Source organism: Zea mays, chromosome 1 (assembly GCF_902167145.1).
Source record: "Zea mays cultivar B73 chromosome 1, Zm-B73-REFERENCE-NAM-5.0, whole genome shotgun sequence".
Lineage (NCBI taxonomy): Eukaryota > Viridiplantae > Streptophyta > Magnoliopsida > Poales > Poaceae > Zea > Zea mays.
In genome coordinates, this window is record NC_050096.1 from 52,624,503 (window position 1) to 52,694,355 (window position 69,853).

A 69,853-nucleotide genomic window follows, 5' to 3' on the forward strand; every position below is an offset into this window, starting at 1 on the left:
TTTGGCGATTCATGCCAAAGGGGGAGAAAGTATGAGCCCAAAGCAAAAGGACCGCACCACCACCAATTTCAAAAAACTTCGTGTTTCCAAGAATATTATCAATTGATATCCTATTGTTCAAAAGGGGGAGAAATAGTATTTCAAAAATGATATATCAAAATCCTCTTGAACACTAAGAGGAGGATCTTATTTAGGGGGAGTTTTGTTTAGTCAAAGGAAAAGCATTTGAAACAGGGGGAGAAAATTTCAAATCTTGAAAATGCTTCTCAAAATCTTATTCATTTGCCTTTGACTATTTGCAAAAGAACTTTGAAAAGGATTTATAAAAGAGTTTGCAAAAACAAAACATATGGTGCAAGCGTGGTCCAAAATGTTAAATAAGAAAGAAACGATCCATGCATATCTTGTAAGTGTTGGCTCAATTCCAAGAAACCTTTGCACTTACATTATGCAAACTAGTTCAATTATGCACTTCTATATTTGCTTTGGTTTGTGTTGGCATCAATCACCAAAAAGGGGGAGATTGAAAGGGAATTAGGCTTACACCTAGTTCCTAAATAGTTTTGGTGGTTGAAATTGCGCAACACAAATAACTGGACTAACTAGTTTGCTCTAGATTATATGTTCTACAGGTGCCAAAGGTTCATCTACAACTATACTAAGTCGACTGTCCGGAATACCGTAGATTATTCCGGACAGGAGAAGCTTTTTGGAAAAACAGGCCAAGCGCGGACCGTCCGGAACCCTACGGCGGACCATCCGCAACACGAGGATGACACTCGGACAGAACCAATGCAAAAATCCAAGTCTGCCTATGGACCGTCCGGAGGAAAAGAGCGGACCGTCTGAGCCCTCGCACGGACCGTCCGGCCTCTAGCGCGGACCGTCCGGTTGGCAAGAAACCGAAAAACCCGAAGGTGACGGGTTCAGGGAAATGAATTATAGCGGCCTCGCGGACCGTCCGGGCGGACCGTCCGCGACTGGCTTCATCTGACATCTGACAACGCATTAAATGCGATATAGCCGTTGATATAGCCGTTACTGCTGACTGTTGCATTTTCAGCCGTTGATCTACAGGGGCGGACCGTCCGGACCTGGCTCGCGGACCGTCCGCGCTCAGCAGAATGGAGCAACGACTAGGAAGTGGTTGGTGGCTATAAATACAACCCCAACCACCTCCATTCACATCATCCAAGCATTCCAACCTTCAACATTTAATACATTTAATACATTTGAGCAACGGCTAGGAAGTGGTTGGTGGCTATAAATACAACCCCAACCACCTCCATTCACATCATCCAAGCATTCCAACCTTCAACATTTAATACATTTGAGCTAGCAATCCATTCCAAGACACATTCAAAGCCTCCATCTCTCCAAGTTTCACAATTGAGAAAAGAGATCATTAGTGATTAGTGACTTGAGAGAGAAAGTGATCCGTGTGTTATTTGTCGCTCTTGTCGCTTGGCTTTTGCAATCGTGCTTTCTTTCAATCTTTCTTGCGAACAACTCAATTGTAACCAAGGCAAGAGACACCAATTGTGTGGTGGTCCTTGTGGGGAAGTTTGTTCCCATTTGATTGAGAAGAGAAAGCTCACTCGGTCCGAGGGACCGTTTGAGAGAGGGAAAAGGTTGAAAAAGACCCGGCCTTTGTGGCCTCCTCAACGGGGAGTAGGTTTGCGAGAACCGAACCTCGGTAAAACAAATCCGCGTGTCACACTTCTTATTTGCTTGTGATTTGTTTTCCACCCTCTCTCGCGGACTCAATTATATTTCTAACGCTAACCCGGCTTGTAGTTGTGTTTATATTTGTAAATTTCAGTTTCGCCCTATTCACCCCCCCTCTAGGCGACTATCACATCTCCATACCCATCCTTGCACTCTACATACATGAACACAGGAGGCATCGTGGGGATATCCCACTACACTCGGACTCCATTGGCTTGATAAGGACGGACGATATTCCTTTGTACCATACATTTAGGTTCGGTATATGATACATCTGCACCATGCATATCTCCACTCCTTTTTGTTTTTGTTTGATTTTTACCTTGAAGCTAAGAAGCAGAAAATATTTGTTGGAAGGGATGAAATTCGAAGGTGATGAGGCTCCTGAAAGAAGGTATAGTTTGGATTTGCTTTCATTTAAACATTTTATTTATGCTGAGAGCAAAATTAACATTTATGTTTCCGATTACTGCTTCACTGAATGAATATTGGCGCCAAGAGTTTGTCGACCATGTCAGAATCGCTATGGACAGATTCACTGAAGGTAATGACACTTTTTTCTTTTATAAATTAGTACGTGGTATCTACAGTTGTGTAGAATGATTCATTATATTTAAAATTTTCTTTGTCTTCTAAATATTAATCTAAAATGTAATTTTTTCCTAGGTTCAATGGGATCTTCATCATTTTTTCACCCACTTAGAATCTCAACATGGAAAGTGGAGCCATTGGATGCATCCAGCTTCACCTCCTATGGTTTTAGGATTGCCTTCAGGTTTTGGTAAGGAGTCTCTTAATACTTATTATTATAAAATATGGTTTATTTAGGCATGTGAAAAGTGGCGTGACATTTTTGTTTGGCACATGCATTGACCTCTCCCTCACTCAAGATTCATCATAGTCCATTCATTTATTTCGCTGTTATGGTTAGTTGTGATACCTAGATACAATATAACATAGATTTAATTAATCACAATATGAATTAAGATTAATGTTGAGGAACCCACTTACTATTAATTTAGAATTTACAGGACTATCATAAAAAACAATTACAAACTAGCTCAAGCGCGCCAAGGGCGCGCCCCAGACACTAGTATGAATGTAGATGGAAGGAGAAGGGGGAGAGTGCTCGCATCCGGTCTTTTTTTGGAGCGATAGTGTTCCAACTATTTATAATAAATTTTCATATGGAGATACAAGAGTCACTTCGCTCTTATTTTATTTAAAAACCAAACATCCAAAAAATTGGAATAAAACTACTCTATTCTCTTCCACTACTCAACCAAACACATCCTAAACTTTTCTATAATAATATTTACAAGCGAGAAACATCTCTAAAATAGCATTTCACTCTTATATTATTAACTAGGTAGGTGCCCGTGCGTTGCAACGGCATACAAAATATTGAATAAAATGGTAATGCACAACTAAATCAGTTCAAAAAGATATGTAATGCTCAAAGGATAGTATTTGTGGATGTCAGAGAGCGGGCGGACGCTCTTGGATAGCGAAGCGTGGAGAACGAGCGAGCGGGTGGGGCGCGACGCACAAAAACCACGACTGAAACTATTAAAAGTAGTGTATTATAGTAGTAAAGATAGTAGATAAAATACCCCCACCCAGTTGTTAACATGTCGATCTAATAATTCAAAATACCACTTTTAAAGATGACATAAATATATTAGTCCATATTTCTAGATAACAAAATCACATTAAATTAGCCAAAGAGACTATATAGTTCTACACTTCTACATAAAATAAAATAAAATAAAATAAGAAAGAAAATTCTCGTTGAAAGAGAAGTGATAACAATAATGCGAAATGAGAAGAGAAAGAAATACTCTACAGTAGGGTCTATCATATGAAGTTCGTGAAATAAAGTTCTAGCACAAAAAACAAGTTTGTTCAAATCAAGGCAATATTTACAGTTATACAATACACATGCTGCTTTTGACTGGGAGGCGCTGCTAATTAGCAGTCGAACTCATCTGCATAGACTAAACAAATGGTCTCAAGCTTTATGCTGCTGAACAATGAAAAAGCACACACGCAAGCAATTCTAACATGCCTTAGTTGTTGACACAATATTCAAAGGAACTTGGATATCACACGGCAGGAAGTCTAAAACGTTGTAGTTGCGACCGTATGTAATGCTCGATTATTGTAGACCCTGCATGATAGATTACTCAAATAGTTAGCGTAACGCTATATAGAGATTAGGGGGCCAAGCTAGTAGACCCCTATTCAACTTGGTGATTATTTTGTGGGAAGATAATTCTTTCAGAAAATATTACTGTCCAAGGTTAGTGCGATTATAAAACATACCCAACAGCAGTGGCGCCCCATGAAGCAACATTATAAATGACTTTAGTTCCATCCAATGCCTTCCGGATTTTACTTTTCTTCTTTTCAGCTGAAAACGTCTTCCTAAGCGCTGGAATATGAACAGTCAAAAAGTTTAACATCAGAATATCCAATAAAAAATTTCATTTGACCGTTCCTCTTAATTAAGGGAAGAAAAAGAAACCTTTTTGAAGTTGATCAGGGGGCAGGTCCTGCATAGACATAAAATTCACACATTAAATATGTAAAGCACCTCTCATATAAAGATGCAGAGACATGAAACTCCTCGCTCAGCATGATGATCCCATCAAGTGAAGAAAACAGCTACCTTGGTCTTTTTAATTGACACCAAGCATGCAGCCATAAATGAAGTCATCTCATCAACAACATCCTCCTGCTTAACAAGTACATATCCATCATCTGAGCCACCATCTTCCCACAAATCCACTGACGTTATTATATCTCATGATGTATCAGGTTCAACTGTGCCAAAGAACAGAGAAGTTTTCGAAGTACAGTGGTTAATATTTTCAAGAAAAATAAAGTGAAAGGAACATATCTGAGTTCATATCCGGTCATTTTTGCCATCTGCAGTGTACTTTTTATAGTAGTAATGTATTCAATCCAGTAGCAGCTTACCTGCACCATTCTGACCTACTGACTTCTGAATACCATTGAGCTTTTGAAGGAACATGAGCGATCCAACCTTAGACGCGTGTATGAATGAAGCAACAAACTCTCAACCTATCGACTGCTGTAATCAGATATCAAAAGTACCTAAGAAGCTAACAATCTGTGCAAAGGCGTGCTGCTCTGGCTCTCGCACTATATCAGTGGGCACTTGTTTGTTATTATGCTTGGCAATTAGAAAGTGTGCTACAGATTTGTACCCAAGTCCGACCGCCTGCATGAAGAAAGACTTGTGACAGAAACACTTTCTAATTACTGTATGATTAGACTTGTGACAGAAACCTATCGCCTGCAATAAAATATGATTAGTTGAGTTGTGATATTGAATTAATACACATTGCGACAGAAACACTTTCTATCTACTACTACTGTATGAATAGAAAGAGGCTGCAGTATTAAAATGACCAAGAAAGAGCTATCAGTATTGTCTTAACAAGGTACGAGTAGACATTATATGATTAGAGGAACCTAGATGTACAATGACATACCTTTTGTTTTCTTCGACTTTTTCACTGAACAAAGACTATCGACAAATAGCCAAATGATCTTCAGGAACCTGGGCTGAACTTCTGTCAAACTCTTGGTTAAGGAAAGGGACATCAAAACTTTTTGCATTATGGGTAATCCACAGAACTGGCTTGTCAGGAGCTTGGTGACTTTGAACATATGCTAGTAGTATTGGAAGAACATTACTGAACCTATGTAACAAAATTAAGACATCATATATGGGTAAGTGGAATGTTGAGCTAAGCGTTAATAGAAAGAACATACACTCAATATTTTTTCGTTGCAAAAGCCTAAAACCTTATTTTGCACATGAAGCTAGCAAATACTTGGTTATAATAAAACATTTTAGTAGCATGGATATTTGCCAAAGAGAAAAAACTAAATGATCAAATTCAATTTCTTACATAAACCATTACATAATATGGTCTGGGTTTATAGAGACATGTTCTAAAAATTGGGATGTAGGAGTACATCTCACGAAGCTAAAGCGAACTATAATTTGGGAAGTGAGGGAATAAATGCACTTCTAGGCTTTCAACCCAAGTTTTTCAAGATTTTTCACATGTCATAACACAACTTACCCTAGCATGAGTTGTTAAAGCCCCAGCACCCTTCTTCCTGTCCTTTTCATACACTTCTATCTTGGGCTTTCCTTTTTGTTGAACCAATTGATTTCCCAAGTTCTCTACCTTCAAGAACTTGAAGTCATGTCTCAAACTGTTCAGTATTAACATGTCACAAGGCCATGTATATAATACAAAATACAAATTATGGAAAGCAAAATTATTTGTATAGTTCATATACCTTGATTTGACTCTTAGCGGCAATGGAGTTGTCCTCGCCATCATAATAGATAGGTACCCGTGCGTTGCAACGGCTCACAAATTATTAATAATAGCTAAGTGCTCATGCGTTACGACATTATCTATATACTAAGGTATATATGAAGTGAGAACCCCAGATGGCCACTCAGTGACCTTGACGAAAAAAGACTCTTATCTTGATGCTAGTGTAAACCTTTATGAGACCCTTGTTCATATGGAGAACACTGTACAAGTAGATTCTGGAAGGCATACGGTCAAAATCAGTATCTATCAGCGACATGAAAACTATTTTAGTTGTCCGATGTCAAGGTCTGAATTTACATGTTATCCATACATGACGCAGCAATGTATGGACCATACGAATCTTGAGACAGACAAGAGATGTCATGTTTCACCCCTCCTTCAGAAACAAAGGACCAATAAGTTTATTCAGAGATTCTTTAGATTGAGCTAGCAAAACGTAGCATTCTGTAATTATTGATTCAAGAGATGGAGCTAACCAAGTCAAGAGACTGAAGTGAGAACCCCAGATGGCCACTCAGTGACCTTGACGAAAAAAGACTCTTATCTTGATGCTAGTGTAAACCTTTATGAGACCCTTGTTCATATGGAGAACACTGTACAAGTAGATTCTGGAAGGCATACGGTCAAAATCAGTATCTATCAGCGACATGAAAACTATTTTAGTTGTCCGATGTCAAGGTCTGAATTTACATGTTATCCATACATGACGCAGCAATGTATGGACCATACGAATCTTGAGACAGACAAGAGATGTCATGTTTCACCCCTCCTTCAGAAACAAAGGACCAATAAGTTTATTCAGAGATTCTTTAGATTGAGCTAGCAAAACGTAGCATTCTGTAATTATTGATTCAAGAGATGGAGCTAACCAAGTCAAGAGACATATATGGCGCTATAGAGACTAAAACCAGGCAACCAAATGACATCTAGGTTATCAGACAAAATACAAGAAACAGGGACATGACAACGAACTTAGCCTAGTCCAAATCAGGACACCGAAAAAAAATTAAGGCACAAGTCTTACTGTGGAGAGGTTTGGATGAGAGCCCCATCGCGTCCAACACAGAGAACTTTACTGTCTTTTTTGCAAAGACCTGCAGAGATATAAGTCACACCAAAGCAAGTAATGCTACCGACATATTCTTGCGTACCTCCTGGCCAACAAAATGCTCAACAAAATTTCCATATCTCTCTGCGAATATGTGCCTTAGGTCACAAAGTTTAGGTAAATCAGGATACCAAATGGCAGCAAATATCAGGGTTGACACAGCTTCCCTAAATTCTAGGAGGCATTCCCTATTTGGAAAGGAAAGACACAAAATAAATATGTTCATTGTTTGAGCACCAAGATAACACTTTTCTGTTGGCACTCTTCCACATACTCCTAAAGGGTAGTTGGAAACTTAGAATTCAATAACTAAACTAAGGCAAATAATTTTACTAACATACAAAATTACAAGCAGAAGTGTTATGAATGCTTGAGCTACAGAACTATTCAATAATAGTAAAACATGTAGCCTTTTCTCCAACTATTGAAAACAAAATAGAAATGAATAACGAAATATTAAATTATTGTAAATATAGAAACATGTCAGAAAATTGTTCTCAACACCCTTTTGAAGGAATCGGACGGAGACACCTGTATTTTACTTGTGTTATCATCATCCATATCTCTAAACAGTGGAGAGGAAAGGAAACATAAGCAAGTTTCAGAGATCTATCAGATCTTCCTATTCAATATGAAAGAATTGTCATGGTACGCCACAATCGAACATATTAGGCGCTTTCCCTTTCGAAGTCTCACATCATTTATATCCTGAAACAAAAAACTACTCCCTCTATCCCAAATTAAAATTCGTTTTAGATAATTATTAGATTCATACAACACTTGATGTATATATTTTATATATGTGTCTAGATTCATCACCATCCATTTGAATATAGACAAAAAGCAAGAGCTAAAACAAATACTATTTTGGGACGAAGGGAGTATGTAGCAATTTAGCATGTCAATGAATATATGCGACCTTTCCAGGATTGGATTGGCATAAGAACACCATGAATCAGGATATGACCACACATCTAGAGTAGCATGTTGCGCGAGAGCCATTATACCATGAGGAACAAAACCATCCTCCAGAATTGGTAATGGACGCATGTAACAAAATATATTTTTAATAACTACGAAGAAACCAACAAGTAGTGAGACTGAGTTGAGATAGGCAAGGGTCTGGTCTTCAACTACCACCAACAAAGTAGCAGCATCAGAAACTATAGTCCTAAACACAGTTGTTCATCATTACTCAAAAAACTCATTATAGCATAGAACTGTAGTAGTAAATAAAGATCACTGATCTAGTATACATATGAACAACAAAAAGGTTGAAGAATGTGGATTGGGAGCTCAGACAGCCAAGGGTTTGGTCGTCCAAAACTACCGTGGTAGTATCAGAAACTCTAGTCTACAAAAGATTGCAATCACTGCTCCTATCAGAAAAATCAATGACTACACATAGACTTTGATCATCATAATTAACTTTAGATAACAATGTTGAATGTGCCGGTTAATTCCAAGTAACTAACATGTACCTTTTAAAAATAGGTCAAGGAATTTGTCATTAGCTACCAATATTTCAACAAGTAGTACGCCTCCTTTTGTTGAACTGTTAAGGCACTGTCGACAATAAGCATCAGGTCATCCCAGTGTTAAAATTCTCTGCAGCAAGAAAGGTCAGATTATCCCAGCATCTGTAAGAGACGACTTTAATCTACCCTGACAATGAGCAAGAACCACGAACTAAATGCAAGAACATCACAGGAAACTGGTAAGAGGTGACCAATATGCAAACTGGTTGTCGTTTAAGCAAAAGCACCTACAGTGCAGCTCATTGCAAACTGCCAGACGCCATAAAGATGCTTTTCTTAACTTTCCCATCATTTTCTCATAGATATTGAGAAGGAAGCAGACAACATCTGTGGCAGCTCGAACCATCATATCAGACAAGGGCCTAATTGTCCAAAAGTTAACGTCCTGAAATCGATCAATTAATATTATTTGTCAGCTTTTCTCAAGAAGACATGCTTTCAAAACAACAGAATAGCTAATGGTAAGACGCTATCAGAGAAACTAAACACAATGTTATCACCTCGAACTGGAGAGGAGAGAGCTCTCATGTCTGGCGGCAAAGTCGCTTCCGGAGCTTGCGGAGCTTGTGCTTGTTCATCATACACTTGTGTTGAGCATAGCTGCCTCGCGAACTACTTGCGATTGTCAAAAGAACAAATAGGGTCAACGATTCAACATCAAACAACAGAATACACGAGAAAAAGAAGAAATGGAAAATCTGTAGTTCTACACGCCTATTGTTGATGCACCATTGGTATTGCACGAATCAACTTGTGCTGATGCTAGTACGTCATCCAAAGTTGCAGTCTACTTGTTCTTCATCTGCTCTACATTGTCCTGTACCCCCTGCTGCCACATCCTAATCTGCACCTCGATCACCCTCTGCTCCTCCTATCTAAAACTCCCAACTCCAACCAAAATAGGTGAGCTTGGTATCTAGGTGCATCAATAGAAAAATGGATATCGTGTGTAGATGACAAGATGTAAAATGGGTTTAGTACACAGGAAGCTCCTTAATTTCAAACAGAAGGGTAGAAAATTTTATATATACTGACCAGGGACAAGGGGAAGATGAGACCAAATTGCAAACTGGTTGTCATTTAAGCAAAAGATAAAATGGATTTAGGCTATGGTGGGTGACCAATCATGTTTAATTTGGTCCAGTACGAAAGAAGCAACAAATTACCATCACATCATAATCTACAATCTGGTCGTCGAAATCAGTGAACCTAAAAGGTTTTCATACAAGTTGTGATGGGTGACCAATCCTCGTCGACCAGGACTGATTCCTTCCTTGCACATCATGGATTGCAGAAATCTGCTGCTCATATGTAGACCTGAGATGCCCTCTCACTCTGTTTGATTTTGAATGCAGGGATTTATTTGGATGCAATTCTGAGTTTTGGAAGAGTACTATTGTTTTGTAAAATATTTTGGTTTTTGAGCACCATGAATTCTCTGGATGAAATTAAATTTATAGTTGTGAAAACACTCCATCCACTTGGAACTATAAGCCGTTCTAACTTTTGTTAGAGTCTAAGCATCTCAAATTCTAATCAAAACTATAAATAAAAGTATGAGGATTTATGACATCAAATAGATATGTTATAAAATTATAATTATCTACAAATTTGATGATACATATTCGTTTTAATCAATGATATCATTTTATTATATAATCTCGATGTATGGTAAAAACTAATCTTTGGCGACCTGCTGTAGAGTTATCATTTTTATATGGAATTAGACAATCTATTATTGGTAGGTACCACACATTCTAACATCATTTGATTTGTACCTACATATATGCAACCATTAGGAGTAATCTCCTCGTTGTCTTCTCTGAGACCTTGCGGCATGTTCTTGAACCCCAGCATCTCCATGCTTGGCGTTGCTACCTCCACGCTGGTGTTCCCGAACAAATCATACAGTCTCGTCCTGCATATTTTCCAAGCTCAATTTTCTGAAGACCTAAATTCGCTAATGTCAGGTACTCGTGCCGCTCCTGTTTACACATGAATGGAAAAAAAACAATAAAATTTGCTTGCCTCTTTTCCACCTAAATAGAGCTTGGATGGAGATATTTGGTACGTGAGTGGCAGGGCAGGGCGGCGTGGTTGGGGCGAGGCGAAGAGAAGCACCAGATGCTGGTGGTGGGAGAGGGATACCAGGAGGACAGGCGCAAGCCGCACAGCCCTGCTCCTCCTAGACGTTGTGGAGGAGCGCCTTTACTTGGGAGGATTGCGGAGGACGGGCGGGCGTACTGCGGCGGTTGCGGCGTCGCGGAGCGTAGGGAGGCAGGGTTTGCTGCGGGCGGGCGGGCGGATTGCGGTGGTCGCGATGGTTGTTGACGGATTGCTCGGGCGGGCGGGAGGGCGGATCACGGCGGTGCGCGATAGTCGCGGCGGTCGGGCGGGCGTAGGGAGGCGGGGGCAGTCTACATTAGTCTCTTAATAGTTAGTAGAGATTTCTTTTTTTTGTTTTCTTATTTTCTATCATTTGAAGGACATGGTGCGAAGAGTAAAGCATCCTGCATCTGAATCAAACCGGCCCACACGCTAGCTGTGGGCCTGTAGCCCATGGAGGTTCGTCTCGGCGGCAGCAGTGCCAGCCGGTAGCCGGCCGAGTCAATGTTGGAGTACTGAGTACCTACTTCCTTTGCACCGAAGGTTCTTCTCACGCACCTTCTTTCCTTCCCCTCCCCAACTTCGACCCTTCCCCTGTCCATCTCTCTCCTTTTTTTTTTGGTTTCCTCGCGTTTAAAGCTTCGAGGCCGAATCGACCTCCAGTTCTCGAGACGACTCGTCTCCCTCTTTCAATAAGTTCGGCAGGGTAGGACGGCTTCTTCCTCTGCGCCTTCACCTTCGCCTGCGCTGCCGGGGCTCGTCGGTGAGTTCGATTTCTCTCTCCGCCTTTCTGAATCTGTTCGTCTCGTGGTAGGGGGTAGAGCTGAAGGGTCGAGCTTTACACGCGTCGAACAATACGGTAAGTCGAAACGTAAGAGAGCTAGGGTTTCGGACTTTGGGAGAGCAGCTTGGTTGGATTGCTGTTGCTGCATTCTTAAGGGGGGTTTGATGGACGACTGATTGGCAGCGTTGCGTTGCCCTGTGCGGATTCTCTGTGTTTTGGTCAAGCAAAGTTATAAACCTTACTGTTTAAGTTTTGTGAGACCATGGATTGTTTGGGCATGACGTTTCTGGGCTGCTTTCGGTGTTCTTATGCAACCACATGACCTTTGAGACTCCCAACAGAAATAGGTTACAAACTCAAACAAGTAGATTCTCCAAATTTTCATGACATGTATTTTCCGTAGAATCAATCCTTTGTTGGGTTGTTCTTTCAATACAACAGTGCCACCTCGCAGACTCTAATGAAGCTTATGGTTGGATGGTTGCACATGAATGCATGATGCGCTGTATGCTACTCCCTCCGTTCTATTTTATTTGTCGCGGTTTAGTGCGAAAATGAACTGGCGGCGACAAGTTTTTGAGAACGGAGGTAGTATTTTGTATTATGGTTCTGCTGCAGCAAATGGAAAGTAATAAAGTTTATCTTCTCACTTTTTTGCAGCATGGTTTTTAAATCGGGTTTGTAAGTTTTAGATCTTTATGTCAACTACCAATCTGAGGCGGCGACTCCATCATGGAGACGTTGATGGAAGGAAAAACGAGCATGTTGACATATCCAGTGCTGATTCCCTCAATGAACCTCTATTAGGGAAGTCCAATGATGACAACTTTGGATCAGAGGTTAGTCTGTTTTCTGGTTCACAATTGCCTCGATATTTTCCTACAGTTTGTTACATGAGTGCAGGATTCTATATTTGTTGGTAATGTATCAGTAAACTTTTATAGGTGTATGATCCTAGAAAACAGGATCTGTGGGATGATGATATGAAGAAAGAACAACTACACTGGTCATTTCTTTTCTCAAACTTGATTACACAATGGGCACAATGGTTAGGTAATTTCCATTTTAGCCACTACTTTATTAATACTAAATTCATCAATGCATGACATTAGTAGTCAATTGTCGTTCTTTTCAGTTCCTGATTTTATATACCTTGTGATACAATTTACTGACCAGCCCTTCAATCCTTTGTAGCTCTTAGTGTAGTGTCTAGTTTTTATAGCTATTTAGCAACCTATACACCATGCCAACTCTCATACTTGACATTATAGGTCTACGCTAATATGCCTGTCTCACGTACCCAACATGTATGCATTTCTATTCACTGCTAAACAAATACAAAATGTGCTATTTGGTAGCACCTTTCTGTTTGAACTAACTACTGGCGGCGTGGACTTGGCTGTGATTATGGCAATAGCCGATAGGAGTTCAGTTGGACCCTAAACCTTTTTCCCCAAAATGATATATCTATTTACTGTATACAAAACATTGTTCATATTTGGCACCCCCCCCCTTCCAAGACAGCCAATGTTCCATGACAAGATCGCTGCTGATTGTCCACTGGTTGAATGCAAACAGATTGGTCCTGTTTTTGTGCATCCAAATATATAATTTAGTTTGGTTGCAGATATAGAGATTGAGATGGTGGATGCAGCTGCTCTTATGCTTTTCTTCTCATTGTTTGCTATTGCCATTATCTTTTAGAAGTAATGTAAAAGTTTCTGTCTTTTTCCTTTTCTTGAGAACCTATCACAAGTAATTCCAGCAATGTAACACAGCTAACTAAGCAGAATAATGAGTAGACTTTCATAAGTAAGAAGTCGATTACATTGCTGGAAGTTGTAAAAACTGAAAACAATATATTCACAGGGCACCCTTCAGTGGGTATAACAATTTGTAGCATCAGGATGTAGCGGGTCATTTTGTTCACACTTTTGACGTTTCTAGTTAGATAGTATATGTTACTACTATTTTATGAATACTGTTCTTGTGATAAAATTAGTGTTTTTCCTTGCAAAAAATGATATTCTTTTCTTACTATTTTCCTTGCAGCAAGCATTATTGTGAGCTCAGGATCTATCTTTGGTAGATTATCCCCCTTCTCTTCAGAGAACCAAATAAATCCAGTATATCTTAGCCCTTTACAGGTAATGTAGAGAAAGGTATATAAGATTGCAGTTATTAGTTTATAATGTATTGAACCTTCAACTTTCCAGGAACAAAGGTTGGATACTTTAAGACACAGATTGCAAATCTCTTTTGATGGCTCCCGTATTGAACATCAAGTGTGTATTACTGATGTAGATTGGTTTTCTAGGTTGACATCATCTCATGAAGTAAATTAATTAATAATTTATGGGCTTTATCATTATTAGGATGCCTTGAGGCAACTCTGGCGTTTAGCTTATCCCGCTCGTGAGATTCCACCACTCAAATCTGAATTATGGAAGGAGATGGGTTGGCAAGGCAACGATCCATCTACTGATTTCAGGTCCTCTTGTAATTTGATCGTAAGGAGAATGTGCTCATGGAGAAAATTAACCCAGTTGATAAACACATCTAATACTGATCGCATTTATGCAGGGGTGGTGGACTCATATCGTTGGAGAACCTCATCTTTTTTGCTAGGAACTACCCTGTATAGAACTTAGATCTGACACCTTTTTCTGTTGTCTTCCTAATTTTTTGATTTTTGACCATTCACCTGTACACATTCTCGTGCAGAATTCATTTCAGATGCTTCTGAACAAAGTACAAGGGCAGAGATCAGATTGGGAGTACCCTTTTGCAGTTGCTGGTATCAACGTTTCATTCATGCTGGTCCAGATGTTGGATCTGAAGTCAAGTAATTTCCTGTTCCCAATTCCCCTTTACACATATCTGCGGATTTCACATTTTGTTGTTTGAACTGTCATATTTATGCAGGTGTTCCATCTTCTAAGTATGGAATTCGTTTCCTTGAATTGCTTGGACGTGATGAGAACGCCTTTGACCACCTGTACTGTGTGGCCTTTCGGTTGCTTGATGCTCAGTGGCTTGTGAAACGTGCCTCCTATATGGAATTCAATGTTAGCATATTGAGTACATTGATCCTTCTCTTTCTGTTTTAAGACACTGGCATTCTTAATTTCTTACTTCTTTGGCTTTGTTGTACCAGGAGGTCTTGAAATCAACAAGAACTCAGCTGGAGCGGGAACTGGTTCTAGATGATGTGCTGGAGGTGAAGGACCTGCCGTCCTACACTATGCTGGATGAGTAAGCTAAAGCCGAGCTGTTGAACTTGGACGCTGGAGAATTGACTAAGCTGGTCTGATGGCTAATAGTTATCTAGCGTATGCTGATGTCTGATCCTAAATGCTTAGGCGGCCCACATGCCATTTTACATTGCCGCATATTTTTTTTCTTGTTGTATACTGAGGTCTTATGAGGTGTTTATATATGATTCCTTTGTAAATATTGTGTTTGTTATATGTTATCCTTTTGGACATGCTGGTTCCAAGGAAATAAAGCAATCGATCTCGTATTCATTTTCAGCTGTTTTCTATAATTGGAACGGTGGAGCATTAGCTGACCTCGCTTATCTTCTGTTTCAAAAAAAAATCTACAGTACAAACAGAACACATTTTGTTTTGTTTATAGTTTATTTACATGTTTCCTAGACGAATCACTTTTCTCATAAGTGATCATTACAAAAGATGCGTGAAACTTTAAAATGTCGAACGAACCAACCAGATGTTATGGTCTCCGACGTGTTGTTTTTTGACACTATAGATTGCTATTTTTGTGTGTTACATAATGACTTTGTGGGATAGGACTGTACAAAATGCTCGTGTTTTGTTGGCTCCCTCCATTCGTGGTCGGTTCGAATCGAATCGGTTCGTTAATTTTCTCAGAAGCTAAGCTAATATCCTAGCTTGGTTAGTGAACGAGTAGCTCGATTTGTTAACGAGCTAGCTCGCGAGCTAAACAAGCTATTATATTTCAGCAAAACGAAACTATTTACATAACAATTGATAAACAAGTTATATATACGTGTGTTGTCTATGGTCTATGAGTTAAACTAATATTTGATGAACTGCGTTTATGTGTTAAATTGGTCTATGCAAATATAGCTGTGGGTTTAAAGTGATGAACATATGTGTGAATTATAAGTTGATGAGTTGTATTAATTTGGTGTTACATTGATGTGTTTGGCTTTAGTAAAATCATAACTACAACTATTCTATCTTAAGTTGTAGTTATACCAAACAAACCTAGGAGTGGGTTTTTTCGGCTTTCGGCTGAGTTTTGGCCGTTAACGTTTTATTTCTTAGTTCGATTTGATGAAAATCGTTTCAATGAAAATCGCCAAAATCAATGGTAAACCGTCGCGACGAGAGGAATTCACATCTTTCTAAATCCTAAACCATGCAGACCCCATCATTCTCAGCACACAAAGCCATGAGGTATCTAAATTCTCGTGGCAGCTAAATTACCTAGAAATCGAGATTCTTAGAAAAGATCTTAAGAAAAAGTTGTCCTAAACACCTAAAATCTTCTAAAAATATAAGTAAAAGCTGCTCGGCTGACTTTTGTTGGGCTGTTGCTGTAGGTTGCAGCGGTCGCTGGTCTCTGATCCGGTTGACTGTTATTTGGCTGCTGCAGTCTACGACTCTACGTGAAGAGAGCATGAGCATGAATCTGGGGCGATGTCCAATGGTAGTAGGTTTGATATATACCATCTCATCTTGAGATGTTCCAGATCTAGCTAGTAGTACAGGGGGGCGAGGAGAGGACCATGGCATGCCCTTTGGATCATGCAAGCGTCAAGTGTGTGGTTGCACCTTCCGGTAATCCGGTAGACACCGGTGGTTGCGAAATAATCCTAGCTGTGGTGCCATGCCAGTTCAAACCCAACAGCGCCAACGCCCCTCGCCATCCATCTTCGATCTACGCACCTAACAAGGGATCCAGCAGCTTCCACGTTCTGGTCTAGCTGTTCAACAACCAGATCCGCCTCGTGCCAATCTCAACGCGTTCCGGGGAGCCGGCCCTTTAGCCGGATCAGCTGATTGATTAGCTTTTCTAGGCTAGCTGTGTGACCTGTGTCCCTTTGGGCTTGGAGAGATGAGCACAATGAGAAATTTAGGTTAACAGCCAATGCGAACGGGGGACGACGCAGGTAGGTTTGCGGCGTTTGGCTGTGAAATCTGGTGGCGTTTGCTGTTTTCCATGGTGTTCACAAGCTCACTGTGTGTCTGTGGCGTTTGCTGTTTTCCATGGTGTTCACAAGCTCACTGTGTGTCTGTGGCCATATTTATTTCCTTCTAGTAGATTATATAATTTGGATTATATTGTAAGGGTAAGAAAGTAACTATCACTTTAGTATCACAAATAAAATAAGATAAAATAAGCTACCTAATTCTACCTTATTTTAGCTTATTTGTAGTCCTAAACTATATTTTACTCTTCCAATTTTCCACCATAATCTAACTTAGTGCTTGTTTGGTTCGCTCTTAATTCATATGAATTGAGTGAGTTTAAATCCTAAGCAATTTAATTTTTTGTTAATTTTTTCAATCCATGTGTAATATGAATAACCGAAGAAACACACCCTGTCCGTTGGTGTTTGTTCCATTATATGGTCACCCCAGATCCATCCACCATCCACTGCATTGAATGAGATGAAATATGCTTATATGAGGAAATTACAACAAACTTCACCGGCAGTTTGGTTTAGGGGCGTAAATAACTCGGTTTAAAAAATTAAGCCGTTGCAGCTACCAACGTACAGAGGACAGATCACTCGGCCTCCTCCTAGGTCCGGGCGTCAGGCCAGCCCCATCACGCATAGCGACAGCGGTAGAGCGAGCCCAGTCCGAAACGGAAGAAACCAAGCGCAAACCAACGCCGAACCAGCAGAGGCGCAGACGGACAGGCACTTCACTGGCTTCTGCTACCGTGCCGCTCCTCCGTCTCCCGCTACAAAATATTTCACGGGAGACCCTGCTCTCTCCGATTCCGGCGTCCACTCGTCGCTCACGGAAACCGCTCGGAGCCCGACGCCGCGAGATCACCGGCCAGCCTCGCGCTCGACACGGGAGAGGCGAGGCGGTCGAGTGGCCCACCCTACGCCGCTCTGACAGTGAGCAATGGCGGCAGCGTCGAGGAAAGAGGAGGAGAGGAACGAGCGAGTCGTGCGGGGGCTCCTCAAGCTGCCACCCAACCGCAGATGCGTCAACTGCGACGGACTCGTACGTGTTCTTTTTTTCCCCGCATTGTTCCATCCATGTGGCCCGCGGCGCGCGGCTTCGTCGCCGCTCAGTGTTTGCTCACTTCCCGGCCTCTGTGCTTGTGCGTCTGTGACTCTGATCCAGGGGCCGCAGTACGTGTGCACCAGCTTCTGGACCTTCATCTGCGTCTCCTGCAGCGGCATCCAGTGAGTGCCGCCTTGCCCTTTCCCGCGCCTACTACCGGATTCCGTACACCAGTGTTGTTATCAGCATTCTCTGTTGTTATTCTATCACGTCTGTTGGGATGGGAATGTGATTTGCAATGCGCGTTTATTCAAACAGCCTTGATGGTACTTGCTGCCTTGCTGGTTTCAGTTCAGTGTCAAAGCTAGTGGTACTTGCTGGTTTCAGTTCAGTGCCAAAGCAAGCTTGCGGAGACTGCATTCTTTTTCCACCCTAATGCGAATAGACGTTGCTGTTTCAAAACTCCCGAATTCGAGTTATTCTGAAGAAGATGACTTAGCTAGTCGGATTTGCGCATGCTGTTGTTCTGATCTCTTCTAGTACTATTATCCTCAGTTCCTCACACGCACTGATCGATGCACTTGTAGCCGAGAGTTCACGCACCGTGTGAAATCCGTCTCCATGTCAACGTTCAGCACGCAAGAGGTCGAGGCTCTCCAGAAGGGTGGGAACCAGGTGAAGACATGCATCCACTGAGTTTGTTCTTTGAGGCTAGAGGATGCCCTTTTGGTTCATCTCGTAACACTTCAGCTGATTGATACAGCGTGCCAAGGAATCATTCCTGAAGGATTTCGATACCCAGAAAATGAGGCTACCTGATAGCAGGTAAAGGATATTTCAACCACTTTTATGCGTGCATTTTTTTTACTTATCAAACACATGCTCTAACTATAAGTCTATAACCTGTTGTTGCAGCAACTCCGGCAGTCTTAGGGACTTCATAAAAGCTGTCTATGTGGAGCGAAGGTATGCTGGCGGTAGATTTTCTGAAAGGCCTCCAAGAGACAAACAGGTAAATTTTGATGGATCTTTGAAGTCTAGTTGTTATCCTCCCTGAGAATTGTCCTTTGTCGGTTCAGTGGCTTCAGCAAGCCTGCTGCTGTATCTGTAGATGTCACGAATACTTAAGGAGGTGTAAATGTGATTAGAATTCACATACAGTATGTTTTATTCATTAAGTAAAGCCTTCTTATCATGTACCTTTACTAGCATATCTTACAGCGATGCATCTTTCTGAAGTACGTAGTAAATTATATTACATCTTTGCAGAACCAAAAGGCCCATGAAGAAGAGCATAGAAGGCCAAATTCCTACCATTCATTTTCACAGAGCCCACCTTATGATTATCAGTATGAAGAGGGGCGCAATGGCAAGCGATCTGCATTTCTAAGTAGGAAGCCTGGTTCAGATAAGGGGCATCAGGGGAAGATTTCTGGATTTTGTTACAGTTCACATAGCTTGCATCAGAGAATGTCTCGGGATGGATTTACTGGTGAGAATTCTGTATCGAGGACTTCTAACTGCTCAGGGTCCAGCATTAGTGACACAGTTAGAACTGCACCACAATCACCTAATTTTCCTGATAGTGGATGTTTCAGCCCCCCTGTGGTACAAGATCAATCAAATGTACATAGTTCTTGTGGACTCACTAGTTCACAGGTAGGTAGAAATATCTTTTTTCAAAACCATCAACTCTTATTCCTATTGCATTAATTAAATATTCTACTCTTTCCTGCAGAGAGCTGTATCGGCAGGAGACCTAGATTCTATCTCTCTTAAATCAGGCAAATCAAACTTATCTGATTTGATTTTTGAGAATGATAATGTTCACCGAACTGAAAAATCCTCAAATTCCGCTGCTCCAAGTTTCATAGCCTTTTCTGATGCTATTAGTGCTCCAAATCAAGCTAGCTTTGATTCCAAAGCTTCTCAGGAACACCATGTCACTACCATAGATCAATCTGTAGATCTATTTTCAAATACGCTTACTGAAACTCCATCTGCTGATAAGGTGATACCAACAGCTCATTCAATGGACAATGCTGGGTGGGCCACATTTGATACACCTCCAGAACAAAAGCAGCCTGCACTCACTGGGCTTTCTTATGTTTCTGCTACAAGCATCGATAAACAAGCTCTTAATCATGATTTGTTTTCATCTGAATCAAATGATGAGCTAACATGGTTCCGGAGCTCTAAGGATGATGCTTCGGTTACCAATCATAATCAGTCTACTGCTACATCTCTTGATACATGCAGTTCTGAGGTGAGGAACATTTTCGTTTTTTATGTCAACATGTGTTTGCAATAAAATGAAGTTTGCTCCTTGCAAAGTATGACACACTTTTTTGGAATAGTTGAAATCATTCTCTCTTCTGAAAACGTTAATGGCATTATAAAGTTCCGAATAGGCTTAGGCCTTGTTAGGGAGGGCCTCATAAAACTGCTCTGCCTGCTAGGGTATATTCTGCACTATAGCAAGGAGCTGCTTCTCTCTCTTTCAGAAATGAACTAGAAGCCGGCAAAGCCAGAGCCAAGAGAAACCATGCCAAACAAGGCCTTAGTCTTATGCTTCATATCTTCTGTTTGAATTCTTTACTTTCTCTTCCTCTCCAGCCTTGGAGTATTTTCGATGCCTCCAGTGGTAGTACCCAGTACACTGTCAAGGGAGATCTATCATTAATGACTTCTAGATTGCAAGAGCCTAAAGGAACAATGAACGAAAATAGCTCTCAGGTTGGTAAATCATGAATAAGTGAGTTACTTTTTGGCTGTTGAAATTTTGTTTGGTTATTTCAGCTTCTAACTCTTACCGTGGTTGCTTTTTATTTGCAGCTTTGGCATTCATTTGATGATGCTAATGGGATCGTTTGTGCTCAGCCACGAATTGATGACCACAGCAATACAGCAAGCATTTCTCTATCAACCAGCAATCCATTTGTGTGCTCTATAGTTTTAAAGGTATACCTTTTCCCTCCCTTCTTGCATGGTATAAATAATCCAGCATTAAGCATATCTTCCTTCCATGTAGGAATCTTATGACGATGATTCCCACAAAGTATTGATGGGTGAATTGACACCTAATACATTGATTGCTGCTTCCTCAGAGCCATCTCTGGTATCTTCCATTCAGTGATATGGCTTCTGTAGTTCCTATGCTATTGAGCTTTTGGTATACAGTTTCTCTCTAAGATTTATTTGGGTTTATACATTATTCTTGTTTACAGGGAGGACCCTCTACTGAGCAGATGCCATTAAATCCATTTGACCTTCCATTTGACACTCAGTCGGGGACTCCTGATCTGGTATCTTAATGCTATTTCTTCCTTCCATTGATAAAGTTTTTTTTCGGACTGATAATCTTTTTATATGCTCACCTTCCACGAATGGTTTCTCTAGATGACTCCTGTACCAGTAGAATTTTGCAAACCGTATAATGCATCGCTATAATGTTAACGTAAAGCATTCCGCCGCTGTGCAACACAAGTGTTGTGTCTGATAGAATCTGCAAACCCGTAACAATCTAGAACACTGTTGATAGATGTTTTCAACGTCAGGAGGTCATAGTCATGTGATATCAGCATAAATATCATGTTGTCAGAGGCCTGGTAGTATATAAACTTATACAATATCTCAATTGATGGTGGCTCTTGAAGTCCGGCCAAATTTCAGAATTCTATTTTATTTGCACTAGTCATTTCTGAGAACTACACTACTACATAAATAGGTTTGGCTGTAACCAGGATTAGATGATATCCCATTACTGAGGACAGAATAATTTTACCCATGGCCCTGTGCTGAAGACCAAATAATCTACGACGCTGTTTTAACTATGGCCGATAGCCTATTCGATGCTGTAGAACAAATCATGACGTAACCTTAAAGTTCAGTCGTATTCCGACTCCCAACCTGCCGCCTGTATTAAGTGATGGCCAGCATGATCAACTTGCCAGTTGCCACTTACATCCTGGACTATACTTGCACCAATTTTCTCACATGCTCCAACCTTTTGCAGTTCATGGACGTAAGTTCATTGCAAGAGGCCTTGCCTAGCCCAGATCTGCCAACCTTCCTTGATGGTTTACCTGAAAGATGGTTCTCCAGCAGCTCTTGTGCTTATGTTCCATCAGCGTCAGCGTCACATGGTATGCTCTCCTGGATCTACCAATGATTATATTTCTACCGTTCACAGCTTCACATCAAAACCACCGGATATGACTGGAACAACCTGTGCGTATTCAGGTGGACTGCCGTGCCTTGTCGAGCGGGGCCCCAACTGTTCCTTGCTGTGAGTTGCTCCCCTCTGATGCATGCTTTATTGTAAACCAGCTGAGCTGCTATCTGCTGATATCTGCTTTCCCGCCGGTCCAGGAATATACCAGTTGGCACTTTATCAGCTGGAAATCCTTTTGTATAGAGGGCATCACAGTGAAAATAATCTGCGTCTTGGACTTGGCATGTTCCTTTGGTTTGGTGATCTTAGAGCTAGGAATCTTTTCTGTGCGAACCGGGACACCTTGCAAGGTTACCAGAGGAGGTGGGGAATATGATAGCGTCCCCAGGACCCACTGGAGGAATGTTTAGTAATTGTGAGTTTCTGATGGAGGAATGTGTGTATTCTTTCTCGGTTCATGTACTCTAGGACATGATTATTCAGCACTACCGGGCATCCTCCCGGTACATTTCTTTCTGATAGTTACAACGATACATGGCTTCATCCAGTTATTCAAGTTGTTCAGGTACATGTACATCTCTTGCGGATATTGCTTCAGGACATCAACATACATGGGTATGTCGGCTGGGTGGGAACTATACAACATATATATTGTAGAAGTCGTAGTCACAGCCGGATTAAAGCCGTAGCGAACAAAACGACAGCTTACAGTCTATAACCAATATTTTTACAGCTACAGCCCAATCAAACTGTCCTTAGCCAATTCTAAGGCCCTGTTTGGGAACAAAGTTTTTGAAAACTACAGTTTTTAAAATACTATACTATACTTTAGTTATGACAATACCGTAGTTTATAATACCGCAGTTTTGAAAACTGAGGTCCAGAGCTAAGTTTAGAATGCCTTAAAACAACTATAGTATTTGCATACTTCAGTTTTGAAAATAGAGATTTTACCCAGCTTGCCAAACACCATTATGTATATAATACTGCAGTATTTGAGAATACTGCAGTATTCTTCCAAAACTGCAGAAAAACTTTGTTCCCAAACACCCCCTAAACGGCATATGCAAAATGCAACGCAATAGCCAAAGGACAAAGGCGACCTAGTCGTCCGGACGAGAGTGTTCGATTGAGTGATTTCTTAAGAATTGAGACGATTCTGTTCCTCCGTGAATATGTTTCAAATCTATACTCAAACAAAATTCGTTTTAGAGAAATAGTATGTTCATAAAATTCGTTCTAAATTTATCATCATTTGTTTAAATATAGATATAAAACTAAGAGCTAAAATGGCTACTATTTGTTTAAATATAGATATAAAACTAAGAGCTAAAATGGCTACTATTTGAAACGGAGTGAGTACTATTGTACCTATAATTTATTTTGATTTTTTCTTATTCATACTTTTTTGTTATATATCTAAATATATTAGAAATTATACACTAAAACAGTAAATGATTTTTAAATTCAGGATAAAAAGGAGTAGAAAAGAACATTAAGATTTAATACTATTAAATATCTTCTTCGTGTCCAGAATTTAAGATGATTCTACGCAGCACTATTGTACCATCAACTAGTGTATATATATTATGAATTTAATGATTTATTATTTGTCTTATATTATGACATATTATTATTATTTTCTTATCTAATAATAGAAACAATTATAATTTGTTAATTGTCGGTTTACCGGTATAAATCAGATTTCTTGTTTTGTTTAATAAGCCTGATACGAAAATTACATATTATGACTAAAAAAATTACCATAAACTAACACTATAATTTTAATCTAAAATATATGCAATAACCATTAACGAAAAGGAAATTAAAATTTAGACATCTAAATATTAACAAATCCCTTATTAAATATACTATAGAACATATTTGCCGTGTGCTCATTAGATGTGAAAAGTATTAGTTAATAATTCGGTTAATAAAGATAGTTTAACATAATGCTGAAAATTAATTTATTTAAAGACGGTACGACCAGTACGGGTTCAATTTTCTCGAAGGGTACCTACGGTTTCGGTTTTCTCAAAGGGTACCTACGGTTTCAGTTTTCTCAAAGGGTAAGCGGTTTTATGGCACGTATGCTGTGACAGTTTTTTAATCAAAGTTTTGATGCAGCTGTAGTCCTCGAAGAGTGATACTAGTTGCAAAACAATGCTGAGATAGGATTCGAACCGTATGTAACCGAGTGGGAACTAAAAGTTGACAGTACTACACTTCAAAGGGGGGGAAAATGTCTACTGCTTCTAGACTTCAAGCTCGTCTGCACTCCGAACAGTGCGACGAGGATGACGTGTTGGCAAGAGAAAACGCTGCAGAACAGCGCAATTACAGCTTCTCGGGCCATTCGATTGTCGAAGAGGAAAGGGGAAGGTAGGGTAGTACACTAGTACTACGAAGTATGAACTATCAAAGGCCAGCCACCGGCGACGCCGCTACAAGGACGGCTGCGCGGCCGCCTGGCGCATCCTGCTGCCCCAAGTCTCCCCGCCGGCGCGCCCGCGCCGCCCCGCCGCGCGCCACTGCAGCCCGGTCAGCTGCGCCTCCCAGTCGGCGAACCCGGCGCGGCGTGCCGCGCGGTACCCGGCGTCGCCGAAGTGGGCGCCGCAGCGGAGCTGGATGTCGTAGCCGCGCCTGCGCTCGGGGTCGGACAGCACCTCGTAGGCCTCCCGCGCCGCCATGAAGCGGTCGGCGCCGCCGGGGCACGCGTCCGGGTGCCACCGCCGCGCGGCGCGCCGGTACGCCGCCTTGATCTCGTCGGGCCCCGCCGTCTCCTCGACGGCGAGCAGCTCGTACATCGTCGCCGCCATCGCGGGCGCGGGCGCGGCCACTGCCGAGGCCGCGGCCGAAACCCGCACCCGCGACCGTGGCTGGCACCTCGCCCCGCCGAAGCAGTACCCCACGCCAACGGGCCTCGCGCTCACGGAGGTCATCTTCTTCCTTCCCCGCTCTGCTGAGCTAAACCACCGGAGACGGCCCGGAAAGCGATGCGTGAACGTGTAAGCTAGCTAGCTACCAATGTGGATGAAGCAGAAAAGCAGTCGCGTCTCGCTCTGGCTCTGCAATCGTGGCGCCGAATGGCCGGGGACGTGCCCGTTTATATAGCAGCTGGACAGCGTGAGCGACGAGGTCTCCTCTGTGTTTCTGGAAGGGACGGTGCTGCGGAGGCGGGAGGGATAAGCGAAGGGCGTCATCGCCCACGGGAACCGCGGTCCGCGGGCTCTGTCTGGTACGATTACGCGCTAATCACCTTTACGTGAGTGAACCCCCAGTTTGTCGTGATTACTGTTGGCACTGCTTGTGTGCCGCGGTTTGACTGCTGCTGTAGTACTTCTGGAATCTGGACTGGGCATCTAGAAAGACGAGATGGCGCAAGCGCGCCAAGAGGGGGAGATTGACGTGGTGGCGCTGCGCCGTGTGCGTCCTTTCTGGAATTTCCCTTTTGCCCGTGGAGCGGAGATCTACTCGTTTACTTGCCCGCAGTTGTGATAGAGGAAACGGTAGTGTCTCTCTGGCAGCAGGGCAGGCTTTGGCTCTTCCCGACATATAGTTAGGCTGACATATAGGGTCTATTTGGTTTGATGTCTAACTTGCCACACTTTGCCTAACTTTTCTGTCTAAGGTTAGTTCTTCAATTCGAACGACTAACCTTAGACAAAGTGTGACACATTTAGCTACGAACCAAACAGCTCCATAGTTAGGGAGGCTTTCGAGTCGGGAGCGAGGCGAGAGGGAGCCGGCGGGCAACCCTGCCACCGCCGGCTCGACGATATCGTCTGACTTTCGTCTGTGTTGGAGCGTGCTTCTCGTCTGTGTTGGAGCGTGCTTTCGGGCGATAGGTGGGCGAGAGGTGGACGACACGTTGGCAGCGGCGAGACACGGGTTAGCGAGGTGGCAGATTTTGATTAGTTTATTTGGTCACATCACCGCCATTCATTAAATTTGCAAAATATTATAAATTCCATCCCAATTCATTTGTAAATTCAAAAAATGTAAAATATTATAAATTGCAAAATATTGTGCGCTTTGTAATTTTCAATTTAATAAAAATATATTATGTTGTGCGATTTGAAAGTGTTGAAAACAAATCTGCGTGAATTAATTCTGAGATAGAAAAGTTGATGTAACTATGAGTTAAGGTTGTAGGATGTGCACTGGAATAGGATGGGCGAGAATGAAGTCGAGAGCTGATGTGATAGGGACGATAGGGGATGGTGCATTGGCACCATCCTTATACTCTAGCATATAGCTAAAGGTGTTTGGTTTGTTTTATCTAGTTAGAAGTATATTAAATATAATTTAGTTATAAACTTATTTTTTAGATGGTGATTAAACGACAAACAAATCTATTAAATCTAACCAGTCTATGATTCATCTATATAATATTTAAGCATTTTTCTAATCATAGATTAAATAGATTTAATAAATTCGTATCTCTGCATTTATATCATTTTTGCAATTAGTTTTATGATTAAACTATATTTAATAATTATAATTGGCATTCAACATCCACCGGGAGTCGTTTGCACAAGCCTTCTAGATCGTGATTAGGCCGGCCGGTGTGACTGCATGCGTGGCTAGCCTTTGGCCTGACAGCGTCGAATCTGATGAGTGGAAGACCTCGCCATCGTGACGACGACGTGTTTCTAGACGGGGGTTCGTCCATGAGCGGTCGCTTATCGGCTACTCTGACTTGCCGTGTAAGCTCATACGTACGTATGTCTCAACATCGATTGATCGATTAGCCCATTTTGTTGCTGCGTGTCTCTGTGATCTGCGCCTCATTTAAAAAATACTTTTTTTGTTATTAGAAGAGGCGGTCGGGTCCTTTTTCATGAACAGAGTTCCCCAATAATCCATGACCGTACATGTGGTGGTGAGACCAATCCGGAAGAAACAGCCAATAGAATTCAAAACGGTTCACCTAATCACGGTACAAGGACGAGCAGCTCGATCGCTACTAATGTACGTTTGCAGCAAATCAACGACCTCTGGAACTTGCATTACAGCCATACACTTGTGTGGTCATGTGGATAGCATCAAGCGCGAGTATCGTGTGCCCGCATTGTTCTGCGTACACGGCTTTACTGTGATATTCTTAAACAAACGTGAACCATTTATTTAAGGTGTCGTGTTGTTCACGAAATGTAACGTAAATGACAATGCATTGTAATGATTCACATTCGAATACCGGTGATAATGAGTTTGAGTAGATTGGTATCAGTTCCTAGGGTGGTACCTGATTACGATTGGACTTAAACAAACATGATTTAACGTTATCAATTACCCATCACGTTACAAATATGTGAACCAAACGACATCTAAGTACTAATTGGTTCCACTCAAAATTCGGTTCCTGACTTTTTCCATTAAATCATTTGGTTCACATATTTGTAACGTGACGAGTAACTCATAATGTTAGATCATGTTTGTGTAGGTTCTACCGTAATCAGATACCATACTAGAAACTAATACTAGTCTATTCAAACTTGTTTACCACTGGTAATAGAATGTAAATCATTACTATTCTCATTTACTTTATATTTGGTGAACCAAACAACACCATAGTTATTAGGAACTTGCGTCAGGAAAGGCCTAGAGGATAGGATGACATTTTATCTACCAATTTTCTATTGTAATAGTAGTCTCTATCTCTACTATATTAAAGCACTAGTTTCAACGGTCTACTCGTTCGATGGCTCGGCATCGACTGTCTACATGGTCTTTCCCTTACCACGGTGTTGACTCGGTATGCTTCTACCACTTCTATGTACAAGTCACCCATCCTTCTGTCATTGCAAAAATTATTGTGTTGTTCATCTGTTGTTTTGGGTGTTAGCTTTTTGATGTGCTAAGGGTTGAACATAATTTGGGTGTGTTAATACTTTATTTATTGTCTGCACATGATTTGTGTTCTTCTAATTATGGCTCATGGATCATGCAAAATATGTGTTAGTATTTGGAGATCCATACGGGCACTACCACAGGGTGCTCGTCTCTCGTGTTCTTGACTCTTGCACGTATTAGGTCGTTTCTGAGACCACATTGGTGCAATGGACTCGATGATGTTTGAGGCTGCTGAATTGGATGGAACAATAATGATTTGTCATGCTAACAGTAAAAGTAAAGGTAATTTGTTGGTTTTAAACGTTAGTAATTGCTATGAAGTACCAGAATTTGTATGGAACACATCCAGTTTTTATTGATGTCTGACTTTAGCAACCACTCTATATTTTGATCTATCTTTTTTATAAGTTTGAGTTCATGTGACTTATTTTAAAAACTCGAGCTCACAAACTTCCTCTTATTTGGTCTCTGTATGGTGGAATTATGTCATTCTATAATCTTTATCCGTTCAGTCAGTTGTTGTGAACTCTCTTCTAATCGCTCCCTTCATTGGTCGTGTTGTACCAAGACTTATTGGATGGAGTAAACAACAAGATCAGTTAGTCAAATCAAAAAATATTATGCGGAGCGCAAAGACAATCAATAAAAAAATCTTAAGATCTTTTTGGTGGATAGTTTACGTAAGTATTGCTGTGAGCCGTCGCAACACACGAGCAACCGACTAGTATATATTAAAGCACCAGTTTCAACGGTCGTCTTGCATCATATTTTTTACAAATAACTCCTTCTATTATTTGAAATGGCCCACAAGACACATTATCTTCACATCGATCGCATCTTGAAAGGGAAATGGACTTAGACATTTCCTATAATCGTTTTTGGTGTTTGACGTCCATCACAAACTACGTGGACTAACTAGTTTGCCTAGTTGATCATTTCTCAGGTGCATAAGTTTATCTACAACCTTTATAAGTTGACTGCCCGAAATACCGTAGATTATTCCAGACAGGAGAACCTTTTTGGAAAAACACATGTGTGCGGACCGTCCGGGCCCTTGCGGTGGACCGTCCGCGACACCAGGGTGAGCCTCGGACAGGAACACTGCAAAAACACAAGTTAACACTACGGACCGTTCAAGACCAAGCGCGGGCCGTCCGACCTCAGGCGCGGGCCGTCTGGTCGTTTAAAAACCAGAAAAACCCGAAGGTGACGGGTTCGGTAAAATGTATTTTTAGCGTCCTCGCGGACCGTCCAAGGTGCACGGGCGAAACGTCTGCGGCTGCTTTACCTGACATCTGACGACGTATTAAATGCTCTATAGCCGTTGATATAGCCGTTACTGTTGACCGTTGCAATTTCAGTCGTTGATGTGCAGGGGCGAACCGTCCGAACCAGGGGCGCGGACCGTCCGCGGTCAGCAGGATTGGAGCAACGACTAGGAAGTGGTTGGAGGCTATAAATACAACCCCAACCACCTCCATTCACATCAATGAAAAAAAGCACTCCACTCATACACATTCAATACAAGAGCTAGCAATCCATTCCAAGACACATTCAAAGCTTCCAATCTCTCCAAGTTCCACAATCGAGTTAAGTAATCATTAGTGATTAGCGATTTGAGAGAGTGTGATTTGTGTTTCATTTGTTGCTCTTGTTGCTTGGTTTTCTTAATCGTTCTTTCTTCATATCTCTCTCTAAACTCTCTAAGTGTTTGTAAAGCTTGCAAGAGACACCTAATTGTGTGGTGATCCTTGCGGGGTCTTAGTGACCCGTGAGATTGAGAAAAAGCACTCGACCGGTCTGAGTGACCAATTGAGAGAGGGAAAGGGTTGGAATATACCCGACATGTGTGGCCTCCTCAACGGGGACTAGGTTTTTTGGAACCGAACCTCGGTAAACAAATCGTCGTGTCCATTTGTGTTGATCTCCATTCGATTTTGTTTATCCCCTCTCCTCTCTCTAAAAGTTCCCTTGCTCATATTGATTTGAGTTGGCTCCCAAAAGATATCCACATTGATTGAGCAACTCCTAGCAAGGAGAACTATCTTTCGCACTTCGAGTTAATTCTAACACTAACCCCGAGCAGAGTGCATGTTCAAAGTTTACAATTTTCAGGTTTCACCTATTCACCCCCTAGGCGACTTTCAATTGGTATCAAAGTCTGGTGCTTCATTAGAGTCTAACAACTCGAAGTGATGTCGGGAGAACACGCCAAAAGGGAGATGGTCACCGGCGAAAAGTCCAAAGTCTCGAGAAGAAAGAACGATGAACGGATTCTATCAAAGGAGGCCGGCGACAAGCACAAGGAGGAATCCACTTTTTCGGAGAGGAAATCTCTGGCCGGGTGGCGGAGTGCACCTGCCCTAAATCCTAAGATGAGGAGGGGCCTAAGCGTTTTGCTTGTTAGTTGGGAAATGGGAAAAACACAAGAACACACTAGGATTTAGAGTGGTCCGGGCTGCCGAAGCGTAACACCCTACTCCACTGTGTGATGTATTGCTTGAGAGCTTGTATGAACTTGTGAGCGTTTGAGTGTCCTCGTTTTGTAACGTTGCATGCCTCCCCTTTTATAGCTAAAGGGGGGCATGCACAAAGGTACTGAGCCCCGACATATGGGCCCAGGGACATAACGAATATAGCACTTGGGGCTACAAATGTTCGCTACTGGGGCAATCTTCTTGCGCCCTGACATCCGAGATCTGCGTATCCTCGGCGTGCAGGGGAAGCTTCTCGTATAAGGGATGCTGAGCTCAGTGGGCCGCATGGCACGGGCACACTGTTTGCTGACAGACTGGACAAGCGCGCCGTCTGCAGGATGACCCTGACGCCGTCTGCCAGCGGAGTGGACAGGACACATTAAATGCTGAGAGGGCACATCGCATATCAGCGTGGTGGCAGATGGCGCGTCCTCTCCGCAATAAATGCAGAGGTTGCGTGGCTTTAGAGGCCATACGTCAGTCTCCGCCCGTTGGCTTATGTCACGGGCCACAAGCCACGCGGCAGCAGCGGGTCTCCTCCTGAGCGGGGGGCGCAGGGCAAGGCCTGGACACGTGCCAGCACCAGACCCTTACTCATGTTGGGGTCCTCCCCGTCCCGGGACCTTGCTGTGGCCCGGACCTTACTCGGAGGGACCTGGGGCCCATCCGAGGGACCCGGCATGCCTTATTGGGAGCTCCGGACTTGTACATATATGGGTCCGGTGTCCCTCTATGGAGGTCCGGACCCAATGATGCATCTTGGGGCGTATTATCTTTCCTTGCCACATGGTGCCCTTAGACCTGCCCATGTGGTGGGGTCGGGTGCCGTTCTCCGTGTGGCCAGGAGACGTCGTATGTGTACAACATCTTCATACCGTAGAAGAGGGTACCCTGATCCAGGGTACCGATAGTGGCCCTCGGGCCCGCCTCAGGGGAGAATGCGAGCCTGCAGGTGGGGCCAGAGTTTGATTGGCGGTTGGCCTGCTGCTCCTACGCGCCTGTTGATGCAATTACTGCTGGCCCGCCTATGGTCATGTCGACTGCCATGCCTATTCCCACGGTTGACTGGCCCGTGACCTTCGTACTTAATGTCGCCGTTGGGCCATGCGCGAGGTGCCTCGAGTCGCTGCACTGGTTCTGAAATCTTATCTTTTCAGTCTTCCGCGATGGCCCTAAGAAGACGTGGTATTGGCGCGAGCGGCGGTGCGATTTTTCCGCACCCAGTAACCGACATGCCGTTTGCATGACATGTGGGCCTGGGACCCCATGTTGGACCGCCGGTTGCAGCGAAGCTGAGGGGGTGCACAGCCGCGGGGTGGTTGTACGCTTCCTACGTGGCGGTTCGCCTTCTCGACCGCTGGTTTCGGCGAAGATGAAGGGGCGCATAACCGTGGGGCGGTTGCATGCTCCTTGTGCGGCGGTTTTCCTTCGTGCTTCGGGCCAGCCTGTATGACATGTGGGGCCTGGCCCCCGTGTCATTGGGCGGGAACCCTGGTGCGCGTCGGAGGAGACTCTGCCCGTGACGCTTCGGGGTGTTAGTGGGGGAAATCCGCCTTTAAAAAGGGGTACATTCCCCAGGCAGTAACCATGCCTCGCTCCTCTTGCATTCATCGCATCCTTCCACCGTTTGGGCCTCTGGATGGGGCGCGATGGTGTTCACTGGAAGGATCCGCGTCAGGGCCACCCCCTCCGGTGGTCTCACCGCCGGGGAGCACGCGCTTGTGGTGGTGCTGCCGATCTTGTCTTCTTCTTGCTGCTGTTAGAGGAGCGCAACCTCGTGGGGGTTGGCGCTCTTCTGCCATCACTCGGCTTCAAGGATTTTCATCATGCAGCCCAACCGCAACCTCCCACCGGTGGTCATCCACAAGGATGACTACCAGCCTTGTGGTGGAGAGAAGCGAGCCAGGCTGCGGCCTCCCCCCCCTCCCTCAGCTTCAAGGATGTTCATCATCCTCGCTAGGGTGGAAGGCGAGCCGAGTTAGGGTCCTACCTTCCGCATGGGCTGGCGACCCGCTTCTTCCTCCAGCATTCGGGGGAGAAGGGCATTCACCTGCCTTGCGGAGGAGGCGAACTTCGGCTACACGGGGCCGGCCAGCTGTAGGCACCGTCAGCTGCCGCGTGTCTGGCTCCTCGGCTTGGATGGCTTTGGTGCTGCCTCCGGCGCTGCCTCCTGCCGCCTGGTCGGGGCATGTCTGTCTGTCGACCGCACGGGCGACGGTCGCGCCGTGCGCAGGTCTGCCACATCCACGGCTTCTCCCGCGCCGCTGGCCGCACTGTTCCGCCGCCATCCGGGGGGTCGTACAAGATGTCGTATGCCGCGGGGGGTGGCAGCCGCGTTCTTGGATGGTCTTATCCTCACTCCCGTGGGGGGACGGGAGCGAGGACCTCTTCACGCGCGCTGAGGCGACCGCCATCGCCGGTAAGCCACTGGTGCGGAGGTGGCCGCTGTCGTCGGTGCTGAGGTGGTCACCGCCGCTGGTGAGGCTGCCCACTGCAGAGGTGGTTGCCTCCGCTAGCGAGACCGTCAGTGCCACCTGTCGCCGGGCCTCCGACTCTTTGGCTTTAATGGCCTCGTTGTCGCCCCCTGTAGGAGGATGGGGGCGAGGACCTCTTCGTAATGGCGCACGCATTGAGGCGACCATCACCATTGTCACGCCGTCTTGGGGGATTCCGCAAGGTCAGTGGCCACAGCCTTCCAGCGTGACCCTGCTAGTGTCGGGTAGTTTATACCTGCAGAGTAGAGATGGAACTAGGACTCCGCTTGAAAGCAGATGTAATACTTTTGTGTTTTGTAAGGTACTTTTGAGTACTATAAGCAGTATTAGCACTTATCTTTGTACTGACATGCTCTTGCTGTGTGTTGCGATGTTATGTTGTTGATTCCTCCCTGGTACCTGGCCCCCCGCCTGGGATGTAGGCTTGATGTGTCGAGGCTGGATATCAGCGTATCTGAAAGGGTTATCAACAACTCTTGGGAGACAGCCTCGCCGGGATCTGGATCTATACACAACTTCAGCTAGGGAGCGTTAGTAGTACACCCATAGGGTCCCCTGTCTGACATTAACCATCCTTTGATACATGCTCGGGACTCGTAGGGTTCAGTCTAGGTGGCCAAGTTGCGTGTCCGGACCCCCTTGGGTCGTGGCTCTAGATACTAGGGCATTTGTCGCAGAGTGGTGGAGCGTGCAGGCCCACGGTATAGGACCAGGCTGAGTGGCTACACAGGCTCTGAACCACCCCAGGAGACAAGTGACCATTCTCTAGTTCTGGACCCGAGGTTGTCGGACCCACAAGACTTATAGTTCCAAATACTAGGTGCCTGTCACGGAGTGGTGGAGTGTGCAGGCTTTCGGGTAAGGAACCAGGCTAAGCGGCTACACAGGCTCCAGACCACCCCATGGAACGGGGTCCCGTTCTCTAGAGCCGGCTCCCAGGCTGTCGGACCTCCCAACTTTCGTATCGGGGGCCCTAAACTGCAAGCCTGGCTGCTCAATTCGGATGTCGTCATGTCAGGACAGATGGGAACCGTGCGGGTGGGTTAGATAAAAGGTATTATCTGAAAGACTGCAAGGTAAGACAATAGAGCAGCAAGATGGGACTATCATAGGGGCACAGCTGAGGGGGTAGCTTTTCTTTATAACTCATCATGCATGGGTGCAGATCAACAGGCCGGGTTTACGGGGTCGGACCCCACCGGGCTGGCGTACACGTATGCGTTACCTAGTTACAAAAGGGAAACAAATTCGACCCCTCAGACTTGCTCTATGGATAGAACTTACAGTGATGTTCCGGCACCGGGGGGAGGCACTCCTTCAGTCGTAGCTAGATGGTTGCCCCTGGGTCGGCACATTCCCGTTACCTTGAAGGGTCCTTCCCAGATGGGGGAGAGTTGCGGAGCCCTTCTTGGTTTGGTACTCACCGTAAGACAAGGTCCCGACCCTGGGTCCCCATCTGCTTTTGACACGGGAGCCCTCGTCTTTGGCTATGGCCATTCCTGCATGTACCTGTCGAAAGCCTGGACCCATGGGGAATCCAAAAGGGTTTCCAGAGGAAGGCAAGCTTCAGCTCCGTAGACCGGGGAGCACGGGATCCCTCTGGGGTCCGTCTAGTTGTCTCCACCGGAGTAGGAGCCTCCGACGAAGACATCCTTCAGGTCCCCCTCGGGTGACTGATACCCGAGGTCCCGTTCAGCCGCGGCCACCTCACCGTCGTCCACCTTTTCTTTGCCAGGTCGGCGATGAGGTGGGGAGTCGTCTTTGGAAGACTGCTCGCGCCGCTCGCTGACGCGTTTCACGAGGTCAATGATCTCGCGACACTCCGCGGCGCTGTGGCGTCCGTTGGGGTGCACAGGGCATGGGCCGCTGTTACCCCTCTGCGGCCGTGGATGTTTATTGCGGTCGCCCCGGCCCCCGATCATGGCTGCAACGACCAGCGCGGTGGACCGCGACTTCTGGTAGTCGCGGTCCTTCTTCTTTTTCTTCTTACCGTCCCGGGGGACGACACCTGAGCCACCCGACTGGGGAGCCCCGGTTTGTGGGGCCAAGTGCCATGCACGGCCCTCGGCGGCTCTAGAGCATTTGTCGGCCAGAGCGAAGAGTGTGGGGATAGTTTCCACGTCGTGCGTGGCCAACTTCTCCAACATTTTTTCATCACGTACTCCCTGACGGAAGGCCGTGATGATGGAAGCATCAGAAATGCGAGGTATAGTACCTTGCACCTTGGTGAAGTGGGAGATGAACGTCCGGAGAGTCTCCCCAGGCTCTTGTCTCACCGCATGGAGGTGGGCCTCCACACCATGCTGCTGTAAGCACTGGCGAAGTTCGCAACGAACCTTGCACAGAGCTCTTCCCAGGAATAGACTGACCCTGGGACGAGGTTCATGAGCCAAGTCTGGGCAGGTCCAGACAAGGCGACATGAAAATATGTTGCCATCACAGCGGTGTTTCCACCTGCTGCCGTGATGGCGGTGACGTACACCTGTAGGAACTCCGACGGGTTTGTCGTTCCGTCGTACTTTTCCGGCAGGTGCGGACGGAACTTGGGCGGCCACGACACTGCGCGGAGATGATCCATGAGAGCGACGCAACCTACGCTAGCCAAGGGGACACCCGTTGGGGACCGGGTGCCCATCGGTGCCTGCGGTACCGCCACAGCGAAGTCTTGATCAAGGTTGCGGCCCTCGATGTTTTGGCGGTGCTCGCGCGCCCTCTCCAAAGAGACCCTGGCGTCCTCTCCCGCACGCCTGCGGTCGAGTTTCGCTCGAAGATCATTGGTCTATGCGCCCCTCACTGAGGGTGAGCGCACAAACGCCGATGCCTCATGTTGGCGCCGGGATGACCGTGGCCTTGACCTGGTCGAGGTAGAATGTGCCATGCCGAGCAGTCGGTCGATGTCGTCCCGCCATTGCTTCATGGCCCCCTGGTGAGGCTGTGGAGCTTGGAGGGTGTCGCAACAACTCCCTGGCTGCTGACAATGCTCCTCGAGTCGCCCTCGACGGAGTCCGAGATGTTTGTGGAGCCGTATGCTACCGTGCGGCATGCACAACAGCGGCGCCCGGCACAGGGCGGTTGGGAACCAGTGGTGTGGAAGAAGCAGCTTCTTCCTCCACTTCGAAATCCATTGAAGTCTCGGCGCGGTGCTCAACGATCCGCACTGTCACTACCTTGAAACAGGGGTACCCCCTTTCTACAGTATGAAGACGCCGCACCCGTACGACACCCCCCGGTCGCATGGGAAGCAGCACCCGACCCCACCACATGGGCGGGGTTGGGAGCACCGCGTGGCAAGGAAAGATAAAACTCCTCAAGGTGCATCGATATGTCCGGACCTCCGCGGAAGAACGTCGAACCCCTATACAAACGGGTCCGGAGCTCCCAAGAGGGCATGCTGGGTCCCTTGGGTAAGCCCCAGGTCCCTCAGGGTAGGGACCGGGCCCTGGCAGGGCTCTAGGACCTGGGAGACCCCAGCACGAATAGGGGTCCAGTACCGACACGTGTCCACCTCTCGAGTGGGACTTCCTGCCCAGGCGGAGCCCCCCTGCTGCCGCTTGGCTTGAGGCCCGTGACATGAGCCAATGGGTCGAGCCTGACGTAAGGCCCATGCAGCCGCTCGACCTCAGCATTTATTGCGGAAGGGACGCACCGTCTGCCACTACACTAACAGGCGACAAGCCCTCTCGACATTAAATGCGCCTTGTCCAATCCGTTGGCAGACGGCGTCAGGGTCGTCCAGCAGACGGCGTGCCTGACCAGTCTGTTGGCGAACAGTGTGCCGGTTCCGAGCGGAGCACTGCACCCATCTTCTCTCCCGCAAGAAGCTTCCCCCGCACGCCAAGGATACGCAGATCTCGGGCACCAGGGCACAAGAAGATTGTCTCGGCAACAGACATTAGTAGGCTCCAATCATTATATTCTTTATGTCCCTGGGCCCACATGTCGGGGCCCAGTCCCTTTGTGCATCCCCCCTTTCAGCTATAAAAGGGGAGGCATGCGACGTTACACACACACGCAATCTTAGGACACACCTTAGACTCGCAAGCTCTCAAGCAATACATCTCACAATGGAGTAGGGTATTAAGCTCCGGCGGCCTGAACCACTCTAAATCCTTGTGTGTTCTTGAGTTCTCCCCATTCATTCCAACGATCAAGCAAAATGCCTAAGCCCCTCCTCATCTCAGGATTTAGGGCGGGTGCACTCCGCCACCCGGCCGGAGATTTACTCTCCGACATTTGGCGCGCCAGGTAGGTGGCTAGGCGTTAGGTTTTTGCTTGTATTTTCTGCTCAGCACCATGGTCCGTATCGCCGAGCATAGTGGCGAAACCTGTGAAAGTTTCTCCATGGTGGAGGAAGCTGCATCTTCTAGGCCGCAGAGCTCTAGCCATCCGACGCTTGGTGTTGCAGCCATGCGCCCTGCACGGCGGCGCACGCCAGGGTTTGCGTCCCAGACTCCGTCAGGGGATACCCCCGCCGGAGCGCTCTCTGCGGCCAGAGAATCGTTGCGCCACTTGCCCAGCCCCACGGCTTCGCCAGGGGCTATGAGGCAGTGGCGCGATGACGTAGATCACCTCCTTGGCGTGGCGCACTCTGGCTTAGTCAGGCCCAGGCCTCGATCGTCCTAGCGTCGGCACGGAGCATCTACCCCGGAGCGCACGTCCTCAGTGAGGACTGCCCCGGTTGGAGATCTGCGAACGAAGCTCAACCTTAGACACACAGAAGGAGATGTGTGGGTCCCTCTAGAGGGACCAGGGGACCTGTGGGATGAACTCAACCGCAGACGCGCGGGCAGAGATGCTTGTGTCTCTTTGGAGAAGCCGCGTGAGCGCTGCGGCAATCTCGGGCAAGATTCCGCAGCGGTCGCGCCGCAGGCCCCAGGGGACGCACGATTCTAGACCAGCATCTCGTTGGCTAGAGTGGGTTGTGCTGGCCTAGCAGACCACCTCCGTGCGGCGACGTGGCCGCCCAAGTTTCGACCACATCTGCCGGAAAAGTACGATGGTGCGACGAACCCATCAGAATTCCTCCAGGTTTATGTCACCGCCATTACGGCAGCGGGTGGAGACACCACCGTATTGGCAACCTACTTCCATGTGGCCCTGTCTGGACCAGCCCGGACTTGGCTCATGAATCAAGCCCCAGGATCCATCTGCTCCTGGGAAGAGCTCTGTGTGTGGTTCGTGGTGAACTTCGCCAGCGCTTACCAGCGGCACGGAGTGGAGGCACACCTCCATGCAGTGAGGCAGGAGCCCGGGGAGACCCTCCAAGCGTTCATTTCCCGCTTCACCAAGGTACGAGGGACAATCCCCCGTATCTCGGATGCTTCCATCATCACTGCTTTCCGCCAGGGGGTATGTGATGAGAAGATGCTGGAAAAGTTGGCCACTCACGATGTGGACGACGTCACCACACTCCTTGCTCTGTCTGACAAGTGCGCCAGAGCCACCGAGGGACGTGCTTGGCACTCGGTACCACAGGTAAAGGTTACCAAGATGGGCGACTCAGATGTCATCACCCAGGGCGGAGGTAGGAAGAAAAAGAGAAACAAGAACCACGATCACGAAAAGCCACGATTCGCTATTTCAGTTGCTGCCGCCGCTGCTGGGGGCCAAGGCGAGTGCGGCAAGCCCCACGGCCCCAGGGATACAGCGGTGACACGTGCCCAGTGCACCCCAAGAGCCGCCACTGAGCCGCCGACTGCCGTGAGATTATCAAACTCGCACGGCGCGTCAGTGAGCGGCGCGAGCAGTCCCTCAAGGACGGCACGCTGCCCCACCACCGACCAAGCCAGAAGGGAGCTGACGGAAAAGCCATGGCTACGGAAGGACAAGACCTCGGCTACCAGTCGCCCGAGGGGTGCCTAAAGGACGTTTTCACCAGAGATTCTGACTCCAGCGACGGTGGCGACCGTCGCAAGAAGATGTATGTAATGTACGGCGGAAGCTGGGAGCTCACCTCCCGCAGGAGTGTCAAGTCCCTACGCTGGGAGGTACTTTCGGCAGTCCCAGGGGTCCCCAAAACCACTCCGCACCAAGGCTGGAGGGGCACTACCATCTCCTTCGGGGCATCCGACTGCCCCGACAACATGGAGGGAGCCGGCGTGCTGCCGCTCGTCACTGCCCCTGTTGTCGCCAACATGCGGCTACATCACGTGTTGATCGACGGAGGGGCCAGCCTCAATGTTATCAGCCACGCAGCATTCAGACATCTGCAGGTTCCGGGGTCGCGGCTGGGGCCTTCTCGCCCATTTTCCGGGGTGGGCCCGCAGCCCGTATACCCCCTCGGGAGCATAACGCTCCCGGTTACATTTGGGACGAAAGAGAACTTCCGTACAGAAAACGTCCAGTTCGACGTCGCGGAGGTCAACCTCCCTTTTAACGCCATTATCGGGAGGCCAGCCCTGTACCAGTTCATGGCCATTGCCCATTATGGGTACTTGGTCCTCAAGATGCCGTCCCCCGCTGGGATCCTCACCGTGTAGGGCGACCGCACCGCCGCTCTAGCAGCCGTCGAGAAGCTACACACCCTGGCGGCCGAGATCGCTCGGCCCGACGACGAGGGAAGAGGCCCCAGTATCAAGGCGCCCTCCAAGGCACCGAAAGTGCAGCCGACCGAGGCAGACGGCGGGCCCGCGAAGACCATCCAGGTCAGCGCGGACCCCTCCCAGACCACCCGCATCGTAGGGGATCTGGGAGAAAAATAGGAACTCGTGCTCGTCACCTTCCTCCAAGCAAATGCCGACGTCTGTGCTTGGGAGCCATCGCAGATGCCTGGGATCCCTAGGGAGGTGATCGAGCACCAGCTAAAGGTTTACCCGGACGCCAGGCCGGTAAGCCAGAAGCCACGAAGACAGTCCGTGGAACGGCAGGACTTCATCCGAGAAGAGGTCCGGAAGCTGTTACACGCTGGCTTTATTGAAGAGGTTCATCACCCCGTGTGGCTAGCCAACCCAGTCGTCGTGCCGAAGGCCAACTGGAAGCTTCGAATGTGCATCGACTACACTAGCTTGAATAAGGCATGCCCCAAGGACCCATATCTACTGCCGCGTATAGATCAGATTGTGGACTCTACTTCAGGGTGCGACCTCTTATCCTTCTTGGACGCTTACTCTGGTTTCCACCAAATCCGGATGGCTAAGGAGGATAGGAAGCATACCGCTTTTGTGATAGTAGATGGACTATACTGTTATGTTGTAATGTCCTACGGTCTGAGGAATGCCTTGCCAACCTTTGTACGGGCAATGAGCAAGACCTTCGGGGACCTGATCTGGAATAAGGTGGAAATTTATGTCGATGACATCGTGGTCAAGACTAGGGAAGGGTCGGCTATAGTGGAAGACCTGGCCCTGGTTTTTGGCAAGCTGCGTGCAACCTGCAGCAAGCTGAACCCGGAGAAATGCATCTTCGGTGTCTCCGCAGGGAAGTTGCTGGGGTTCCTAGTTTCATACCGGGGCATTGAAGCTAACCCAGAGAAAATCAAGGCTATTGAGGTAATGAGGCCTCCCGCCCATGTTAAGGACATCCAGAAGCTTACCGGGTCGTTAGCAGCCCTTAGCCGCTTCATTTCGAAGTTGGCTGAGAGGGCGCTACCTTTCTTCAAGCTCCTATGGAAATCAGGCCCATTTGCCTGGTCCGAAGAGGCGGAACAAGCCTTCAAAGAATTGAAGCAGCACTTAGCTTCCCTGCCAATCCTGGTTGCTCCAGAGCCAGGGGAGCCGCTATACCTGTACATTGCGGCAGCTGCGGAAGCAGTAAGCATGGTGTTAGTCGCTGAGAGGGAGGCACAAGGAGGACAAGAACCTGGAAGTCTAGGGCAGCTACAGAGACCCGGACTGTCCAGAAGCCGGTCTACTACGTCAGCGAGGTCCTCCACGAGGCAAAAGCCAGGTACCTCGAGACGCACAAACTCCTCTATGCCGTGTTGGTCGCGTCCAGGAAGCTGCGTCATTATTTCCAAGCGCACAAGGTTGTGGTGGTGACCTCCTTTCCGTTAAGGGCCATCCTCTACAACCCAAGCGCCACTGGCAACATCGCCAAGTGGGCAGCAGAACTCGCTGAGTTCCAACTGGACTTCCAACCCCGCCACGCTATCAAAAGTAAGGTCCTGGCCGACTTCATCATGGAATGGACTCCACCCCTGTGTACCCCCGAGGGCCGGACCCCGCTCCGGGTCCCATACCGGCACAGGGGCGCGATCTTCATCGAGCCCCACTGGACGCTTTTCTTCGACGGGTCCGCCCGCCAACAGAGTGCTGGCGCGGGAGTGGTCCTTGCCGACCCAGGCGAAAACCAGTTGCAGTATGTGGTGCGACTTGAATTCAAGGCCACCAACAACATGGCGGAGTATGAGGCGCTGATCTTTGGCCTATCCGCGGCCCTATCCCTAGGGGTCCGTCAACTCCTCGTAAAGGGGGACTCTCAGCTCATCATCAAGCAGGTCCGCGAAAAATGTAGCTACAACGAGCCTACACTCGCAGCTTACCTCCTCCATGTGAGGAAGCTGGAGAAGGATTTCACGACCCTAGAACTTCAACATGTTCCCCGGTCCGACAACTTAGCAGTAGATGACCTCTCCCAGAGGGCATCAACTCAGGCACCCATTCCCGAGGGCACCTTCGAAAGACGGCTGCTGAGACCCATCGCCCAGCTGGCCAGACTGGACGAAGGGGGTGAGATCGGCACCTTGAAGCCGGCGATCCCGGTGGCATCTCAAGACCCACCAAAGACTGTGTGTGCTCTGGGGGACTCCGCTGACCCTTTAGCGCCGTAGTCGGCAACTCAGAGCGGTCCCAATGCATGGATCTCCGAGATCCGGGACTACCTGAAGGAAAATATCCTTCCTGAAGACCATGTCTCCGCCGAGCGCATAGTGTGGTTGGCTAAGCGATACACGATGGTAGAAGGGGGTCTCTACCGCCGTGGCTGCAACGACATTCTCATGCGGTGCATTACCCAGGAAGAGGGCCGTGAGTTACTCATGGAGATCCATGGAGGGGAGTGTGGAAGTCATTCTTCATCCCGCACGCTGGTCGGTAAGGCCTTCCGGCATGGTTTTTATTGGCCAACTGCCCTCCAGGATGCGGCTGAGCTAGTAAAGTCCTGTGAAGCGTGCCAGTACCACGTGAAGCAGATACACACACCAGCTCAGGCTCTGCAAATGATCCCGCCCTCCTGGCCGTTTGCCGTATGGGGGTGGATATCCTGGGACCATTCCCTAGGGCTGTCGGCGGGTACCGGTACCTATTTGTCGCCATTGACAAGTTCACCAAGTGGCCGGAAGCCACCCCTGTGGTCAGCATCACCCAGGGCGCTGTTGTTGCTTTCCTCAAGTCGATCGTCTGCAGGTTCGGGGTCCCAAGTCGTATCATTACAGACAATGGGACCCAATTTACAAGCCGAGTCTTCCAGGAGTACTGTGAAGGCATCGGCATCCGGCTCTGCTTCACGTCCGTGGCCCACCTCAGGAGCAATGGACAAGTGGAGAGAGCAAATGTAGAGATCCTTAGGGGACTCAAGACACGTACCTATGACTGCTTAAAAAAGCATGGCACAAATTGGGTCAGCGAGCTGCCCTCCGTGCTATGGGGGAACCAAACCACACCTAGCCGAGCCACCGGGGAGACCCCATTCTTCCTGGTCTACGGGGCCGAAGCCTGCCTCCCCCCGGAAATCATTATGGGCTCTCCATGGGCCCAGTCATTCGATGAGTCTGCGCAGGAACAGCTACTGTGCGAAGACGTGGACTTCATCGACGAGCACAGGTGGCGAGCAGCAGTCCGAAACGCACGGTACAACCAGGCGCTCAGGCGCTACCACCAGAGGTTCGTGCATAGTAGGAAGTTTGAAGTCGGGGACCTGGTTCTAAGGCGAATTCTGAACCGAGAAGGGCTCCACAAGCTCTCCCCCAGCTGGGAAGGACCCTTCAAGGTGACAGAAATATGTCGCCCCGGGTGCGTCCGCCTCGCCATAGATAACTGAGTACCTCTCCCCAACCCCTGGAATATAGAGCATCTCCGTAAGTTTTTCCCATAAAAACAGATTCGTGGGTCTGCCCTCAATACGCCCGGTCTGTTGGCCTGCTCTCATGTATATCCGGTTATAAGGAAGGGGCTCGACCCATAGAGCTGTTTTTTTGGCTGATTTTACTTCTAAATTTACAACCATTATTACTATCTCACCATCCGGTTATAAGGAAGGGGCTCGACCCACATAGCTGCTAAGGATACCTGGCCTAGGCCGTGTACAGGAAGGGCCCCAGTAGGGATTGCCCCTTGGGGGTGATGGCACCAGTGCCACCTTAAGAATCCTGGCATCCGACCCCGACATGTCGAGGCCATATCCCAGGGGGCCAAGTACCGGGAAAGAAGCTGGCAACAATGCACACAGCAGAGAAAAAAGGGGGTATGCAGATAAGTTGTAATGTCACCGACAAGTAGTACCTAAAGAGTATCTTACAAAATCAAAGACATATTGCAACCCACTCCCCAGCGGAACCCTCATTTTTCTCCATGCAGGCCTGGCTACTCATCGTCAACAGGATCCCGCTGGAAGCGCCCAACCACCACGTCCACAACATCCTGTACGCCCTCCCGGGCAGCATCTTCAGTGTCGGCCACCGGACCCGCAATAACCGGCCCCAAGGAGATAGTCGGGTCGTGACTCTGGAAGCACGTTAAGACGTACTTGATGGCCGACCGGCAGAGTCTGCCGCCCTCGGCCTCCAAGCGGGTGCCAAGAACCTGATCCAGACGTCGGAGGCGGTTAGCAGCGGAATCCAGTATTGGGAGCACGTCGAAGATGGACGCTGGCCGCACCAATGCCGGGATGGGACTCATCCCCAACGGTACTAGCGCTGTGCTTGCCTCGCCAGCCCAAGCGGCGATGCGCTGAGCTCCGGCGCGTTGCTCTGCCCGGAGGTCGTCAAGTGTCTTCCTCAACACCTCCACTGCTTGGGGGCCCAGGGCCGACTGTGTCGCCTGCGCTGCCTGGAACTGGCGGACCTGCCCCTCCAGCGCCCGCACTTCCCCCTCCAGACGCTTCACTTTCTCCTCTGCCTCGAGCTCAAGCTCATCCAGCAGCTTGTTCTGCCTTGCCCACATCTCCTCCCTGAAGGTGAGGTCCTCCTCCTGCCAAGTGAGGTCAGTTGTTCGTTTCGCCAGGGAGGCTTCCCTTGCCTTGAGGTTTCCCTCAACGCGAGTAATATCACTGGCCTTGTCGGAGAGTTCCTGCTGTAGCTTCGCCTCAGCCGCAGCTTGCTTGTCCCACTGTTTCTCCAGCACTGCATTATAAGCTTTCAGCTTATCATGGAGTGCTATGACGGCCTCCTCTTTTTGGTCTAGGTGTTTTTTATTCTTCGCCAAGCTTCTCTCGTTCCGGGTCACCTCCTCCTCTCGGTCAGACACCTTCCAGATGTCCTCCTTGAAGTCCTCACGCTCCTGCTCAAGCTCGGCCCGCTGCGAGGCGAATTGGCAGGATGCCGCCTTAGTGCGCCGCTCCAGTTGGGAGCACCAGTCGCCAAGGCGTTGATGCTCGGCCTCAAGCGCCTTCCACTCTCACTGGATAGCCGCCTCAGTTTCCTGGAGGGCTTGGTGAGCGCGAGTCAGCACCTGAGGGAGAGGAGTCAGCGTCGCTCCAGGCTCGATACCAGACCGGAGTGGACGCCCAAGAATAACCTCCGGACCCTTCGGAGGTGGCTGGGGGACAGAGTCGAACGCGCCCCCCACGCCTACCACCGGTGGTGCATCTGACGGTATCGCTGTTGTTGGGTCTGCAACAGTTGTTGGTGGCACCGCCACTCCTGGACCCCTAGCTGGAACTTGGGAACCCAAAGGTGTTGCCTCGACGGTGACAGGCGAATCTTGGGGGCCCGATGGCGCCACCTCAGTGCCAGCGTCATCCTGCACGGTGGGGGCAGATGCAGCTGGAACCCCCTCGGTCGCCGCCAATGGTGGGCTTGGCACCGACACTGATGGGGCTGCTGTAGCCGTTGACATATCGCAGGTAACATTCCCAGCAGATGTATGCTGATGGGGACCAGTCTCGCCGGTGGGCATGGGCGGCCGACGAGGAAGGAACATCCATGGTAGCTGCTGATGGATTGTCGGCGACGTTCCTGGCAAGCGTATGTCGATGGGAACCAGACCCCCCGGCAGGCATGGCGGCCGGCGGGGACAGAACGTCTACGGATGCCGAGGAAGAGGAGGCCCTGACAGGCAAAGGACGGATCAAGACCTGTCAACATAAAAGCTATGATCGATCGAACATTGGGAGGGCCTAAGCTTACTTGGGACCGTGAACCTTCCAGTGGCCTTGGAAGCGGGGCACACGTTGCTGTTGCTGCTGCTGCTGCCACCCCTGCTGCTGTTGCTACCGCTGCCCCTGCGGTGACGGCGGTCGGTTTGACACAGGCGACGGTGGTGGTGGTATCTGATCTGAAGATGGTGGCGGTGGAGGGCTCGCGTCCCTCTGCCCATCCTGGACCCAAGGTCCGGGCTCCTTAGCCCCACCAGCTGTCTTCTGACGCTTCTGGGGAGAGCCCGAATCTCGAGGAAGATCCCCAACAAAGGATCCATCGACGCGGCGCAGTCGGTGCCGCCTTACTTCCTCCGACCTCCCGGCGGCGTCCGGAGTGGAGGAGCTGCTTGCGGGCCCCTTGCCCTTGTCCGAGGGACTGGGGACTGCAGAAGAAACTCTGGGGGACACATTAGCTAGTTGGGGGGCACCGCCCGGTGCACCAGGAATGTGGATCCCCCGGTGGGGATCCCGACCACCGGTTTGGCGGACCGTCACACCACTCTCATCGAGAGTCGGCAGTCGGGCCAGGACCATTGACCACAACCCAGGATTGTCGCAGAGCGGCAAAATCCCTTGGGGAAGCATCAAGGATTCGGGATAAAAGCCTCACCAGTTACCCCCTCACCAAAATTTCCAACTCCTCCCAGGTCAGATCGTTCCCAGGCCCATGCTGGATCGTACCAATGTCGCTGGGGCCGGTAAACCAGCAACTCAGACGCGGCCTCCCCTGCAGCGGCATGACTCGACGCTTCAAGAAATCCCCGAGTAAGTGCATTGAGGTCAGGCCTCCAACCGCCAGTTCCCTAATCCTGTCCAAGATGGGCTCGAACTCCAGCGTGAGGCATGGTTTCACCCTCCATTGTTTCCGCTCGAGGCTAGGCCTGTCACTCAGAAGAGCAAGGCGGTCGTTGGCCTCAGCGCTGGCGATCACCCAGTCACTTCGCTAGTTCTCCCACCTCGCACCGCCAAGGGAGGCAATGTAGGTCACTGTTGGATTTGACCTTGACTGGAAGTAGTAGGCCCCGAGGTGATCCTTGCCCTTCCCAGACCTCACCAGCACGAAAAACTGGTGGAAAAGGGAAGTGCAAGCCGCCACTCCCACAAACATCTCACAGAAGTGGACAAAGATGGCCACCTGGAGAATGGAGTGGGGTGTGAGGTGCTGGAGTTGAAGCCCGAACTCCTCCAGCAACAGCAAGAAGAACGGCGAAATCGGTAGCGCCAACCCGCAGAAGAGATAGGGAACGAAGAGCACAAACTCCCCAGCGGCGAGATCGCCAAGGGGGTAGTGCCGGCCTGGATCCTCCCGGCAAATGCAGGCATGCCCCATCCAAGCAGGCGACGCACTGTGTCGAGCGCCGCCTCGGTCTGGTAGTGATCGGGACGAACCAGCGTGGCCATGGCAACCGCGGCGGCGAAAAGCTGAGGAGCACGAGCGCGGAAGGGCACGGAAGGCTTGGAGGCGAAAGGGCAGAGTAGTTGGGGAAAATGCGAAGGCAAAACCACTGCGCGCGGAAGACCCCCTTTTCAAGAAAGGGCCCCCGCACACCCTGGGGAAATCCCCCTGGCGCACACCTAGCGCCCGGACAGCTCGGTCACTGACAAAAAGGCTCGGGCCCACGAGTCACGTGGCTGAGGCACCGACCTCCATGCGTAGAGAGGCGAACCGCCACGCTCGCTCCCACGTCGCCTCGAGGCCACCGCCGGAGGATATTCTCAACATAGGCGGGGCCAACAGAGCACCCCACACATGCGGGGCATGACTGAACTGCCATGCATGGGGACCACGCGCCGGTTGACCGCGAAAACCGGCACGGTGGTTGGTGTGGCCAGTAGCGAACTAATAGCATGCGCGCGCTGAGGTAGTACGGCGCGCGCTAAGAAGATGCCCTAGTCATGCTATGGCTACGCAGGATACAGATTTTGGCCCCACCTGCAGGCTCGCACCCTCCCCTGAGGTGGGCCCAGGGGCCACTGTTAGTACCTTGAAACAGGGGTACCCCCTTTCTACAGTATGAAGACGCCGCACCCGTACGACACCCCCTGGTCGCACGGGAAGCAGCACCCGACCCCACCACATGGGCGGGGTTGGGAGCACCACGTGGCAAGGAAAGATAAAACTCCCCAAGGTGCATCGATAGATCCGAACCTCCGCGGAAGGACGTCGGACCCCTGTACAAACGGGTCCGAAGCTCCCAAGAGGGCATGCCGGGTCCCTTGGGTAAGCCCCAGGTCCCTCAGGGTAGGGACCGGGCCCTGGCAGGGCTCCGGGACCTGGGAGACCCCGACACGAATAGGGGTCCGGTGCCGACACGTGTCCACCTCTCGAGTGGGACTTCCTGCCTAGGCGGTACCCCGCTGCTGCCGCTTGGCTTGAGGCCCGTGACATGAGCCAATGGACCGAGCCTGACGTAAGGCCCATGCAGCCGCTCGACCTCAGCATTTATTGCGGAAGGGACGCGCCGCCTACCACTACACTGACAGGAGACAAGCCCTTTCGACATTAAATGCGCCTTGTCCAATCCGTTGGCAGACGGCGTCAGGGTCGTCCAGCAGACGGTGCGCCTGACTAGTCTGTTGGCGGACAGTGTGTCGGTTTCGAGTGGAGCACTGCACCCATCTTCTCTCCCGCAAGAAGCTTCCCCTGCACGCCAAGGATACGCAGATCTCGGGCACCAGGGCACAAGAAGATTGTCTCGGCAACAGACATTAGTAGGCTCCAAGCACTATATTCTTTATGTCCCTAGGCCCACATGTCGGGGCCCAGTCCCTTTGTGCATCTCCCCTTTCAGCTATAAAAGGGGAGGCATGCGACGTTACACACACACGCAATCTTAGGACACACCTTAGACTCGTAAGCTCTCAAGCAATACATCTCACAGTGGAGTAGGGTATTACGCTCTGGCAGCCCGAACCACTCTAAATCCTTGTGTGTTCTTGAGTTCTCCCCGTTCATTCCAACGACCAAGCAAAACGCCTAAGCCCCTTCTCACCTCAGGATTTAGGGCGGGTGCACTCCGCCACCAGCCGGAGATTTACTCTCCGACATGCACCATCATGCTGAGCGAGGAAACAAGCAAAAACCTAAAGCCTAGCCCCCTACCTGGCGCACCAAATGTCGGAGAGGAAATCTCCGACCGGGTGGCGGAGTGCACCCGTCCTAAATCCTAAGATGAGGAGGGGCCTAAGGATTTTGCTTGTTAGTTGGAAAATGGGAAAAACACAAGAACACACGAGGATTTAGAGTGGTTCGGGCCGCCGAAGCGTAACACCCTACTCCACTGTGTGATGTATTGCTTGAGAGCTTGTATGAACTTGTGAGTGTCTGAGTGTCCTTGTTTTGTAACGTTGCATGCCTCTCCTTTTATAGCTGAAGGGGGGCATGCACAAAGGTACTGAGCCCCGACATATGGGCCCAGGGACATAACGGATATAGCACTTGGGGCTACAAATGTTCGCTACTGGGGCAATCTTCTTGCGCCCTGACATCCGAGATCTACGTATCCTCGGCGTGCAGGGGAAGCTTCTCGTATAAGGGATGGTGAGCTCAGTGGGCCGCATGGCACGGGCGCACTGTTTGCTGACAGACTGGACAAGCGCGCCATCTGCAGGATGACCCTGACGCTGTCTGCCAGCGGAGTGGACAGGACGCATTAAATGCTGAGAGGGCACATCGCCTCCCCATCCTAGGACCTTGTTGTGGCCCGGACCTTACTCGGAGGGACCTGGGGCCCATCCGAGGGACCCGGCATGCCTTCTTGGGAGCTCCGGACTTGTACGTCCAGGGGTCCGATGTCCCTCTGTGGAGGTCCAGACCCAATGATGCATCCTGGGGCGTATTATCTTTCCTTGCCACGTGGTGCCCTTAGACCTGCCCATGTGGTGGGGTCGGGTGCCGTTCTCCGTGTGGCCAGGAGACGCCGTACGTGTACAACGTCTTTGAAAGTAGCCTAGAGGGGGGTGAATAGGCAAATCTGAAATTTATAAACTTTAAGCACAACTACAAGCCGGGGTTAGTGTTAGAATTAAATTCGAGTCCGAAAGAGAGGGAAAACAAATCAACAAAGAAATAAACTGAATGAAAACGGTGATTTGTTTTACTGAGGTTCGGTTCTTGCAAACCTACTCCCCGTTGAGGTGGTCACAAAGACCGGGTCTCTTTCTACCCTTTCCCTCTCTCAAACGGTCACTTAGACTGAGTGAGCCTTTCTCTTCAAACAAATGGGACACTAAGTCCACTACAATGAACACCACAACTTGGTGTCTCTTGTTTTGATTACAAGTGAGTTCAACACAATAATAAAGGAAGAAGAAAAGCAATCCAAGCGCAAGAGCTCAAAAGAACACAAAAGTCTCTCTCTCTAGTCACTAATTTGTTTGGAGTGATTCCGGACTTGGGAGAGGATTTGAACTCTTTGTTTGTGTCTTGGAATGAAGTCTAGAGCTCTTGTATGAGGTTTTAAGGCTGAAAAACTTGTATGCATTGAAGTGTGGTGGTTGGGGGTATTTATAGCCCCAACCACCAAAATGACCGTTGGTGAGGGCTTCTGTCGTATGGCGCACCGGACAGTCCGGTGCGCCACCGGACACTGTCCAGTGCGCCATCCACGTCACCAGGCCGTTGGGTTCCGACCGTTGGAGCTTCTGACAACGAGGCCACCGGACAGGTCCTGTTCACTGTCCGATGCGCCTTCTGGCGCCTGCTCTGACTTCTGCGCGCGCAGGCGCGCACTGTAGCGTTTCACTGTTCCTCTGCAGACGACCGTTGGCACGGACGACCGTTGCTCCGCTTGGCACACTGGACAGTCCGGTGCTACATCGGACAGTCCATTGAATTATAGTGGAGCGGCCTCCCTGAATTCCCGAAGGTGGCAAGTTTGAAGTGGAACTCCCTGGTGCACCGGACACTGTCCGGTGGTGCACCGGACAGTCCGGTGCGCCAGACCAGGGCTGCTTTTGGGTTGTCTTTTGCTCTTTTTATTTGAACCCTTTCTTGGACTTTTTATTGGTTTGTGTTGAACCTTTGGCACCTGTAAAGCTTATAATCTAGAGCAAACTAGTTAGTCCAATTTATTTGTGTTGGGCAATTCAACCACCAAAATCATTTGGGAAAAGGTGTGAGCCTATTTCCCTTTCAATCTCCCCTTTTTTGTGATTGATGCCAACACAAACCAAAGCAAATAAATAAGTGCGGAATTTGAACTAGTTTGCATAATGTAAGTGCAAAGGTTACTTGGAAGTAAACCAATATACATTTCATAAGATATGCATGGATGCTTTCTTCTAATTTTAACATTTTGGACCACACTTGCACCACTTGTTTTGTTTTTGCAAATTCTTTTGAAAATTCTTTTCAAAGTCTTTTTGCAAATAGTCAAAGGTAAATGAGTAAGATTTTGAGAAGCATTTTCAAGATTTGAAATTTTCTCCCCCTGTTTCAAATGTTTTTCCTTTGACTAAACAAAACTCCCCCTCAATCAAATTCTCCTCTTAGTGTTCAAGAGGGTTTTAGATATTAATTTTGAAAGGGATTATACCAATTTGAATATTCTATTAAAAATAAGATACTAATAGAAAAACCTTCTTTTAATACAAATTTGAAAGACTGCATTTTTGAAATTGGTGGTGGTGCGGTCCTTTTGCTTTGGGCTAATACTTTCTCCCCCTTTGGCATCAATCGCCAAAAACAGATACTTGTGAGTGAAATATAAGCCCTTCTTAAACATTCTCCCCTTTGGTAAATAATATATGAGTGAAGATTATACCAAATTTTGGAGAGCGATGTGGAGTGACGATGAAGGATGAATAATATGATGGAGTGGAGTGGAAGCCTTGTCTTCGCCGAAGACTCCATTTCCCTTTCAATCTATGACTTAAAATGCACTTGAAGAACACATCAGTCATAGCAAATGAAAGAGATGACCAAAGGTATATAAATGAGCTATGTGTGCAAGGAATCAATCAAAGTTCCTAGAATCAAGAATATTTAGCTCATGCCTAAGTTTGGTAAAGGTTTTCTCATCTAATGGTTTGGTAAAGATATCGGCTAATTGTTCTTTGGTGCTAACATATGCAATCTCGATATCCCCCTTTGTTGGTGATCCCTCAAAAAGTGATACCGAATGGCTATGTGCTTAGTGCGGCTATGCTCAACAGGATTATCCGCCATGCGGATTGCACTCTCATTATCACATAGGAGAGGAACTTTGGTTAATTTGTAACCATAGTCCCTAAGGGTTTGCCTCATCCATAGCAATTGCGCGCAACAATGGCCTGCGGCAATGTACTCGGCTTCGGCGGTAGAAAGAGCTACAGAATTTTGTTTCTTAGAAGCCCAAGACACCAGAGATCTTCCCAAGAACTGGCAAGTCCCTGATGTGCTCTTTCTATCAATTTTACACCCTGCCCAATCAGCATCTGAATATCCAATTAAATCAAAAGTGGATCCCTTTGGGTACCAAAGGCCAAACTTAGGAGTATAAACTAAATATCTCAAGATTCGTTTTACGACCCTAAGGTGAACTTCCTTAGGATCGGCTTGGAATCTTGCACACATGCATACGGAAAGCATTATATCCGATCGAGATGCACATAAATAGAGTAAAGATCCTATCATCGACCGATATACCTTTTGATCTACAGATTTACCTCCCGTGTCGAGGTCGAGATGCCCATTGGTTCCCATGGGTGTCTTGATGGGCTTGGCATCCTTCATCCCAAACTTGGTGAGTATGTCTTGAATGTACTTCGTTTGGCTGATGAAGGTTCCCTCTTGGAGTTGCTTGACTTGAAATCCTAAGAAATACTTCAACTCCCCCATCATAGACATCTCGAATTTTTGTACCATGATCCTACTAAACTCTTCATATGTAGATTTGTTAGTAGACCCAAATATAATATCATCAACATAAATTTGGTATACAAACAAATCATTGGCAATTGTTTTAGTAAAGAGAGTAGGATCGGCTTTTCCTACTTTGAAGCCATTAGCGATAAAAAAATCTCTTAGGCATTCATACCATGCTCTTGGGGCTTGCTTGAGCCCATAAAGCGCCTTAGAGAGTTTATAGACGTGATTAGGGTACTCACTATCTTCAAAGCCGGGAGGTTGCTCAACTTAGACCTCTTCCTTGATTGGTCCATTGAGGAAGGCACTTTTCACGTCCATTTGGTAAAACTTAAAGCCATGGTAAGTAGCATAGGCAAGTAAAATGCGAATTGACTCAAGCCTAGCTACGGGTGCATAGGTTTCACCGAAATCCAAACCTTTGACTTGTGAATATCCCTTGGCTACAAGTCGGGCTTTGTTCCTTGTCACCACACCATGCTCATCTTGTTTGTTGCGGAAGACCCATTTGGTTCCTACAACATTTTGGTTAGGATGTGGAGCTAAATGCCATACCTCATTCCTCGTGAAGTTGTTGAGTTCCTCTTGCATCGCCAACACCCAATCTGAATCCCTTAATGCGTCTTCCACCCTGTATGGCTCAATAGAAGACACAAAGGAGTAATGTTCACAAAAATGAGCAACACGAGATCGAGTGGTTACCCCCTTATGAATATCGTCGAGGATGGAGTTCACGGGGTGATCTCTTTGTATTGCTTGGTGGACTCTTGGGTATGGCGGTCTTGGACCGTCATTATCATCCTTGTCTTGATCACGGGCATCTCCCCCTTGATCATTGCCCTCCTCTTGAGGTGGCTCATCTTCTTGATCCTCATTCTCATCATCTTGAGCTTGATCCTCATCTTGGGTTGGTGGAGATGCTTGATTTGAAGATGATGGTTGATCTTGTGCTTGTGGAGAATCTTTGGATTCTTTAGGACACACATCCCCAATGGACATGTTCCTTAGCGTGACGCACAGAGTCTCTTCATCATCTAGCTCATCAAGATCAACTTGCTCAACTTGAGAGCCGTTAGTCTCATCAAACACAATGTCACCAGAAACTTCAACTAGTCTGGTGGACTTGTTAAAGACTCTATATGCCCTTGTGTTTGAATCATATCCTAGTAAAAAGCCTTCTACAGCCTTAGGAGCAAAATTAGATTTTCTACCTCTTTTAACAAGAATAAAACATTTGCTACCAAAGACTCTAAAATATGAAACATTGGGCTTTTTACCGGTTAGGAGTTCATACGATGTCTTCTTGAGGATTCGGTGAAGGTAGAGGCAGTTGATGGCGTAGCAAGCGGTGTTGATCGCTTCCGCCCAAAACCGGTCCGAAGTCTTGTACTCATCAAGCATGGTTCTTGCCATGTCAAGTAGAGATCTATTCTTCCTTTCCACTACACCATTTTGTTGTGGTGTGTAGGGAGAAGAGAACTCATGCTTGATGCCCTCATCCTCAAGAAAGCCTTCAATTTGAGAGTTCTTGAACTCCGTCCCGTTGTCGCTTCTAATCTTTTTGATCCTTAAGCCAAACTCATTTTGAGCTCGTCTCAAGAATCCCTTTAAGGTCTCTTGGGTTTGTGATTTTTCCTGCAAAAAGAACACCCAAGTGAAGCGAGAATAATCATCCACAATAACTAGACAGTACTTACTCCCGTCGATGCTTATGTAAGCGATTGGGCCGAATAGGTCCATGTGGAGTAGATCAAGCGGCCTGTCAGTCGTCATGATGTTCTTGTGTGGATGATGAACACCAATTTGCTTCCCTGCTTGACATGCGCTACAAATCCTGTCTTTCTCAAAATGAACATTTGTTAGTCCTAAAATGTGCTCTCCCTTTAGAAGCTTATGAAGATTCTTCATCCCAACGTGGGCTAGTCGGCGATGCCAGAGCCAACCCATGTTAGTCTTAGCAATTAAGCAAGTGTCAAGTTCAGCTCTATTAAAATCAACTAAGTATAGCTAACCCTCTAACACTCCCTTAAATGCTACTGAATCATCACTTCTTCTAAAGATAGTAACACCTATATCCGTAAAAAGACAATTGTAGCCCATTTTACATAATTGAGAAACAGAAAGCAAATTGTAATCTAAAGAATCTACAAGAAAAACATTGGAAATAGAATGGTCAGGAGATATAGCAATTTTACCAAGTCCTTTGACCAAACCTTGATTTCCATCCCCGAATGTGATAGCTCTTTGGGGATCATGGTTTTTCTCGTAGGAGGAGAACATCTTTTTCTCCCCAATCATGTGGTTTGTGCACCCGCTATCAATGATCCAACTTGATCCCCCGGATGCATAAACCTACAAAACAAATTTAGGCCTTGTTCTTAGTTACCCAAACGGTCTTGGGTCCTTTGACATTAGAAACAAGCACATTGGGTACCCAAACACAAGTCTTTGACCCCTTGTGTTTGACCCAACATATTTGGCAACTACTTTGCCTGATTTGTTAGTTAAAACATAAGATGCATCAAAAGTCTTAAATGAAATGTTAGGTTCATTTGATGCTATAGGAGTTTTCTTTTTAGGCAATTTGACATGAGTGGATTGCCTAGAACTAGATGCCTCACTCTTATACATAAAAGCATGATGAGAGCCAGAGTGAGACTTTCTAGAATGAATTCTCCTAATTTTGTGCTCGGGATAACCGGTAGGGTATAAAATGTAACCCTCGTTATCCTGAGGCATGGGAGCTTTGCCCTTAACAAAGTTAGACAATCTTTTAGGGACATTAAGCTTTACATTGTCTCCCTTTTGGAAGCCAATGCCATCCTTAATGCCTGGGCATCTCCCACTATAAAGCATACTACGAGCAAATTTAAATTTCTCATTTTCTAATTCATGCTCGGCAATTTTAGCATCTAATTTTGCTATATTATCATTTTGTTGTTTAATCATAGCAATGTGATCATGGATAGCATCAACATTAACATCTCTACATCTAGTGCAAATGGAGACATGACTAACGGTAGATGTAGAGGGTTTGCAAGTATTTAATTCAACAATCTTAGCATGTAAAATAGCATTCTCATCTCTAAGATTGGAAATGGAAACATTGCAAACATTTAAGTCTTTAGCCTTAGCAATCAATTTTTCATTCTCAACTTTAAGGCTAGAGAGAGATGCATTCAACTTGTCAATCTTAGCAATTAAACTAGCATTATCATTTCTAAGATTAACAATTGAATCATCACAAACATTTAATTTCTCAACCTTAGCAATCAATTTGTCATTTTCAAATCTAAGGTTGGAAATAGTGTCATGGCAAGTGCTTAGCTCACTAGTTAAATTTTCACATTTTTCTATCTCTTGAGCATAAGCATTTTTAACTTTAACATGCTTTTTATTTTCCTTAATAAGGAAGTCCTCTTGGGTATCCAAAAGTTCATCCTTGTCATGAATAGCACTAATCAATTCATTTAATTTTTCTTTTTGTTGCATGTTTAAGTTGGCAAAAAGGGTGAGCAAATCATCCTCATCATCACTAGAGCTAGCCTCATCACTAGAAGTTGCATACTTAGTGGAAGATCTAGATTTTACCTTCTTCCTTTTGCCGTCCTTTGCCATGAGGCACTTGTGGCCGACGTTGGGGAAGAGAAGACCTTTGGTGACGGCGATGTTTGTGGCGTCCTCGTCGGAGGAGTCGGTGGAGCTCTCGTCGGAGTCCCACTCCCGGCAAACATGGGCATCGCCGCCCTTCTTCTTGTAGTACCTCTTCTTTTCTCTTCTCTTTCCCTTCTTGTCGTCGCCACTGTCACTATCACTAGATAATGGACATTTAGCAATCAAATGATCAGGCTTACCACACTTGTAGCACACCTTCTTGGAACGGGGCTTGTAATCTTTCCCCTTCCTTTGCTTGAGGATTTGGCGAAATCTTTTGATGATTAAAGTCATCTCCTCATTGTCGAGCTTGGAGGCGTCGATAGGGAGCCTACTTGATGTAGACTCTTCCTTCTTCTCCTCCGTCGCTTTGAAGGCGACGGGTTGCACCTCGGGTGTGGAGGTGGCGCCTCGCTCAATGATTTGTTTGGAGCCTTTGATCATTAGTTCAAAGCTCACAAACTTTCCTATCACTTCCTCGGGAGACATTAGTTGATATCTTGGATCACCACGAATTAATTGTACTTGTGTAGGGTTAAGAAAAACGAGTGATCTAAAAATAACCTTGACCATTTCATGGTCATCCCATTTGGTGCTCCCGAGGTTGCGCACTTGGTTCACCAAGGTTTTGAGCCGGTTGTACATGGCTTGTGGCTCCTCTCCTTGGTGAAGCATGAAGCGACCGAGCTCCCCCTCGATCGTATCCCTCTTGGTGATCTTGGTAACCTCGTCTCCTTCGTGCGCGGTCTTGAGCACGTCCCAAATATCCTTTGCACTCTTCAACCCTTGCACCTTATTATACTCCTCCCGACTTAGAGAGGCGAGGACTATAGTAGTGGTTTGGGAGTTGAAGTGTTGGATTTGTTCGACCTCCTCCGAATCATAATCCTTGTCCCCTTTCTTTGGTACCTGCGCTCCATACTCAACAATATCTCATATGCTTTTGTGGAGTGAGGTTAGGTGATGCCTCATTTTATCACTCCACATAGAATAATCTTCACCTTCAAACATAGGTGGTTTGCCTAATTGGACGGAAAGTAATGGAGTGCATTTTGAAATACGAGGATAGCAAAGGGGCATCTTACTATACTTCTTGCGCTCATGGCGTTTAGAAGTGGCGGATGCCGATTCCGAGCCGGAGGTGGAGGGTGACGAAGAGTCGGTCTCGTAGTAGAAGAAGGTGGTCTACTACGAGACCGACTCTTCATCACCTTCCACATCCAGCGTCGAGTCTACTACTTCGAAGCGCCAAGAGCGCAAGAAGTATAGTAAGATGCCTCTACGCTATCCTCGCATTTCTAAATGCGCTCCTTTACTTTCGGTACCCATAGGCAAACCACCATATTTTGATGGTGAGGATTATTGTATGTGGAGTGATAAAATGAGGCACCATCTAACCTCACTCCACGAAAGCATATGGGATATTGTTGAGTATGGAGCACAGGCACCATAGGTGGGCGACAAGGATTATGACTCTAATGAGGCCACCCAAATAAGGCATTTTAATTCCCAAGCAACTTCTATACGCCTCGCCTCCTTATGTTGAGAGGAGTATAATAAGGTGCAAGGGTTGAAAATGTCAAAGAAATTGGGACGTCCTCATGACGGCGCATGAAGGGGATGAAGTGACCAAGATCACCAAGCGCGAGACGATCGAGGGAGAGCTCGGTTGATTCGTCCTCAGCAAAGGAGAAGATCCACAAGCAATGTACAACCAGCTCAAAACAATGGTCAACCAAGTGCACAACCTCGGGAGCACCAAGTAGGATGACCATGAAATGGTCAAGGTTATTCTAAGATCTCTCGTTTTTCGTAATCCTACTCAAGTACAACTAATCTGTGGAGATCCTAGATACAAACTAATGTCCACCGAGGAGGTTATTGGCATGTTTGTGAGCTTTGAACTTATGATCAAAGGCTCCAAACATATTGTCAACTTGGAGCAAGGCGCCACCTCCACACCCGAGGTGCAACCTTCTTGCGTTCAAAGCAACAGAGGAAAAGAAGGAAGAGTCTACACCGAGTAGATTTCCAATCTATAGGAAACAGGTGACGTCTAAGAGGGGGGTGAATTAGGACTTCTAAAACTTTCACTAAACTAGGCCACAAATAATTATCTAGAGCAAAACCTATGCAAATAATCAAACTAGAATGTGCAAACTAGGTTTTGTCTAAGTGTTGCTATCCCTACCACAATATCTAAGTTTCAATCTACACTATATAAGTATGAATACAAGATTGAAACTTAAATGCTCAATATAAATGCGGAAACATAAAGAGCAAGGTAGAGATGCAAACTCTCGTGGATGGTGCCGGTATTTTTACCGAGGTATCCGGAACCACGCAAGGTCTCGACTAATCCTCGTTGGTGCCCCTACGCAAAGGGAAGCCCACGTGAGGGCCAAGCACCTCGGTCGAGTAACTCCGTAGAGAGCAGTGGGCCTTCTCCACGCGCAAGTGATGCTCCGCTTCCGGCTCCTCTAGGACGCTCCCCGTCGTCTCCACTATCGAGCTTCCGGCTGAAAACGCCGCGGGCCTCGTTCCCTCCGGTACATAGTGGCGGCTGTGACACAAACGCGGTTGTCATGGTCTCGCAAGACTCTCGCCCCACCCGATACAATTACAATGGCTCGCGCAAGAGCCGAGGGGTTGGTGGTTTATCTAAACTCACTCAACTAACTAGGATTCGCCTAGATCAAGCGCTAGAGCGGTCTAACTAACCTAAGCACTTCGCAAAGCACCTACTCTAACCACCGAGTGATTCTATTAAGCACTTGGGTGTAAGAGCACTTGGGAATGTCTACTATATGCCTTGGTATGTCTCTTGGGCTCCCACACTTGGAAATAGCCGGTTGGAGGTGTATTTATAGCCCCCAACACAAAACTAGCCGTTGGAGGAAAGCTGCTGCTTTCTGTGGTGCACCGGACAGTCCGGTGCCCTTGCCCGGTGCACGTAGCCGTTAGGTCTGTCAGAGCAGGTGACCGTTGGCGCGCTGAAAGTCGCCTAGAGGGGGGTGAATAGGCAAATCTGAAATTTATAAACTTTAAGCACAACTACAAGTCGGGGTTAGCGTTAGAAACAAAGTCGAGTCCGAAAGAGAGGGCGAAAACAAATCATAAGCAAATGAAAGCGGATGACACGATGATTTGTTTTACTGAGGTTCGGTTCTTGCAAACCTACTCCCCGTTGAGGTGGTCACAAAGACCGGGTCTCTTTCAACCATTTCCCTCTCTTAAACGGTCACCTAGACCGAGTGAGCTTTTCTCCTTAATCAACGGGTCACTTAGACCCCTCACAAGGACCACCACAACTTGGTGTCTCTTGCGTCGATTACAAGTTGCTTGAGAACAAGAATGGAGGAAGAAGAAAAGCAATCCAAGCGATAAGAACTCAAATGAACACAAATATCTCTCTCTCACTAGCCACTAAGTGTTTGGAGTGAATTTGGACTTGGAGAGGATTTGATCTCTTGATTTGTGTCTTGGAGTGAAGTCTAGAGCTCTTGTATTGAATGCAAAGGCTGAAAACTTGGATGCCTTGAAGTGTGGTGGTTGGGGGGTATTTATAGCCCCAACCACCAAAATGGCCATTGGGGAGGCTGTCTGTCGATGGGCGCACCGGACAGTGTCCGGTGCGCCAGCCACGTCACCCAACCGTTAGGGTTCGACCGTTGGAGCTCTGACAGCTGGGACCACCGGACAGTCACTATTCACTGTCTGGTGTGCTTTCTGGCGCTGCTCTGACTCTGCGTGCGCTGTCCGCGCACTGTTCACGCACTGTTCACCTTTTGCAGACGACCGTTGGCGCAGTAGCCGTTGCTCCGCTTGGCACACCGGACAGTCCGGTGAATTATAGCGGAGTGGCTCTCCAAAAACCCGAAACTGAGCAGTTCATAGTTGATCTCCCTGGTGCACCGAACACTGTCCGGTGGTGCACTAGACACTGTCCGGTGGCACACCGGACAGTCCAGTGCGCTAGACTAGGGCAACCTTCGGTTTCTTTTGCTCCTTCTTTTTGAACCCTATCTTGGACTTTTTATTGGTTTGTATTGAACCTTTGGCACCTGTAGAACTTATAATCTAGAGCAAACTAGTTAGTCTAATTATTTGTGTTGGGCAATTCAACCACCAAAATCATTTAGGAAAAGGTTTGACCCTATTTCCCTTTCAATCTCCCCCTTTTTGGTGATTGATGCCAACACAAACCAAAGCAAATATATAAGTGCATAATTGAACTAGTTTGCATAAGGTAAGTGCAAAGGTTGCTTGGAATTGAACCAATTAATACTTTCATAAGATATGCATGGATTGCTTTCTTTCTTTTAATATTTTGGACCACGCTTGCACCACTTGTTTTGTTTTTGCAAATTTTTTTTGAAAAATCTTTTCAAAGTCCATTTGTAAATAGTCAAAGGTATATGAATAAGATTGCAAGAAGCATTTTCAAGATTTGTAATTTTCTCCCCCTGTTTCAAATGATTTTCCTTTGACTTAAACAAAACTCCCCCTGAATGAAATTCTCCTCTTAGTGTTCAAGAGGGTTTTACCAATTAAAGGAAGATCAAATATTTTAGATACCAAATTTTTGAAAAACTCCTCCTTAAAATATAGATACCAATTGAGATATAATTTCTCAGAGGAATACTAATTTCAAAGATACCAATTGAAAAACATTTAACAATTTAAACTTGTTTCGAAAAATTTTGAAATTGGCGTAGTGGTGCGGTCCTTTTGCTTTGGGCTAATACTCTCTCCCCCTTTGGCATTAAGCGCCAAAAACAGAGTCTTTAGAGCCCTTTTTACTTTCTCCCCAATGGTATGAGTAATAAGAGTGAAGATTATACCAAAGTGGAGAGCGATGCGGAGTGACAGCGAAGGGTAAATAATACCGGTAGAGTGGAGTGGAAGCCTTGTCTTCGCCGAGTACTCCATTTCCCTTTCAATCTATGACTTAGCATGAAATACACTTGAAAACACATTAGTCATAGCACATGAAAGAGACATGATCAAAGGTACATAAATGAGCTATGTGTGCAAATTATCAATCAAAATTCCTAGAATCAAGAATGTTTAGCTCATTCCTAAGTTTGGTAAAGGTTTTCTCATCTAGTGGTTTGGTAAAGATATCGGCTAATTGTTCTTTGGTACTAACATAAGCATGCTCGATATCCCCCCTTTGTTGGTGATCCCTCAAAAAGTGATACTGAATGGCTATGTGCTTAGTGCGGTTGTGCTCAACAGGATTATCCGCCATGCGGATTGCACTCTCATTATCACATAGGAGAGGGACTTTGGTTAACTTGTAGCCATAGTCCCTAAGGGTTTGCCTCATCCAAAGCAATTGCGCGCAACAATGTCCTGCGGCAATGTACTCGGCTTCGACGGTAGAAAGAGCTACTGAATTTTGTTTCTTTGAAGGCCAAGACACCAGAGATCTTCCCAAGAACTGACAAATCCCTGATGTGCTCTTTCTATCAATTTTACACCCTGCCCAATCAGCATCTGAATAACCTATTAAATCAAAGGTGGATCCCTTGGGGTACCAAAGACCAAACTTAGGTGTATGAACTAAATATCTCAAGATTCTTTTCACGGCCCTAAGGTGAACTTCCTTAGGATCGGCTTGGAATCTTGCACACATGCATACGGAAAGCATAATATGCGGTCAAGATGCACATAAATAGAGTAGAGATCCTATCATCGACCGATATACCTTTTGATCTACGGATTTACCTCCCGTGTCGAGGTCGAGATGCCCATTTATTCCCATGGGTGTCTTGATGGGCTTGGCATCCTTCATTCCAAACTTGGTGAGTATGTCTTGAATGTACTTAGTTTGGCTGATGAAGGTGCCCTCTTGGAGTTGCTTCACTTGAAATCCTAGAAAATACTTCAACTCCCCCATCATAGACATCTCAAATTTTTGAATCATAATCCTACTAAACTCTTCACAAGTAGATTTGTTAGTAGACCCAAATATGATATCATCAACATAAATTTGGCATACAAGCAAATCATTTGCAATAGTTTTAGTAAAGAGAGTAGGATCGTATTTGCCGACTTTGAAGCCATTAGTGATAAGAAAATCTCTTAGGCATTCATACCATGCTCTTGGGGTTTGCTTAAGCCCATAAAGCGCCTTAGAGAGTTTATACACATGGTTAGGGTACTCACTATCTTCAAAGCCAGGAGGTTGCTCAACATAGACCTCTTCCTTGATTGGTCCATTGAGGAAGGCACTTTTCACGTCCATTTGGTAAAGATTAAAGCCATGGTAAGTAGCATAGGCAAGTAATATGCGAATTGACTCAAGCCTAGCTATGGGTGCATAGGTTTCATCGAAATCCAAACCTTCGACTTGTGAGTATCCCTTGGCCACAAGTCGGGCTTTGTTCCTTGTCACCACACCATTCTCATCTTGCTTGTTGCAAAAGACCCACTTGGTTCCTACAACATTTTGGTTAGGACATGGAACAAGATGCCATACATCATTCCTCGTGAAGTTGTTGAGTTCCTCTTGCATTGCCAACACCCAATCCGAATCCCTTAATGCGTCTTCCACCCTGTATGGCTTAATAGAAGACACAAAAGAGTAATGTTCACAAAAATAAGCGACACGAGATCGAGTGGTTACCCCCTTATAAATATCGTCGAGGATGGAGTTCACGGTGTGATCTCGTTGTATCGCTTGGTGGACTCTTGGGCGTGGCGGTCTTTGACCCTAATTTTCTTCCTTGTCTTGATCATTGGCATCTCCCCCTTGATCGTGGACTTGTTAAAGACTCTATATGCCCTTGTGTTTGAATCGTAACCAAGTAAAAAGCCTTCTACAGCCTTAGGAGCAAATTTAGATTTTCTACCTCTTTTAACAAGAATAAAACATTTGCTACCAAAGACTCTAAAATATGAAACATTGGGTTTTTTACCGGTGAGGAGTTCATAAGATGTCTTCTTGAGGATTCGGTGAAGGTAGAGTCGGTTGATGGCGTAGCAAGTGGTGTTGATTGCTTCTGCCCAAAACCGGTCCGAAGTCTTGTACTCATCAAGCATGGTCCTCGCCATGTCAAGTAAAGTTCTATTTTTCCTCTCCACTACACCATTTTGTTGTGGTGAGTAGGGAGAAGAGAACTCATGCTTGATGCCCTCGTCCTCAAGAAAGCCTTCAATTTGAGAGTTCTTGAACTCCATCCCATTGTCGCTTCTAATCTTTTTTATCCTTAAGACGAACTCATTTTGAGCCCGTTTCAAGAATCCCTTTAAGGTCTCTTGGGTTTGAGATTTATCCTGCAAAAATAACACCTAAGTGAAGCGAGAATAATCATCCACAATTACAAGACAATACTTACTCCCGCCGATGCTTATGTAAGCGATCGAGCCGAATAGATCCATGTGGAGTAGCTCAAGTGGCCTGTCGGTCGTCATGATGTTCTTGTGTGGATGATAAACACCAACTTGCTTCCCTACTTGACATACGCTACAAACCCTGTCTTTCTCAAAATGAACATTTGTTAGTCCCAAAATGTGCTCTCCCTTTAGAAGCTTGTGAATATTCTTCATCCCAACATGGGCTAGTCGGCGATGCCAGAGCCAACCCTTATTTGTCTTAGCAATTAAGCAAGTATCGAGTTCAGCTCTATTAAAGAAAACTAAGTATAGCTTACCCTCGATTACTCCCTTAGGCCTCGTTTGGCAACTCATGTAAGGGCATGGATTGAGGCCCAATACACGCATCACGTGTAACTAGGCCCACAACGGGATCACGTTCCCTGCGCAACCTAAATACGTATTTGGCGAATCTGGTGTGGGCGTGGATGTTGGGCCGATACACGCTAATACCCGGGGGGCAGAAAAATCCCCACCCGAGGCGTGGAAGACACCGTCGCTCTCCTCGCGTGCGAGCGCCGCCACTGCATCTTCCCATCGATCTCCGCCGACCCCGCATCTTCCCATACGAGCTGTGTTTCTCCAAGTTCGCTGCTGGCCATATCGACGTCGTCATCCTCGATCCAGACGAGTGCGTGTGCCATCTCCACGGGTCTTCGACAGATTTAGGTAAGCATCTTCATTCTTCCAGATTCCACGGGTCTTCGATCTAGAACCAAAGCGCCGTCCGGAACGCGGTCTGGGAGCAGTTGGCCACCAGCTCCGGGTTGCGCAGGCCGTCGAAGCCCAGCGCCTGGCTCGCCGGCCCGTAGTTGAAGCCCCGACCGTGGTAGGACTTGCCCGGGTAGCACGGCCACTGCTCGTCCGTCGCGTCGCAGTAGTTGCTCGCCGGCCTGATCTCCTCCTTGTAGCACAGGCACCACGCGTACTGGCCATCCGGCGCCGTCGCCCACCCGCCTGTGGTCTCGTGAGAGATTTGCGCGAGGGCCGCCGTGACCTCGCGTTTGCGGGTGCTGAGGTCGCCAGGGGCACCTGCCCCTCCACTGCCCAGGGCCGCCGTACCTCGCCTCTGCTACGCGGATGACAAGGAAAGCGACCACGGAAGCAGCAGTCCACAAGGCGCAAGAATATGCCATTGTGTCTGACGACCAGCTTTGTGTGTACTTTCATTGTTCTGCCTCGCCTTCGCTTAGATCTTGGCTAGCTTCTTAGGCTTCTCTTCCTCCTGCCGTAAAAGAGAGGGACTGAGGGAAGAGATCTTGGCTAGCTTCTTATGCTTCTCTTCTGCTTAGATCGTTCCTGCTCGTCTTCGTTATGGGCTACTCGTTCGGCCTCCTGTCGTTGTCCAGTAGCGCATGAAAAAGCATATATGCGCAGGGAGAGAAAGATGCAGAGAAATTACACACGTCAAATTTCCCTTGCTCGACACAACACGATCCTTAAATCTGTCCCTGTTTATTATATTCTAGTCCAGGATCAAAACTCACAGCCTCTTCTGTTTTTCTTTTTTTAAATACAGCCTCTTATTTTCTGCTGCTTTTTTTTTAAAAAAATATATTCATGGTTTTCCAGAATAAAGCTATTTGGGATCGATCCTCTGTTGCTTCAGCGTCAAGAGAGAAACACCACACGAGTCCCCGGCCAAATGTGCTGTTCATACGCTAAACTGCACACATCACACTACTCTCCTACATACTTTTATTTTTCGTCAGCAAGCTAGCTAGGATATTAATATCGACATTGCTACCTAAACCTTTAGAAATAATTCATGCCTATTTATAAATTCCTTGTCTTCCTCTTCACTCGGTATAAATTTTCTATACCTCTTCCTCTTCTTCTTTTTTGTTACCATGAACTTGACTTATTAGCTTGTTATTGATGACTATATTATGGTATTATATTGTGCACTAGTACTCCAGTAGCGCAACTTACTATGAATTGACTATATTATGGTATTACATTGCTAAGAATTGCTAAGATCCTCTTCCAAAAAGCAGCATGTTTAATCATTGTTTCTGCTCTAGCTAGCAGCTACTGTGTAATAATATATAGGTTTGATTAAGTTTTGCATATACAATGGCTCTTAACCTTTGATTTGTTATATTATGAAATTTATTAGCCCATTTCTTTTTCTGTATGCTATGATATCAGATTGCATTGTACCAAGGATAAGAAAAATGGATAAGCGAACTAGGAATAGAAGAGAAGAGGAGGACGAGGAGTTAATGCTCTTTCTTTTCCCTGCTCTTTATCTAATTACTAATGGAGGGAGAGAGAAAAGAGCAAGGCATGCTTCTATTCTACCTGGCAAGGAGAGACTTAAAGAGATTCTTGAAGGGCATGAGAAGAACTGTCTTGTCGCATTCCGTATGGAGCCTCGTATATTCAAAGATATAGCAACATTTCTTAGAGAAGAACACATCCTACGTGACACAAGGGGTGTTACCGTGGAAGAAAAACTAGGAATGTTCCTTTTCATGTTGTCCCATAATGCTAGTTATGAGGATTTACAACATGAATTCAAACATAGCGGCGAAACTATCCATCGACACATCCAATCAGTTTTCCATGTAATCCCAACTCTCATGTATAGATTTGTGAAGCCCGCCACTGGAATTTCAGTTCATTGGAAGATTAGCACGGATGAACGGTTCTTTCCTTACTTCCAAAATTGCATTGGAGCTATTGATGGAACACATGTTCCAATTACCATTTCGGCAGAAAAGCAAGCCCCCTATAGGAATCGAAAAGGCACACTAAGTCAAAATGTAATGTTGGTTTGTGATTTTGACTTGAACTTCACTTTTATATCATCTGGTTGGGAGGGGTCAGCTACAGATGCTAGGGTTCTAAGGTCTGCACTACTTGCAGGATTCCATGTTCCCGAGGGAAAATATTATCTTGTCGATGGAGGATATGCTAACACACCATCATTCCTTGCACCGTATCGTGGTGTTAGATATCACTTGAAAGAATTTGGCCATGGTCACCAACGGCCAAGAAACTATAAGGAATTGTTTAATCACCGACATGCTTTATTGCGGAACCACATAGAGAGAGCAATAGGAGTTTTGAAGAAGCGTTTTCTCATTCTAAAAGTTGGAACACACCACCCAATTAGGAACCAAGTGAAAATAGCAGCTGCGGCAGTGTTGTTCCATAATATTATACGGATGCACAACGGGGATGAAGGTTGGTTGAATAGCCAAACAAGTAACATATCGCCAGAAACTTTTGTTGATCTTCCTGGAGGAGACAATTACTATAGCAATGATGTTGTGTCACTTAATAGCCAAGTGGATAATGGGAACTCTGTTAGAGATATGATTGCATTGAATATGTGGAATGATTATAGTCAACATCGTTCATGATATATGTAAGTCTCAATTGTTTGGATGTTTAAACTCATATATTTCGATATGTGTAAGTCTCAATTGAAGGATGTTTATATATGCAGCAAGAATGTTTGGAAGAGGATCTCCTAGGATGAACTTGATCCAAGCTGCAACTATGAAAAAAATATCCCCCAGATCTACTACTAACAAGCGCAAGAAGAGAACATCACCAAAAGGTATTTTGTTACCTATTCTTGCTTATTTTCTTGTAATAGTTGGTCGTCACATGCTTTATTTTCAAGAAGAGAACATCACATGCTTTATTTTCTTGTAATAGTTGGTCGTCTTAGAGCAAACTGGAATAGTGGACTAGAAAAGGGTTTAGTTGAAATTCTTCAAGATCACAACAATGATTGTTATAAGGGTCAAAATGGGTGGTCATCGGAAGCATGGAATAGAATTGTCAAGTTATTCCATGAGAAATTCTCTTATGTCACATTTACAAAATGCCAAATCCAAGATAAAGAGAAAGAGTTAAAGAGAGACTACAAGGCTCTTAAAGAGGCAAGGCAACAAAGCGGGGTATCATGGGATGAGAGGTTGTGTAGAATAGAAGCAGAAGAACCCATTTGGAATAACCTCACCACTGTAAGTTAATTGTTTCTGTTATAATTTTTATTTTGATTATTTTTGTTATAATTTATTAACTTAAGTGAATCACTTTCTTGCTTTGTATAGAGTAACGAGAGACTTAAGAAGTTTCGGACTAAATCTTTCCCACTATTTGAGGCTTTAGGAGAGCTATATGATGGTATGTTATCTATGTTTTTCTTTATCTTAGTATTCAGCCTCATATTTTTATCCTAGTATTGAAGTCTTAAAAACTTACGATGCTTCTTGGTTTAGGAAATATTGCTGAGGGAACCATGAATTTTACTTCTATTGAGCCTTCTCGACCTCCTGTCACACAACCTTGTCAAGGTGCTGCTACACAGCCTTCTCAAGCTGCTTTCACACTTACACAACCTTCTCAAATCGCTTTCACACAACCTTCTCTAGCTGCTTTCGCACGACCTTCTCGAACCGCTTTTAGACATCCTTCTCTAGCCGCTTTCCCACAGCCTTCTCAAGCCGCTTTTGCACAGCCTTCTCAAACCATTTTCACACAGCCTTCTGAAGCCACTTTCACACAGCCTTCTGAAGCCACTTTCACACAGCCTTCTGAAGCCACTTTCACACAGCCTTCTCAAGCCGCTTTCACACAACCTTCTCAAGCTAATATCTCACAAGCCATTTGTGATGAAGATGATGAGCTCAGAGTATTGGATCCACCAGCCCCTGCATCAGTGAGCAAAAGGGCAAAAAATGTTGGTACTGGTAATTCAAGAACAAGAATTAACAAGCGTACACAAGATGGGAATGTGGTTGAGATGATGGGAAGGTTTCTAGAAATGAAAGAAAAACAAGCTGAGGCGGATGAAAGGGCCACAACTAATGCAAATGAGGATGATTTCCCTATTCAAACATGCATTGCTATTGTGGATGGAATGGAAGAGTTTTCTGATGATGAGAAGGTTGATTCTTATGATGTTTTTAAGGATGCCCAAAACCGGGCCATTTTCATGACTGCCAAAGATGCTACGCGCATAAAATGGTTGAGGAAGAAGATTGCAAGAACATGATATGGTATTGATCCTCTTCTCATCCCTTTTAACTTGTTTTTAATTTAGTTATATGGATGTATTAAGTAGCATTACTTATGAAAATCAGTAGAAACTGCAATCTTTGTCTGTTTGTTTAGAAATTTCAGAGTTATTTTGAGCACTAACGGTGACCTGACGCCTAGTGGCAGCTAGGCTGTGTGTGTTTTTTTTCTTTCTTTCCTCCTGAACTTGCAAAGGGCGCTATGCCACCTGTGTTCAAATGATACACAGCATCCAAAGAGAAAGCATGAGGAGGAAACATGATGCACTCCTGCCTGGCAACAGATCCTCCACATGTCTGCACTCTTACATCACTGGACACACTTTATTCTTGGCAGATAGTAGTTAAGTTTAATTTATGTTTTCTTTCCAACAGATACCTGTGTTCAATTAAGAGTTAAGTTTAATTTATGTTTTCTTTCCAACAGATATATGAAGCTAAAGTAATGAAGGATGATTTTGTAGTATCGTCCAGCATAAAGAAAGAAAGCTGCAATTTGTGCTATTGTCAGAGATGGATATTTAACTTTAGCAATTTGCAACTTTTAAGTAATCTGTTAAATTAAAGATGAGATCTTGCAGACTTTTCTTATTACCTAATGGATTCTCTTATTAGCTGATTCAAATCTAATCATGCATATTGTAGTAAGGACTATGTATGTTGAATCAATGACTCTGGTTCAATTTTAAATATCACATGTGTTTTAAGTTTCTTAATTTTATGGCTTATCTTCTGATTTTATTTTCTTTTATTTTTATCTAGCGGATTTTTTAGTAATATGATCATTGTTTTTAAGTGTTTATTATTTTATTTGTAATCTTCATTCACATGTACTTATTTATGAAAATCTACAAATAAGATAAAAAATAGAGTTGAGTATAAGTACCAGCATTTATCTCAATCTGAGGCTGGGAGCTAGCGGAGTGGAGTCGTGGGTCTAAACAAAAGGCCAGACTTGGACGGTGACGGGTTGGACGGGTGACGGGTGGGATTGGACGGGTGACGGCTGGGATTGGGTGATTGCCAGGTATTAACCCAAACCACGTGTGGGTTGAGTTACCGGTGGACCATAACCATGTATATCCAAACGAAGCCTTAAATGCTACTGAATCATCACTTCTTCTAAAGACAGTTGTAGCCCATTTTGCATAATTGAGAAACTGAAAGCAAGTTATAGTCTAAAGAATCTACAAGAAAAACATTAGAAATAGAATGGTCAGGAGATATAGCAATTTTACCAAGTCCTTTGACCAAACTTTGATTCTCATCCCCGAATGTGATAGCTCTTTGGGGATCATGGTTTTTCTCATAGGAGGAGAACATCTTTTTCTCCCCAGTCATGTGGTTTGTGCACCCGCTATCAATGATCCAACTTGAGCCCCCGGATGCATAAACCTACAAAACAAGTTTAGGCCTTGTTCTTAGGTACCCAAACGGTCTTGGGTCCTTTAACATTAGAAACAAGCACCTTAGGTTCCCAAACACAAGCCTTGGAGCCCTTGTGTTTGCCCCCAACATATTTGGCAATTACTTTGCCTGATTTGTTAGTTAAAACATATGAAGCATCAAAAGTCTTAAATGAAACATTAGTTTCATTTGATGCAATAGGAGATTTCTTTTTAGGCAATTTAACATGGGTTGATTGCCTAGAGCTAGAAGCCTCATTTTTATACATAAAAGCATGATGTGTAACATTATGAGGTTTCCTAGCATGAATTCTCCTAATTTTGTGCTCGAGATAACCAACAT

At 46.4% G+C, this 69,853-nt stretch overlaps 4 protein-coding genes, 3 non-coding genes and 1 pseudogene across 19 annotated transcripts; 3 read left to right on the forward strand and 5 right to left on the reverse strand.

The window, feature by feature from the left end:
* Positions 1-3,722: 3,722 nt before the first annotated feature.
* On the reverse strand, positions 3,723-6,050 carry LOC103634600 (uncharacterized; annotated as a pseudogene).
* A 2,080-nt stretch (positions 6,051-8,130) lies between these two features.
* Positions 8,131-8,263, reverse strand: LOC111590755 (small nucleolar RNA snoR80). Its single transcript, XR_004855792.1, has one exon. It is a non-coding gene; the product is annotated as a small nucleolar RNA snoR80 (small nucleolar RNA).
* Positions 8,264-8,322: 59 nt separating this feature from the next.
* Positions 8,323-8,425, reverse strand: LOC111590735 (small nucleolar RNA Z157/R69/R10). The gene has a single exon (XR_004855776.1). It is a non-coding gene; the product is annotated as a small nucleolar RNA Z157/R69/R10 (small nucleolar RNA).
* An 87-nt stretch (positions 8,426-8,512) lies between these two features.
* On the reverse strand, positions 8,513-8,607 carry LOC111590734 (small nucleolar RNA Z157/R69/R10). Its single transcript, XR_004855774.1, has one exon. It is a non-coding gene; the product is annotated as a small nucleolar RNA Z157/R69/R10 (small nucleolar RNA).
* Positions 8,608-11,255: 2,648 nt separating this feature from the next.
* LOC103634598 (ELMO domain-containing protein C) lies at positions 11,256-15,185 on the forward strand. 2 transcript variants are annotated; one of them, XM_008656999.3, is made up of 10 exons: positions 11,256-11,631; positions 12,313-12,491; positions 12,597-12,705; positions 13,705-13,799; positions 13,869-13,937; positions 14,028-14,143; positions 14,236-14,290; positions 14,377-14,497; positions 14,578-14,720; positions 14,810-15,185. In XM_008656999.3, exons 2-10 carry the CDS (start codon positions 12,351-12,353, stop codon positions 14,909-14,911), a joined length of 951 nt encoding a protein of 316 aa, XP_008655221.1. In that variant the 5' UTR covers positions 11,256-11,631; positions 12,313-12,350; the 3' UTR covers positions 14,912-15,185. The 2 variants fall into 2 exon arrangements, with proteins under 2 accessions (XP_008655221.1, XP_035819510.1); XM_035963617.1 differs by having other exon boundaries at positions 11,275-11,631; positions 12,290-12,491.
* A 2,241-nt stretch (positions 15,186-17,426) lies between these two features.
* Positions 17,427-22,630, forward strand: LOC103634597 (probable ADP-ribosylation factor GTPase-activating protein AGD14). Its single transcript, XM_008656989.4, has 14 exons — positions 17,427-17,885; positions 18,009-18,070; positions 18,476-18,563; positions 18,652-18,713; positions 18,804-18,900; positions 19,158-19,547; positions 19,627-20,154; positions 20,505-20,624; positions 20,724-20,849; positions 20,920-21,006; positions 21,116-21,193; positions 21,904-22,033; positions 22,131-22,176; positions 22,260-22,630. Exons 1-14 carry the CDS (start codon positions 17,784-17,786, stop codon positions 22,303-22,305), a joined length of 1,962 nt encoding a protein of 653 aa, XP_008655211.1. The 5' UTR covers positions 17,427-17,783; the 3' UTR covers positions 22,306-22,630.
* A 1,582-nt stretch (positions 22,631-24,212) lies between these two features.
* LOC103634596 (chaperone protein dnaJ 20, chloroplastic) lies at positions 24,213-25,560 on the reverse strand. The gene has a single exon (XM_008656987.4). The coding sequence runs from the start codon at positions 25,002-25,004 to the stop codon at positions 24,507-24,509; it is 498 nt and encodes a 165-aa protein (XP_008655209.1). The 5' UTR covers positions 25,005-25,560; the 3' UTR covers positions 24,213-24,506.
* A 37,890-nt stretch (positions 25,561-63,450) lies between these two features.
* Positions 63,451-68,820, forward strand: LOC100502212 (uncharacterized). 12 transcript variants are annotated; one of them, XR_004850249.1, is made up of 8 exons: positions 63,451-63,734; positions 65,217-66,441; positions 66,523-66,636; positions 66,738-67,048; positions 67,139-67,211; positions 67,307-68,086; positions 68,253-68,447; positions 68,532-68,820. XR_004850249.1 is itself a non-coding variant. In XM_008649298.3 (8 exons), the coding sequence occupies exons 3-7, from the start codon at positions 66,411-66,413 to the stop codon at positions 68,080-68,082; spliced, it is 1,305 nt and encodes a 434-aa protein (XP_008647520.1). In that variant the 5' UTR covers positions 63,451-63,734; positions 65,217-65,833; positions 65,937-66,410; the 3' UTR covers positions 68,083-68,086; positions 68,532-68,820. The 12 variants fall into 12 exon arrangements, 4 of the variants coding, with proteins under 4 accessions (XP_008647520.1, XP_008647510.1, XP_008647521.1 ...); XM_008649298.3 differs by lacking the exon at positions 68,253-68,447 and having other exon boundaries at positions 65,217-65,833; positions 65,937-66,441; XR_553944.3 differs by lacking the exon at positions 65,217-66,441 and having other exon boundaries at positions 63,457-63,734; positions 68,247-68,447.
* The last annotated feature ends 1,033 nt before the right edge of the window (positions 68,821-69,853 follow it).

Excerpts from the sequence above, each read along its gene's own strand:
- LOC103634598 (XM_008656999.3), top strand. The coding sequence starts at position 12,351 with ATGTCAACTACCAATCTGAGGCGGCGACTCCATCATGGAGACGTTGAT. Across the intron at positions 12,492-12,596 it reads ATGACAACTTTGGATCAGAG|GTGTATGATCCTAGAAAACA; the intron begins GTTAGTCTGTTT and ends AAACTTTTATAG. Across the intron at positions 14,144-14,235 it reads GATCCATCTACTGATTTCAG|GGGTGGTGGACTCATATCGT; the intron begins GTCCTCTTGTAA and ends GCATTTATGCAG.
- LOC103634597 (XM_008656989.4), top strand. The coding sequence starts at position 17,784 with ATGGCGGCAGCGTCGAGGAAAGAGGAGGAGAGGAACGAGCGAGTCGTG. Across the intron at positions 19,548-19,626 it reads GTGGACTCACTAGTTCACAG|AGAGCTGTATCGGCAGGAGA; the intron begins GTAGGTAGAAAT and ends TCTTTCCTGCAG. Across the intron at positions 22,034-22,130 it reads ATCAGCGTCAGCGTCACATG|GTGGACTGCCGTGCCTTGTC; the intron begins GTATGCTCTCCT and ends GTGCGTATTCAG.
- LOC103634596 (XM_008656987.4), bottom strand. The coding sequence starts at position 25,004 with ATGACCTCCGTGAGCGCGAGGCCCGTTGGCGTGGGGTACTGCTTCGGC.
- LOC100502212 (XM_008649288.3), top strand. The coding sequence starts at position 63,494 with ATGTTGGGCCGATACACGCTAATACCCGGGGGGCAGAAAAATCCCCAC. Across the intron at positions 66,637-66,737 it reads GAAGAGAACATCACCAAAAG|TTGGTCGTCTTAGAGCAAAC; the intron begins GTATTTTGTTAC and ends TTCTTGTAATAG. Across the intron at positions 67,049-67,138 it reads TTTGGAATAACCTCACCACT|AGTAACGAGAGACTTAAGAA; the intron begins GTAAGTTAATTG and ends TGCTTTGTATAG.